Source organism: Mirounga leonina, unplaced genomic scaffold (assembly GCF_011800145.1).
Source record: "Mirounga leonina isolate KUSES-001 unplaced genomic scaffold, KU_Mleo_1.0 Mir_91, whole genome shotgun sequence".
Taxonomy (NCBI): Eukaryota; Metazoa; Chordata; class Mammalia; order Carnivora; family Phocidae; genus Mirounga; species Mirounga leonina.
The window spans coordinates 10,324,194-10,396,282 of NW_023270839.1; the positions used below are offsets into that span (position 1 = coordinate 10,324,194).

At 36.3% G+C, this 72,089-nt stretch overlaps 3 protein-coding genes and 3 pseudogenes across 3 annotated transcripts in view; 3 read left to right on the forward strand and 3 right to left on the reverse strand.

The window, feature by feature from the left end:
* LOC118003201 (olfactory receptor 4F6-like) overlaps positions 1–267 on the reverse strand; it is a 939-nt gene extending 672 nt beyond the window's left edge. Inside the window, exon 1 of the mRNA XM_034994028.1 lies at positions 1–267. This exon is cut by the window's left edge and continues 672 nt beyond it. Coding sequence (XP_034849919.1) covers positions 1–267 — 267 coding nt within the window.
* A 21,316-nt stretch (positions 268–21,583) lies between these two features.
* On the reverse strand, positions 21,584–22,394 carry LOC118003023 (annotated as a pseudogene).
* Positions 22,395–22,997: 603 nt separating this feature from the next.
* On the forward strand, positions 22,998–23,906 carry LOC118003163 (olfactory receptor 4K3-like). The gene has a single exon (XM_034993948.1). The coding sequence runs from the start codon at positions 23,001–23,003 to the stop codon at positions 23,904–23,906; it is 906 nt and encodes a 301-aa protein (XP_034849839.1). The 5' UTR covers positions 22,998–23,000.
* Positions 23,907–28,610: 4,704 nt separating this feature from the next.
* On the reverse strand, positions 28,611–29,712 carry LOC118003222 (annotated as a pseudogene).
* Positions 29,713–55,831: 26,119 nt separating this feature from the next.
* LOC118003534 (olfactory receptor 4K3-like) lies at positions 55,832–56,809 on the forward strand. Its single transcript, XM_034994592.1, has one exon. It carries the CDS (start codon positions 55,871–55,873, stop codon positions 56,807–56,809), a length of 939 nt encoding a protein of 312 aa, XP_034850483.1. The 5' UTR covers positions 55,832–55,870.
* A 14,639-nt stretch (positions 56,810–71,448) lies between these two features.
* The window catches only part of LOC118003535, a 916-nt pseudogene continuing 275 nt past the window's right edge, over positions 71,449–72,089 (forward strand).

A 72,089-nucleotide genomic window follows, 5' to 3' on the forward strand; every position in this document is an offset into this window, starting at 1 on the left:
GTGCCCTGAGTGCAGATCAGATATCATCTTGGGAACCGTTAAGGTAGAAAGACATAAATCAATAAATGAGAGATTGGCTAAAAGGAAGTACATGGGGGAATGTAAGTAAGGGTCAAAGGTCACTGTAAACACCACAAGGAGGTTTCCAAAAACAATTGTTACATAAAACACTGTAGAGAAAGCAAGGAGAAAATGCTGCACTGGTCTATAGGTAGAAAGTCCCAAGAATACAAATTGAGACACTTCAGAGTAATTTGCTTCATACATTGGCTTTGCCTGGTGAACCTAAAAGACCAAACCAAAATAATGAAGAAAGAATTTATCAAAAATTATTATTTAAAAAACAGATATGAGCTTTCATTATATCTTGTTTTAAGAAGTCTTCAGTAACAGCCATAAGATGTTTTTTTTAAAAAAACATCATTTAAAAAAAAAAACTTTTACACATTAACATTTTTTTTAAATCATGTATTAATTTATCCATTCAGCTAATATACATAAAGAGGATAACATAATAATCCTATTGAGGATCTACCATATGCCTGGTACTATGTCAAGTTTTGAGGTAAAATACTGATCTTGGCTTCAGGAGGTTTACAGGCTAATGGTGGAACTAGAATTTAATAGCTTTAAATACAGATAGAATTCTGATAATAGATTTAAAGGAAATGAACAGACTACCATAAGAACAATGTGACTCATTCAAATGGCGATTGTTCAGATTCTGCTTAACAAGGAGTTAATACTGAAAAATAGAGTCCAGACTATGGAAACACCATGTGCAAAGATCATGAGATAGGAATATTAGCAGGGCAAGAGAATGAACAATTGAAATCAGGCTGGAGCAATAGGCCAGACAAGATGGAAGCTTGTATCCACGAACTGAACTTTGCCTTATATCCTAAGAGCAACAGAAAATTATTAGGGATTTTAAGGAGTAGCTTGATATATTTCTGCTGTCAAACAGAAACCAAAGCTTCAATGTAAAGAATTGAATGAAAAGCCTAAAGTAAACTTAGTGACCTCTCAGGAGATTAATGAAGAATAATGTATCAGTGTGTACAAGGTGAATTATTCAATCAACAGTGTTGACACAAGGAGATGAAACTTGGAAAAATGTAGGTTTTTGCCTTTCAACATGAACTCAAGGAAATTTTTAATGGATATTTAAATGTTAAGAAAAAAAACAAAAGAAATATATAAATACCTAGACATTAAGATGGAAAACTGATTCTTTTTTTTTTTTTTGGAGAGGGAGGAGGGGCAGACAGAGAGGGAGGAAGAGAATCTTAAACTGGCTTTATGCCCAGTGTGGAGCTCAATGCAGGACTAGATTTCACAACCCTGAGACCATGACCTGAGCTGAAATCAAGAGTCAGACACTTAACCGACTAAGCCACCCAGGCACCTGTGGAAAACTCTTTCTTAACATCCTTCATTAACAAAACAAAGAGAAAATAGTTGACAGTAATCAAGACATTAAAATCAAAATCATATTATATGTAGCTATACATATAGAAAGATAGTGTATACAGATATACACATTGATTTTATATGAAGATAGAAGCACTATAAAAATAAAAGTAAAAACACTGTGGAAAATATCAGACAGATGATAAACATTTTTAATATGAAGTTACTTTGGGGCGTCTGGATGGCTCAGTCGTTAAGCGTCTGCCTTCAGCTCAGGTCATGATCCCAGGTCCTGGGATCGAACCGCAAGTCGGGCTCCCTGCTCCGCAGGAAGCCTGCTTCTCCCTCTCACATTCCCCCTGCTTGTGTTCCCTCTCTTGCTGTGTCTCTCTCAATCAAATAAATAAATAAAATCTTTTTAAAAAAATTTAAAAAATATATGAAACTACTTCTTCCAAATACATTTCAAAAATGTAATATACCAATTTTAAATGAATAAAACATGAAAACTATTAACAAAAACAAAATGCCTATTAGTCATAATCATATGAAAAGTAAAACACTCAGTAATCAGTTAAATGTAAATAAGATTACACCAGAGTACCATTTTGTTCTAACAAATTGTCTCAGTTTTTAAAATATTGATGATTTATCATGGATGATGCTGTGAGGAGTCAGATACACTCATTAATAGTGCTTTCTATTATTTAGAATTTAGTTTTTCCACATTTAACCATCTAAATTTAATATATTCACATTTCTCTTTATAAATTATAGATTTTGTGTTATTTTTTAAACTTTCTCCAAATAATGATTAGCCACCAACTACATTTTAAATGCATTTATTGCATTTGTGGTTACATAAATGCATATATTTGGCAAGTCATTGAATTGTATATTTAAAAATTAGTGAATTTTATTCTGTATAAATTATATAGCAATAAAATTGATTTTAAAATTTAAAAAAAAGATTAAAAATAGAAATACCATATGATCCAACAATTCCAGTACTGGGTATTTACCCATAGGAAACAAAAACTATTCAAAAAAAATATCTGCACTCCTATGTTTATTGCAGCATTATTTACAAGATATGGAAGCAACCTAAGTGTCCACTGATAGATGAATGGATACAGATGTATCCAATATACATATTAGATTGTATGGATTATATATATAAAGAATAGAATATATGGAATATTACTGGAATATGGAATATTACTCAGCCATAATAAAGAATAAGATCTTGTCTTTTGTGATGACTTTGATGGACCTAGAGGGTGTTGTGCTAAATGAAATGAGTCAAGACAGAGAAAGCCAAACACCAAGTGATTTCACTTAAATGTGAAATCCAAAAACCAAGACGAATAATTAAAAAAAACAGAAACAGACTTATACAGAGAAGAAACTAATGGTTACCAGAGGAGAGGGCGTGGCAGGATGGCCAAAGTACGTGAAGGGGATTAAGAGGTACAATCTTCCTGTTGTAAAATAAGTAAGTCATTAGAATGAAAATACAGCATAGGGAATATAGTCAATAATATTATAATGATGTTTGGTGACAGATGGTAACTACACTTATAATGGTGAGCACTGTGTAATGTACAGAACTGGTGAATCATTATACTGTACACCTGAAACTAGTATAGTATTGTATATCAACTATACTTCAATAAAACAAACGGCAGAATTCTCTGAAATAACAATAATACATACCAAAAATATTTAGTTTTCCTTAATTTATGACCAAGAATCTCACGTCAAGAAAATTTGCTTAATGTTACAATAGATGAGTTAAAAAGCTATAGGGTTACCTATTAGCACCATATTTATTTTAAAAATATTAGAAATAACCTAAATGTCCACAATAGAGAATTAAATTATTAATAGTAATTCCACCTGAGGAGGCATTCAATTTTGTACATTGAAATAAAAGTCTGTACCATGAAAAGATATGAACAATTTTCATTAAATAAAAAGAAATAGTTATAAAATAAAGTGAATAGGAAACCCTAATCCCTAACCCTAATCCTTTGGAGAGGTCTCCGACCAGCAGGATATCAGGCACATACCCTAACCCTAACCCTAGATCTGAGGAAAAAAATGAATAGGAAACCCATTTTTAAAACTCACATATCTAGGAAAAAAATGGAAATATGCTTATCTTCAATGCTTATCAATAAATTGTTACTCTCTGGGATTCTGTGCATTTATTAGTTTGAACCATATGGTACTGTTCTTTCTGTAGTTCCAAACATAAATTTTAATGTTACATATTTCAATCTAACATAGTAACTTACTTGTTTCTTACATAATTTTCTAAACTACCTTATCATTAAACAACCAAATCAAACACGGATGCTTACTCCACACCTGAATTAAATAACATGAGTTCCTCCACTTGCACTGCCAACACCAAACTTTTGTCCAGGCCCCACACTACTAACAACCATTCTTTCTTATATCATCATTCCTCCCTTTGCTACCCCACATCACACCCAGGCTCCTGCATGTCGCAAGTCTGTTCTTCCTCAGCAGGAAAGCAGCATAAGTAGGTGGAAGCATCACAATCCCATGATAGCCAAGAATAGACTTGAGAGGTCAGGCCAGGCAGTAATGGGAATCCTGAGGGCTATGGACATGGACAAAGTATTGTAGCCAAAAGGAAACACTACAGGGGTGGTGCTAGGAGCCACCACAGGAGCAATGAATGGATGGAGAATTTTATAGCTAACAACTAAGATAAAATACAGCAAAATTAAGTGAAGGATAATGAGGTAATCACAGAGGTGAATAGCAGTGGACATGACATCTCAAAGGACCTATAATCAACTCCATCTAAAGATTTTGAGCACACAATGTGTGGATATTTTAAAATGTGGATATTCTGGAATATAACATTTAGTATGAATATAACATTTAGTCTGGAATGTAACATTTAGGGTAGTAGAACATACACATTTAGTATGTTCCCAACTGTATAAAATACATAAAAATACTTTAACAACCAACAGAAAAGTCAGTAAAAGGAAAAAAAAGGATGAATTTTTTTCTTAGTAGGGAAATTGGGTGTTTTACCCTGTTTTTCTCTTTTTCTTATTTTCCAAATGTCAAAAATTCCTTTATAAATACAAACTGCCTTAATTTGATGCATTTCAATAAGGAAATAGTATTATATTTGACAGAAAAATAATCTATACTAACTCCACAAGGAGGGGGTCTAACTTTAAAAAGTGGGAAGGCATGCATATGTAACTAACACCAGGAACAACAACAACACATATGACTGGTCAATAAACACATTTACTGATGTTCAGTCTCATCATCATCAGTGATCATCATCAACCTTCATTGTTTTTTGTTTTACTGATCAAAAGAGAAAGAATTCTCAGTATTATCAAGGTTTCAATATAAAAGTTACTCTTATACATTCATGAAGGGATTATAAATTGATAATATTTATTAGAATTTAAAATGTACAAATCTATTCCTAGTATGCAGCATAGATGTTCATATAATATATATGTATTTACAAATAGATACAGACATGTATACATATAATAGAATGTTGTTGACCCATGTCAATCAGTAGAGAAGGTATTAATCACATTTTAGTACATATATACAATGGAATACTATGAAGCTCTTAAAATCAACTAAATGATTCTACACATACAGATCTTGGAAAGATTTAAATTTTAAGTGAAACACAAGAAAGTGCATAAAATTAATATGAAACTTTGTGTTTGAAAAAAAGTTCTCCAAGAATGAATACAAAATATTATAAATCATAAGTCCTGAAAAGTAAGATAATAGGTGGCTTTCACTTCCTGAAGTCTGTATTTCTGTACTGTTTAAATGGTCTAAAACAACTTATATTGCTTTTGACTTAAAAAGTATGATTTTTAAGGGGTGCCTGGGTGGCTCAGTCAGTGAAGCATCCGACTCTCAGTTTCAGCTCAGGTCATGATCTCAGGATCCTGAGATCGAGCCCCGAGTGTGGAGTAGGGCTCCGCGCTCAGCAGAGAGTCTGCTTGAGAGAGTCTCTCTCCCTCTGCCCCTCCTCTGCCACACAAGCTGGTGCACATGCACTCTCTCTCAAATAAATAAATCTTTTTAAAAAGTATGATTTTTAAATAAAAACAAGGGGTTCAAGTTGTGCAGTCTTTCACATTCATACTGTAGTGATATCAATATCATTCAAATAAGCATTTAAAAACTGAAATAAAGTCTTACAAATATGTGAACAACTGTATAGTCATGAAGTATCACAACAGTCACTTTAAAAATGTTCTCAGAGATTCATCGCCATGATAAAATCTCATGTGAGCAGTCTATTGCTAGTTTCTAAAAACATATCTATTGTTTAGTTGATGGATACTAGTAAGGAAAGAGATGGTAGGAAGAGGCAAGAAAAGGGAGGAAAGAGAAGGGACAGGAACAAAGAAGAAAAGAAAGAGGAGAGAGGAATAGAAACAAGCAAGGAATACCATAAAGGTTTTAAGAGAGGCAGTTAACATACTATCAGTAGAATATTTCTTGTTTCTTCTGTTGCCTACTCACTGCTTAAAATTCCTCAGTAATTTTTCCTGCTCTCTCAACATCACAGCATTGGCATATAAAACTCTTGGGATCTGTCCACAGCCCATCTCCCCCTCCCCTCACAAACGTCATGTCATGAACTACAAGGACACCCTTTGCACTTTCATGAACGTTCAGGTTTACCCATACTTTTGTTCTGCACTAAATGTATCCTGACTGTTTTCATTTGGCTGACTACCTCTCATTCTAAAAATTCATTCCACCTATGCAACAATTACTCAAGGACGTGTCTCTCTCTCCTCCAGTCTGGATTATATACTCCTCCTCTATGTTTTCACATCATACTTGCAAACTTCTCATAATAGTATAATTTATAATTAAATAGTCTCTCCTTCTCCCCTGCTAGGTCTATGGGTTCCTTGAGAGAAGGGACTGTGTCTTAGTCCCAAATCCTGGCCCATGTAAGTGTTGTGAGTTTCGGAAAGATGATGAGTGCTTGGATGGATGTGGACATGCATATGTATATAAATGCATGGGTAACTGATGATAATGGTTTGTGGTAAAGACTTTTATTTTACATCTTATTCCTATTTAAAACTAATGCCAATAGTATAAAAAACAATCACTACTCTAGAAATTGCTGTGAACATATGGCAGGTATAAGGCTATTCACGTTAAAACCGATTTCCAACATCCTTTCTAGTCCCTATCCAAATGTAATATAATCAAGACTCAGAAATTTCCCTGTAAATTAAGACCTAATCTAGGCATATGGAGCAATGCATACAACCTGAAATGAAAATTCTCCCTTGGACTGGCACCACTGGGTGTTTAATAAGTGCTTGTTGAATTCAAATGCAGATTTTTAAAAAAGAAAGGAGAGAGAGAGAAACTTTATACAGTTGTTCCATAAATGTGTGCATTACCAGTATGACAAAAATAGCCAATAATTTTAACAGGCTATTGACATATATCATCTCCACTTACCTCGCCAAAATAATTAAAAAAAAAAAAACAGAAAGCGCTATTTTCACTGTTACTGGATCTTTTAAAAAATGTTTCCCTCTCTGATGCTATACGGGTAGTGCTTCTCACAACTGCTCCAGCTCTAACAGTAACTTAACAGCTTTTGGTGACCATTTGATGATTCCATGACCTGAGTCCCCAGGCCATTCATCATGGGAGTTTTAGTTTTAATTCTCATGGCATGGCATTCAGAGAAGGAAAAAGTATCAGAAGTTTGGTTAAATAAGTAAATGGAAAGCAATGTATAATAAAGCAATGTCTAATAAAATATGACAGAAAAAATACCTTCAAGGAAAAGCAGTATCTTCTAACATGTTAATGTCTATAAATTAATTATCATTTAGATCAATACCAGGGAAAAAGGAATAGTTATAAACAAACTCATTAAGAATTATTTAGAATTCTTTTGGAAGCATATTCATGGACTATCCATGGAAACACTGTACCTGCTTTTTACCTCATTTATACAATTACCATCCCCATTTTAGAGATACTAATATTATATACCATGGAGATTAAATATGTTGGCCAAGGTCACTATGCTAGAATCAGATCTAATATTCAAACACAATTATTTTCTGATTTCAACGTACATGAATTTAATCCCTACACTATACTGCCTCCTTTTAATATGATTTCTATAATATAAAAATAACTCCCCCTTGGTCTTGGGTATAATCTTTTTACATATTGTTGATTTTGATTTGCTAATATTTTGTTAGGGATTTTGCATGTGTGTTCATGAAAGATATTGGTCTGTAGTTTTTCTTTCTTGTAACATCTACACCTGCTTTAGGTATAAGAATAATGCTAGCCTCCGAAATAAGTCAGAGAAAGACAAACACCATATGATTTCATTCATATGTGGAATTTAAGAAACAAAATGGATGAACATAGGGGAAGGGAAAAAAAAAAAAGAGGGAGACAAACCATAAGATACTCTTAAAGATAGGGAACAAATAGGGTTGATGGAGGGAGGTGGGCTGGGGATGAGCTAAATGGGTGATGGGCATTAAGGAAGGCACTTATTGTGATGTGCGCTGGGTGTTATATGTAAGTGATGAATCACCGAATCCTACTCCAGAACCAATATTACACTCTATGTTAACTAACTAGAATTTAAATAAAAACTTGAAACAAAACAAAATAAAAAACACTAGGGAGGTATATATGATGATGGTAACGGTAGTAGCAGTAATAAATGATAATAAAAATAATAAATAATTAGCACTTATTAAGTTAAAGAAAAGAATAATGCTAGCCTCATAAAGTGAATTAGGAAGTGTTCACTTTGTTTCTATTTTCTGGAAGAAATTGTAGAGAATTAATATCATTTCTTCCATGAATGGTAAAATTCACCAGTGAAACCAATTGGACCAGTTGCATTTTTTGAAAGTTATTAATTATTGATTCATGTTTCTCATTACATATAGGCCTCTCATATTATCTATTTCTACATTATGTAGGTTTTGATAGTGTCTTTTAAGGAATTAATTGGTCCATTTCATCTAAGGTATCAAATTCATGGGTTTAAGGTTGTTCATAATATTTCCTTATTCTTTTTGTATCCAATGATTAGTACTGACCCCTCTTTTATTTCTAATATTGGTATTTGTGTCTCCTCTCTTTTTCCCTTGGTTGCCATGGCTGGAAGTTTATTACTTTTATTGATTTTTTCAAAGAACCACCTTTTTGTGGTTGAGCTTTTCTATTGTTTTTCTGCTTTAAATTTTATTGATTTCTGCTCTAATATTTGTCTTTTTTTTTCACTTGCTTTAGGCTTAACTTGTTCTTTTTTTTTCAGTTTTCTAAGGTGTAAGCTTAAATTACTGAGTTTGGATCTTTATCCTTTTCTAATATATGAATTCAATGCTATAAATTTCCCTCTAAATACTTCTTTCATTGTGTCCGACAAAATTTGATAAATTGTAGCTTCATTCTCATGTAGTTCAAAGCACTTTTAATATCTTTTGAGACTTCTTCTTTGATCCATGTGATTTAGAAGTGTATTGCTTAATCTCCAAATATATTAGAATGTTACAGCTATATTTCTGATTTTTAGTTTAGTTCCAATGTGAGAACATACTTGGTATGCTTTCTACTCTTTTAAATTTGTTAAGGTATATTTTATGACCCAGAATGTGGTCTATCTTGCTGAACATTCCATATGAACTGGAAAAGAAAGTGTATTCTGCTGTTGTTGGATGAAGTGGTCTATAAATGTAAATTAGATCAAGCTGACTGATGGTACTTTTGAGAGCAACTATGTGCTTACTAAATTTCTGCCTTCTGGATGTATTGGTTATTGAATACAGAGAGTTGAAGTCTCTAACTATAATAGTGGATTTGTCTATTCCTCCTTGGATTTATATCAGGTTTTGCCTCATGTATTTTCATGCTCTGTTATTAGGTGCATGCACACTAAGGAATGTTATGTCTTTTTAAAGAATGAACACTTTCAGTTTCTTTCTCTGAGAATGGCTCCCCCCCTACACTTTTGGGGGATAATTTTGCTAAACGTACTAAGTTAGTTTTTTTAAACATGATAAATATTTCACTTCACTCTTTCTAACTACATGGCTTATGACAAGAAGTCTGATATAATTCTTATCTTTGTTCCACTATAAATAATGTGTTTACCCCTCTTTGGATTCCTTCAATTTCTCTTTTCTTTTGTTTTCTATAGTTTGAATATAAATATACCTATGTGTAGACTTTTTTCTTCTTTTTTTTTTCATACTGATCATTACTTTTGGAAAATTCTCAAGCCATTATTATTTCAAATATGTCTTCTGCTCCTTTTTCTCTTTCCTTTCCTCTGGAATTCCAATTATACATATGTCCTTTTATTACTGTCCCCCATTCTTGAATATTCTGCATGCATTATTTTTTGTCATTCTTAGAATTTCTCTCTCTCTGTTTACATTAACAATCTGTTCTTGCATATAGTCTACTTTTCCCATTAGAACCCTTTATGTATTATTTATAGTTATTTTAAATTCCTTATCCAATAATTCCAAAATATGTCATATCTGCCTCAGGTTCTGATGATTGCTTTGTCTCAAGAATGCATTTCTATTACTTTTTATTGTGCCTTGAAATAAAACTGAGTTTAAAACATTCTTATTTCTTTGCCATCTCTAATATGCATTTAATGAAAGTTTCTTTTGAAATTGTATCCAACTTTGTTAACCGTACTCAGTGGGAAGAGTCCTAAAACGCTTTAGTAAGGTATTTTTGCACAGAACATGTATCTATTCTATTTTAATGCTTTCTCACCAACTCTCTGTTCTAGAGCTATAATCTCATTTTCACACTAACAAGAAACCAACCTGGCTGGATAAAACATAATATGTTACATGTTTTTCAAGTGATAATTTAACATTTACATATCTCTAGTTGACTAAGATCAGCACTTTCAGAACTGAGTGATATCAAACATTTCTTTTTCACCCTGACCCACAAATATTTTATTACCAAAATGTCATGTCTACACATATTCAGTCCTGTCTTGCTTGCCATTAAATTATGTCAAATGATCTGTTTTAATGGTTGTTAGGACACTATGTTAATCAGCTCAAGTTGCAATAAGAAAAGTAACATAGACCAAAAAAAATTATATCAAATGATGTTGGGGATATTCCTGAAGTCTACTTCACACCCAGAAATCAAGGTTCCAAACTAAGAAATATTGATATAACCCATCAAAGTATACTGCATATACTTGATGAGCTGTGATTACCCAAGAGATATTGCATAATCATTACGTTTGTTAATTTCACAGATATTGATTATACATTATACATTACCTTTTACTGTACAGATAACTGGAGGTAAATTAGAGAGCAAAATAAATACTCATGTCTTTGAGGATTTAGTAGTGAAAGACAGAAAATACTCAATATGCACTAATCAATAAACATAATAAATAACCACATGTTTATGTTAGAAGCTGATCTGTGCAGTGGGGGGTCAAAAAAGAAGTAGAGCAAAGTAAAAGTGAAAATGAGTACCCAGGGTCAGGCTGATTGCAGTATTAAATTGAATGGTCAGCATAGGAAAGGCATCTTTGAGTAGGTAATATTTAAAGAAAGACTTAAAGAAATTGAGGGGTTTATACATAAGGACAACTAGGGGAATTATGTGTCAGTTAGAAGGGCAACTATTGCAAAAGCCATAAGGTTATAGCATAAAGCATGATTAACATGTTCTAGGAACAGTAAGGAATTTAAGGTGGGTAGAGTAAATAAGGGACAGAGTAGTAGGAAATCAATCAAAGGAATAAACAGGGATCAGGTCATGTAGCACCTTACAGAAATGTACGAGGACTTGGCTTTGAATGGATCTGCTGTAGGTATCCTCAAACAGAATTTTTCAATTTTCACTATAGTTGTTCATTAAATGAGCAGAACAAAGGCCAATAAGAAATTATAAATGGCTCTCATAGCATGATCCCACACAATGTTCTTTGTTCCACTGGTATTTTCTACCATTTTTTTCTTCATTCTTCACAGTATAGTGTCTCGGAACACAGGTTCTCTGAGTCAGGCTTCCTCACTTTGAAATCTAGGTCTACCACTTAACAGCTTTGTGATCTTGAGCAAACTATTTACATTCAGACAAAAAATAAAAATAAAATAAGTTTAAATGATGAATCACATGTGAATACCCAAAGACTATGTATATTAGTTACTGTTACTCTAAAATTACAGTTGTTTTCTATTTTTATGTGCTTCAGGAATATTTTAGATCTCACTTGTTATGTAGGCTTCTCTGAATTACAAATCCAAATTATTCCCTCTTTTACCTAAAGAAACTAGAAAAATAAGAACAAAGCCCATGGTGTGTAGAAGGAAGAAAACAAAGATGAGAGCTGAAATAAATGACATAGAACTAAAAAAAAAAAAGAAAGAAAGAAAGGAAATTAGTGAAACCAAGAGCTTGTTCTTTGAAAAGATGAACAAAATTGATAAATCATTACCCACTCATCAAAAGAAAAGGACCCAAATAAATAAAATCAGATATGAAAGTAAAGTAATAACAGACACCACATAAATATAAACGATTATAAAATTAATATACCAACAAACTAGAAATCTAGAAGAAGTGGATAAATTCCTAGAACCACACAATCTTCCAAAACTGAACCAGAAAGAAATAGAAAATCTGAACAGCCACCAGCATTATTCACAAAACCAGGATAAACAATACAAATCAATTTTAAGTAATGAAATTAAATCAGAAAAAAAACCTACCAAAAAAATAAAATTCCAGGAACATGTGGATTCACAGGTGAATTCTGCCTAACATTTGAAGAAAAGTTAATACTTATTCACCTCAAACTATTCCAAAAAACAGAAGCAGAAGAAAAGCGTCCAAATATATTTGAGGCCAAAATTACCTTGATACCAAACCCAGAAAAAGACACCATAAAAAAAGAAAACCACAGGCAAATATCCCTGATGAATACAGATACAAAATCTTCAACAAAATATTACAAATTATATCTAGCAATATATGAAGAAGATCATTCAACACGATCAAGTGGGATTTATTCTGGGGATACAAGGGTGGTTTGATATTCAATGAACATCATATGCCACATCAACAACAAAAAGGATAAAAATCATATGACCATCTCAATAGATACAAAAAAAGCATTTGACAAAATTCAATATCCGTTCATGATAAAAACTCTCAACAAAATGGGGTTAGATGAAATATACCCCAACATAATAAAGGCCATATATGAAAAACTCACAGCTAACATCATACTCAATGGTAAAATATGGAGAGCTTTTCCTCTAAGATCAGGAACAAGACAAGGATGTCCACTTTCACCACTTTCATTCAATATAGTACTGAAAGTCCTAGACACAGCAATCAGACAAGAAAAAGAAATAAGCATCCATATAGGTAAAGAAGAAGTAAACTATCACTATTTGCAGAAGACATGATACTATACAGATAAAATCCTAAAGACTCCACAAAAAAACCACAGCAAGTAATAAATGAATTCAGAAAAATGGCAGGATACAAAATTAATACCAAGAAATTGGTAGTGTTTCTATACACCAATAATTAAGTAGCAGAAAGAGAAATTTTAAAAACCAGATCATTTGGGGCGCCTGGGTGGCTCAGTCGCTGGGCATCTGCCTTCGGCTTGGGTCATGATCCCGGGGTCCTGGGATCGAGCCCCACGTCGGGCTCCTGGCTCAGCGGGGAGCCTGCTTCTCCCTCTCCCTCTGCCTCTGTCCCTGCTCATGCTCTCTCTCTCTCTCTGTATCTCTGTGTCTCAAATGAATAAATAAAATCTTTGAAAAAAAAAAAACAACAGATCATTTACAATTGCACCAAAAAGAATAAATTACCTGGGAATAAACTTAAGGTTAAAAAGACGTGGAAGACCTGTACTCCAAAAATTATAAAACTGAGGAAAGAAACTGAAGATGACACAAACAAATGGAAAGATATTCCATGCTCAGGGATTAAGAATTAATATTTTTAAAATGTTCATATTACCCAAGTCAATCTACAGATTCAATGCAATCCCTATCAAAATACCACCAGCATTACTCACAAAACTAGGACAATTAATATAAAAATTCTACGGATCACAGAAGACCCTGAATAGTTAAGCAATCCTGAGAAAGAAGAACAAAGCTGGAGGTATCATATTCCCAGATTTCAAAATATACTACAAAGCTGGAGTAATCAAAACAGTATGGTATTGGCACAAAAACAGACACATTGATGAGTGAAACAGAACAAAGAGCCCAGAGCAAATGCACACTTATATGACCAATTAATCTATGACAAAGGAGGCAAGAGTACACAATGGGGAAAAGACAGTCTCTTCAATAAATGGTGCTGGGAAAACCAGACAGCTGTGTGCAGAAAATAAGAGTGGGGACCACTTTCTTACACCCTACACAAAAAATAAACTCAACATGGATTAAAGAATTAAATGTGAGACCTGAAACCATAAAAATCCTAGAACACAGGCAATAATTTCTCTGACATCAGCCATAGCAACATTTTTCTAGATACATCTCCTCAGGCAAGGAAAGCAAAAGCAAAAGTATTGGGATTACACCAAAATAAAAAGCTTTTGCACAGTGAAGGAAATCGTCAACAAAACAAAAAGACAATCTACTGAATAGGAGAAGATATTTGCAAGTGATATATCCAGTAAGGGTTTAATATCCAAAATATATAAAGAACTCATACAACTCAACACCAAAAAAACAAATAACTCAATTAAAAAATGGGCAGAAGACCTGAATAGACATTATTCCAAAGAAGGCATACAGATGGCCAACAGACACATGAAAAGATGCTCAACATCACTAATCATCAGGAAAATGCAAATCAAAACTACAATGAGCTATTACCTCATACCTGTTGGAATAGCTAGACTCAGTTTTAGTTGCCTTAATAATTTCTAGTTTTCTTTCAAACAAGCAGTTGCTACAAAAGACAATAAAGCCAAATAAAAGAACAAAGTTTTAATTGCCTTTATTTTACTTCATAGAAGCCCACCTGAATTTAGGTGGTCAGCACAAACTGAGAATTATGAGCAGTCTGCTGATCAGGGACCCCAATGCCACTAGCCTATTGCTCTTTATGCTGTCAGTCCAGGAGAAGATCCAAGCCAGCATTCAAGAAAATTTCTATTTGTGTAAGTAAATTCCTTTTTGTGCAATAATTACTTACTCCAAATTATAATTCTTTTTGAGTCAGTGATCTTAGAATAGCCCTTTCTAACATAATCCACATTCTGATTTAAGACATGAATGTCTTCATCTTTTTCCCAACATCCCCTATGATATATACATGTGGATGCCTTTTTAATTAGGCAACAACTCATTTGCATACATAATTATTTAAACTTCACCTCCTTCCTCCACTGTGAACATTAATGAATAATATAAATCCAATGGGCATTGTTCAAGTTTTTAGTCTTTTTGACTGTGTGCATGCATTTTAACTCTCATACCTGAGCTCATGCTATTTTGGTTACCTGGCTTGCTCCTATCAGGCAGTTATTCAAATTTTCATCATCACTCTCATGCAATGTGGCTAGTCCATTGGCCAGGAAACATTTTAGCACCTCTCCAGTCAGCTGTGGATAGTGACATGTGTCTCAGGATTATGATGTACTATTATAACATTGTCCCCACAGTAGCTTTCTTATGTCCAGGATGAGCAGAATGATCATTTAGTTCCAATAAAAATATTTTGAGACATCTGTGGTGGTTGATTAAAATCCCCATTAAGTGAATTTCTCAATATGACCGAGAGGTATTACTTTCATCCTCTATCAAATTATATTTTGCCCAGTCCTTTGAAATCACTTCCATCTGCCTGATCGGACCCCTTCAGGTAGATGATATATCCAAGTGCCCTTTGCTACATAAATGCTCATCTTCCAAGGTGAAAGTCTCTGAGACTTTCTACTCTTTTAGCTTTACCTAGGGATAGGTGAGCAAGATTTAATGAGGTAACTACCCCCTTCTCCCTCAAATAACAATATTAAAAACTCTCTCAGTTGACTAGATTGACCCCCTCCTCTACTGTTGTCTTCTCTTATTGGTAGAGCTGAAACACAAGATTCATTTACTCCCTAGAATACCTACATAGAATGTTTCATATACAGGGATAGTGACTATGAAGTCTATACTGACTATGAAGTCTATACTTGGTAAATGCTTGGAACCTGTGTAGAGTCTCCCATTACTCAGGACTAGTGAAATGTCTATTTAGCAAAAGTTCTCTAACCATAAGAAGGAAGGGAAATAAATAGAAGGTCATACTGAGATACCCTGTATCATAGCCACTCTTTCTTGATGAGCTTATGAATGGGGTTGAGATGACGATATATGACTCTGCTCCAGTCCATATTCGAAGTTATTTTAGTGTAGTTGCCATATTTTAAAATGCTTATACACCCCAGATTATATAATATTCACACAATGCAACCTAAATAGTTTATTTACTGGTTTGTCTATGGTTTCCATTCCTTAAACACAGCCAATTACACTTTAATGTAGAGATGTTTCTAAGCTATGTCTCAAGACACCACCTTCCTTTCTCTATCTGATCTTCAGCCAAGCTGACCAGTGGATTCACATCATTGACACTATCCACATAGTTAATGTCAAGCCCAACAATCCTATCTTTGTACCTCATTGTTTTTCTACATTTGCTTTCCAATCTCCAAGCATCCATCCTTAAACTATGAAAAGAACACTTAAAAATGTACCTTTTCTTTTGAACAAAAAAAGAGGTATGTTTTAAATAAATTTTCTCTTAATTTCTCTTTATTTTTCTAAAAGCAATCATTAACATTGAATGAAAGATATTTAAGCATAAATTGATTTTAAATAAATTGGAAGTTAAAGTACATTTCTATATCTTATATATTCAAACAAGACTCCTCCTATTATATATATATGGACATGTGTACATATAATTATCTAATTGCATGAAAAGAAAACTGAAACAGCCCCACCAAAATGTGAACAGATTTTTTTGTGTGTGGTTAAAAAAAAATAAGAAGAAAATGCAGATAGAGGCAGACTATCATATTTCTTTCTCAAACCTCTAAAGTGTTGGATTCTTGATCAATAATACTGAATTTACATTATACTTTATAAATGAAAATAAAGAGGTAGGCTTCCATTATTGTTTTGTTATTTAAAAGAATATTAATGATGCTGACATTAAATGTTAAACTTAGAACATTGTTCATGTAACCACAAAAATTCTTGAGACTTCAAAATGTTTTTCTACTCTCCATTAAAACTCACAAAACCAGCAATTCAAGACTGGCTATTCTGTCATAGGTACAGTTGGTGCACATCAGTAACCTGCTCATTTCCCTCTGCTGTCTTCTCTGACCACTCACCTAAATCATCTGGCTTCTAAAAGGACTAGAACTAAATGGCAACTTAGTTCTAAAATAATGTTTTTCTTTAAAAAAAAAAAAGGTAGCCAAAGAAATGCTTTATAACTGTACTTAATTTCCATCACTGGAAAGGTTATGATTGTACTGACCCGGTCTGTCTTTAACCTTGACGAAAGGCACACTTTCAGGTGATATTCTCAATTCAGAGAGACTCAGAAATTAAGAGGTCCCAAGGGAACATAGCATAGGTAGTTTCCTACTCCAGAGGCTATTCTCTACAGTGAATATATGCTTCACACTCTCACATGAATACTGGTCACAACTGAAAGTAGATTATTTGTTTTGCTGCAATATTTTATTCCAGATCCTAGTCTGAGTATAAACAGTGCTTTATCCATCGGAAAAAAATATGATCAAATACGGTGTTCCTCTGGTAAGAAGGTACAGTCTATATTCTGTAAGTTTCTTAACTGCTCCCATAATTCCCTTCCTCTATCATATTTAAAACACTTTCATAATGTTTTAATACCATATATCCATACATACTAATTGGGATGGCTTGGAATTTCTGCACAGCTTCCAGATATATCAAGGGTTTCTTCTCCCAGCTATATCTTGGGACTTTTGGGCTGCCTATAGCATCAGAAAGAATGCCTTCTATTCGGTGTCACCCCTCCCTAAATGCCCTGGTTGAAGAAGTATTTGTGTTCTCACAGCACCACATTCAGCGGGGTCTACAGTTTTTCTGGATTAAGGGACTGTTCCAGACACAGATATGTAGGCATAATGAACAGAAATTTCCAAACATGGAGAAAATTGTTAATAATTAAGCTCAGGAAAAAACCTGATAGAAAATATGGAATGAAATCTCTCAAAAGTTTTAACAGTCAATAGTTACCAGGGGATGGAATTATGCTTTTGGAAATGAAGAGAAGGAAGTGCAGAATGGTACCAAAGTCGGAGAAGGACAAGAGTCAGAGACATTGAGTGTACACCCCAGTCACACTATTTCTTTGTTCTGAAACTTCTACCAGGTTACACTGGGAGTCAGCCTCAGAGTAATAAGACCTATTTCATGGGGTTATTGTGGAGATTAAATTAGACAATGTGAGTAAAAGTTTCTGGTACACAGTCGGTATTCAGGGGGAGAAAGGGGGAGACATAGAAAGAAACAGATTAGTTTTCACACCACCTGAAACTAGTAGCTCAAAAAACAAAAACAGGAATTGTCTCATTTTCTTTCTTCTTTCCTTCTTTTTTTCCCCTAAGTTTTGATTCTCTTTGGTTAGTTCTGCTTTAAGTCATTTGATTTTACAATTATACTCTTGGAATCTGGTGATTTAACTCTCCCACCTAGGACATGCTTGAAAATAAATTATAACAGTATTATTAATATGACTATTAATATACTTAATTTAGCAGTAATATTTTGTCTTTTGTAATTCAATTAAAATAATATTAACAACTTTTAAAGCAAGTATTAGGTGAGAAAACATGCATAGGCTTTTATTGCTTTGGTATAACCTACAGCACCTAGAGACTAATTCTTTTTCATCTGCAGTGTCCAAAAGTGATCAGAATACACAGTAAAAATAAGTTCAGTAACTTCTTCTTGACCATATTAGAAGAAATTAAAAGGCCCTCCTACATCTAGTACTTTCTAGCCATTTTCATCCCTGGTATCTGATCACCTTCGTGGATTTAAACAACAATATCAACAACCCATTAATTATAGACAGAGGTGAGGGTAACAGACTAAATTAGAGGAAACCTGAAGTAGGTAGTGCCAAGAGCAATAACAGAATTATTACAAATACAGAGAATACTTTTCATATAGCTATTAAGCATTTATATTTCTTATGTCAATTACCTCTTCATAGGACATGTATTCTTATAAGGAATATGTATTCTTTTTTAATTTTATTTTATTATGTTAATCACCCTACATTACATCATTAGTTTTTGAGGTAGTGTTCCATGATTCATTGTTTGCATATAACACCCAGTGCTCCATTCAATACATTCCCTCTTTATTTATTTATTTATTATTTTTTTTTTAAAGATTTTATTTATTTATTCATGAGAGACAGAGAGAGAGAGAGGCAGAGGCAGAGGGAGAAGCAGGCTCCCAAGGAGCAGGGAGCCCGATGCGGGACTCGATCCCAGGACGCTGGGATCATGACCTGAGCCGAAGGCAGACGCTTAACCATCTGAGCCACCCAGGTGCCCTACATTCCCTCTTTAATACCAATCACCAGGCCAACCCATCCTCCCACCTCCCTCCCCTCTAGAACCCTCAGTTTGTTTCTCAGAGTCCATAGTCTCTCATGGTTAGTCTTAAGAATACATATTTTTCTTGATTCATAGAAATCCTATTTCTTCTCAAAACTGAACTAAACTTTGCTCTAAACCAACATTCTTTCCAGAAGCTAACTCCAAATAGACTCTATTAACTGTGTTACTTTGGGCATTTACCTTTTAACTCAGCTTTTCAGCAGTAAAATGAGTATGATTGTTGCCATGGTTATGAAACAATGATTAAAAATATTTATCATAGCTCTGAGTTATATAGAAAAGGAAAAAAAAGTACTGTAGAGCTGGTTTCCAACTTTGATAGGGGACTACAAACACCAGTCATCAAGAATTAGTAGAGGGGGGCGCCTGGGTGACTCAGTCAGTTAAGCGACTGCCTTCGGCTCAGGTCATGATCCTGGAGTCCTGGGATCGAGTTCCGCATCAGGCTCCCTGCTTAGCAGGGGGTCTGCTTCTCCCTCTGACCCTCCTCCCTCTCACGCTCTCTGTCTCTCATTCTCTCTCTCGCAAATAAATAAATAAAATCTTAAAAAAAAAAAAAAGAATTAGTAGTGGCTGCTGGAGATAACTGATCCATTGTGGCAAAGCCCTTCTGATCAACAAATTTTTAAAAGAAGGTGGCAGAAGCAGATGGCAAAAAAAAGAAGGAAAAAGGAAACTGGGAAGAGAGAAAAACAAAAAAGAAGAGAGAGAGAAATAATATGAATCTATTTTCTAGCCTGAGAGGATTGTTAGATTTTAAGGTAATTAATTTAAACAGCAAAAATGACAAGTTTAAAAGCAAACTTAAAGTTTCTCTAACTTCTTTGATAAGAAATCTAATTAATTTGTACTTGCCATTTACTCTGCTATTGCAAAAGAAAGTCTTCTGCCAAAGATTCCTGGAACATCTTTCAAAAATCATGACTTCTCAGGCTAAAGCAAATGAGACTGAATGGAAATGGCTTCCAGATGGATATGTGGGAAATGAAGGAATCTGCCTAACTCTGAAACTCTCATTTGTAATACAAAAAAATATATATATATATATTTTCCTCAAGTAGCTTGATGCATAGTCTCTCTCCCAGAGTTAATTACAGACTTTGGATCATTTTAGTCCATGCAGAGATTTCCAGCTTTTAGTTTCTCAGAAGCCATCTTGTTTGGAATTGGAAACCTAACACCAGATTGTGTATCTGATGGTCCTATACCGTGTCTGACAGAATGGCTTCGAAACACATTTTAGAGCTTGATATTCAAAACTAAACTTCAGGATTCATTATGGCTGAGGTATACTTCAGGCTGTAAGTAATTTCTTACAGGTTATGTAAGCTTTGAATGTCATGAACAGAGAACAATTTCTTCCTCTCATTCAGGATTTATCCTTTCTTTATGCCTGGAACATTTATTCTTTAATGATTTTTAACTACCTTCTTTTTGATAGTTTATCTGCTCTTGTACTTAGTTAATTATGTTCATTAGTGAAAAAGTTTTGTCATTTTGTCAAAAATAGTATTAATATCTCTTTTTAAAAACTGATTCATCTATTTATTCATTAAAAAAATTAACCTTCAATTATGTTAAACATTGCTTCCGTTTTTCAGATTTGTAACTAGGAACTATTTTTCTAACATATAGCCCCTACACAATAAAATGTCATCTTAAAAATTGTTATTTTACCTCAGGTCTACAGTATTGAAGTGATCATAATTCTGTTTTAAAAAAAAGATTTTATTTTAAAGTAATTTCTACACCCACTATGGCACTTGAACTTACAACCCCAAGATCAAGAATTGCATACTCTACTGACTGAGCCAGCCAGGCACCCCAAATTGACCATAATTCTTGATTCATAACATAGTTTCACTATTTTTGCAAGCCCATTTTGTGTTTGTTTGCTTGTTTAATGATAAAATTATGCTGATGAAAACATGATCTAAAGATCTAATACAAGATCTAAATAATTAATAACATACAACTGCTTATGTGCTCATCTTTTCTCTTTTAAGGCATTTATTTATTAAAACGTTCTCTGCCAAGATTTCACATTAGCTTAAAATTCAAATCAGTCTTTACATTTCTCTACTGAGGTCTCCACCTCAGTGTATCACATAAAAACACCTTCTCCAGTAATCAGTGTTACCAGCGTCCACACGATGAGCCCCATGGTCAGCCTCTTTGTTCCCTAGGTGACCCAACTAGATGTTAATACTGCTCTGCTACAGGGTAAAAGCTCCTAACTCAAACTCATTGGAAAAGGGGTGAAACTTCTATAAAGTGCACTTTAAGAAGAGGTACTGTTTGCTCATGAAAAGAAACCAGTGAATCCTCTAAGAATAATAAAAGTAGGTATTTTACAGTTAAGCACATGATTTGGAGTAAAGAATTCGGATGTTGCTCGGCTGGCCCAGGCCCTTAATACTCTTCTTGCTCCTCCTGTGGGCCCCCTTCATCAGGTATCACAAAGCCTTCATCTGTGGCATACAGAATGTCCACGATCCTCTGCAATACCGGGTTTTCCCCCTCGTTCTCCTGGCAAATCAATTCAATGTTCCTTAGCTTTCCAAAGTAGAAATCTCTCTTCCTCCAAGTCTTCGACGGTAAGTTTCAATACGTTGACCTGCTGCATCAATTCAGCGGCTTTATCATGCCCGTTGCCCACACCAGGATTCTTTCGCACCACACCCGGGCCAGCCTTGGTTGCAGTAGTTCTCTGTGTTGCAATGGGCCTCTGTGGAGCTGCGCTGCTAGAGCTGAGAGGTTTCTTCGGTTTGTTCAGAGCTGGAGCAAAAGGGAGGGAGCCACTGCAGATTCTTGACCTTGTCTGGCAGCTACGGGGTCCCAGTCTTTTCCATCATAGTTTGCATCAAAAAACTTCTTGAACCACTGAACAAATTCAAAATTGTCCTGAAACTTTCCTTTTACTAATTTGTCCACAGGAATTATTTTGTCAACACCCATTCTCTTAAAACCTGCTTGTAGTATTTTGAAGTTCTGGATGTATTCATGTTCTAGCTTAGCCTGGAATTTCACTTTCTTCAAGGCAATGGAGCCAGGGAACAGCATGTCCATAAACTGACAGTAGGCAGCCCCTGAGCACAACTGTTCCATCTTCGTCAGATTCAGCTGCAGAGACTCATTGATCCAGGCCAGCATGTCATGTCGACAGGTTATCACTGGTGACTGATGTTGAATATACGTTCACTGCCATTTTCGGCTCTCGGTGGGACCACGTCCATGGCCTGTGCCCAGCTTCGGTTCCGTCTTTGCCTCGTTCAAACCACCCTATGTGCTCATCTTTATGCTGACCTTTCACCTCTCTTTACTTGAGGTTATTTACATCTTACATCTTCTCTTTCTGTACATAGTGTTATCACTCATATGAGTTCCTGCAATGTATACTGTTATTTTTCTATTGCTTTTCATTTTATAAAAACTGTGCTGAGTGGATCCATTTTGGACTTCTTTTTCTTTCATTATTATGTCTAAGATACATCTGTATCATTTTATAATTGTAATTTGTTATGGTTCTGAATAATATTCCATTCTCTTGTTTATGGGGATTATTATTATATTTCTCTTTATATACATATATAAGAGTTTATCTTGGGTATGAAAATGGGAGTGAAAATGATAAACCACAGAATTCATGAATATTGAGCTTTGCAAGATAAGGCCAACATTTTTCTAGATTGATTATATTAGTATACACTTCCATCAGCAATGTATAAGAAATCTTCTTGATTCACATACTCTTTATTCAGAAAATCTAATTTCCTGTCTTTTCTTCAGATAAATTTAGAACAAACTGGACTAAATGGAAGAAGTAAACCAGTCTGTGGTGTCTGAATTTATTATTTTGGGGCTTTGTAGTTCATGGGAGCTCCAGGTCTTCCTACTAGCGATATTTTCTTCACTTTATTTGATCACCATTTTAGGCAACATCTTCATTGTGCTCCTAATTATTGCTGACCTTCATCTCCACTCCCCCATGTACTTCCTGTTAGCCAATCTTTCATTCATTGACTTCTGCCTTTCCTCAGTCACTACCCCTAAAATGATCACAGACTTTCTCAAGGAAAACAAGACTATCTCCTTTGAAGGCTGCATGTGTCAGATTTTCTTTGGACATTTCTTTGGAGGGGGTGAGATGGTGCTGCTTGTTTCAATGGCCTATGACCGTTATGTGGCTATCTGCAAGCCACTTCATTACTCCAGCATCATGAACAGGCAAATGTGCATTGGATTAGTGATGACATCATGGATCATTGGGCTTGTGCATTCAGTAAGCCAACTAGCTATGATTATAAAGCTGCCCTTCTGTGGACCAAAGGAATTGGATAGCTTTTTCTGTGATATTCCATTGGTGATCAAGCTAGCCTGCACAGACACCTCTATTCTAGAAATGTGGATAAATGCTGACAGTGGGGTACTGGCAACCACCTGCTTCATTCTGTTGCTAGTCTCTTACTCTTATATTCTGTTTACCATCTGCCTTCACTCTAAGGATGGGGCATCCAAAGCTCTCTCCACCTGCACTGCCCACATCACAGTGGTAGTGTTATTCTTTGGGCCTTACATCTTTATCTACCTGTGGCCACTCAGCATCACCTGGGTGGACAAGTTTCTTGCTGTATTTTATGCAGTCATCACACCTCTCCTAAATCCAGCCATTTATACTCTAAGGAACAAAGAAATTAAAAATGCCATTAAGAGATTATGATGTTAGCATATGGATTTCTGTATTTCAGGGTCTCACGGCATTAGAATGTTCACTTAGGATCTCTAAATTAGCCATGCCTATCCTGTTGCTTGGGACTGGGAAGCATTCTCCAACTCACATATGGAAACCATGTGTATCTCCAGATACAAGTTTTATGCCAATTCTATCCTATTCCACAATCATTTGCTGATCACAATGCAAAAACTCCAATGTCTGCAAAATTTGGCAAGTCTCTATGACTATGATTTTGGTTGTGCTCAAGAATGACTTAAAATTAATAACAAGTTAATGTTACTTACTAGTATTGGTGCTGCTACTTCAATACCTTATCTTAATATTTTCTATTTATGCTAAGCATTTCTTTGAGCAAAACATTTCACATAGATCTCTAAATTTTGGTCACTAGGTCAGTGCATTGAATATTGCTCTTTTATTTATAAATGGATAAATCAGTCTCTCAGTTGATATTTTAGCTACCTTATCTGGAGAGACAGCAGTAAAGGTAATACTTAAGTATTCCTTACCATACTCAGAAAAGAAATGAATCATAATTATAATCTGATGAAAGTGTTGTTCCCTCAACCTCATATTTTAGCCATTTGTGAAACAGTGCAATTATCTTCAGAAGATATGCTAAATTAAATACAAAGATGGATATACTAACAACCTTTGGGGATTTTGCTTCTTCTCTTTTTATTTGTAAATGGGTTAGAAAGTTCATTATCTGTATCAGATAAAAACAGGGAAAAGTGCTATGAAAGTGAGGACCAAAAGTCTGATTTTAGAATAAATTATCCATTTAATTCACTTCAGTGTTCAGATGGCCTGTAAGCAACCGGATTATATACAAAGTTTGTGAATTGTTCATTACTACATATAACATAACTGAAGAGGGATGGAAGCAGAAGAATGTTCACCTTTAGCCCAGAAGGCTGATCTGTAGCCTACATAGCTCCAGTAAGGATCAAATATGTGCTGGTTACTACATTCTTAAAGGGTCTCATGACTGTCTGTACATCTCACCGATGGTTAATATTGAGCTGAATGATAAGCACCATAGAAATCTTGCAGAAGTAGTTTATGAGTAGAAATTCAAAGAAAACATTTGTGAGGTAACACTCCTTGCATGTCCCCTCTCCCTTGAATACCAAGCATATAACCACCAGCTTCATACAGCAAAAGTGCAGCCCTTTCTGCCCATGGGTCCTGTCCCCATGCTTTAATAAAAGCACCTTTTGGCACCAAAAACGTCTTAAGAATTCTTTCTTGACCATGCCCTCGAAGACCCACATCAATAACTAAATTGAGAAGTGTAACAAGGTAACAAGGAGTGTTACCTCACAAATGTTTTCTTTGAATTTCTACTCATAAACTACTTCTGCAAGATTTCTATGGTGCTTATAATTTAAAATGTACTCCTTCATCCAGTTTCCTTATCTAAGTAGAAACTCATAAATTTCCATAGAATTTTGACTATAGGACCAAAGCCACAGGAAAGGTCTGAAAATATATGAAAGTCATGTGGCTGGAGAAAAGTATTTTCTTGGGACTTGAAGGTCATCGCTTTGCACTGAAAAGTCATTCCTCAGGAGACTTCTTCCCTACAGCCTTTAGAATCCTGCACAGGATCTGGGCTCCCAGCTGGAAAACTTACCAGCAGGGCATCCTTGCAGGCATTCTGCATGCAATACTGCTGAAGCTCTGGAGCTGCCTAGGAGCCTGGGAGACCATGATCCTCCCCACACTGGCCTCTAACAGTTGCTGTTTCACCCAGCGCTGCAGGTGATCACGCTGGCCCCCAAAACAAGCGGTGGCAATGGGCTCCCAGGGCCAAGGAGCCAGTATCCAATTTCATATTGTTTTTTAAAGGTAACATGGTCTGGGGCGCCTGGGTGGCTCAGTCAGTTAAGCGTCTGCCTCCGGCTCAGGTCATGATCCCAGGGTTCTGGGATCTAGCACCACACTGGACTCCATGCTCAGCAGGGAGCCTGTGTCTCCCCTGCCTGCCCTCACCCTGCTTGTGCTTGCACTTGTGCTCTCCCTCTCTGTCTGTGTCAAATAAATAAATTTAAAAAAAAATCTTTAAAAAAATAAAAAAGATAACATGCTCTTTTGTACTTTGTAACATTCCAAAATAGAGAGTCTGAAACACAAACCTTTATATAAAATAATTATTATTTCTGTGTGTGTATACACATGTATATTCTGAGGGTTTTTGTGTTTTATATCTCTGTACATCAGTTTGGATACTATCTATTGACTTGTCTTTGAATCCACTAATTCATCTTCTGTGTTCACTCTGTTTTTAAGCCCACTTAAATTTATAACTCTATGTGGCTTTTTCAGTTCATTTGGTTATTTCTTACATATTCCATTTCTCTATTAAAATTTTTTATGTTTTCTCCATTTTTTCAACTGTTTAAGCTCTTTTTAAAAATATGTGATTTTATATTCCACTAATTTCAACAATTGAGCCCTCTGTGTTCTTCTTCTATTTTCCCCTTAATTATGAGGCATATATCCCTGGCTTCTTTGCATGTTCTTATTTTATGTGTTTTAGGCATTGTGTATAAAAAAATCATATAGATTTGACTTAATATATTCCTCCAGAAACTATTTACAGTTTCTTCTACGAGGCATAAAAGGTTAAAGTGTAATCACCTCAATCCAATCAAGTACTGAACTTATTTGAATCAGATTGTAGTTTTTATAAGACTCAGTATACTTCTGGTTTATACCTGCTCCTTGGATATATCCCTTCCAAGTTTTAATTATGATTCTAATGGATCTCTTGCTCCTCAGTCTGAAAGATTTTAGGTGATTCAGTTTTGCCCTTCAGAATTTTTTTTTTTAAGTTTTTTTCTTTTCAAGTAATCTCTACACCCAAATGTGGGGCTCAAACTCACAATCCTGAGATCAAGAGTTGTTGCAGGCTCTGCAACTGAGCCAGCCAGGTGCCCTGCCCTGCAGAATTTTTGAGCTTATAACTTTAGTCTTATCCTTTTTCCTGCTAGCTTCAAAAGTACGGCAGATTCCTCACTCAGAAATCTGGCTTTATGTTTGTCCTTTTCAGTTTAATGTGCCCAATAAGAATCCATTACAAACATAAATATTAAGCAACAAAGTACTATGAACAGGAAAAACGTGAAGTATTACTGATTGTATAACCGGAAAGAATTGCAAATATTCAGGATATAGAGTCCTTTCAAAATGTAGCAGTGAATTTGGTTTGGTCTTATTAACAAACCAAAATATAAATTAAATTAGTTTCACAATTTCTACAGATTACACACATGTTGGGGTTAATGTAGAGCATGAAATCAGCCATAATACCTGGCTTGCTAAAATGTAACACGGAGGCCGCTGGGGGCGAGGGAGGGTTTCGGAGAGGGCCTAGGCCTTTGGAATGCCAAGGCCTGCGTGACCACTCTGCCATAGGAATGTCGCCAGGAGTTACCTTCCTTGAAGCTCTCTTAGCCCAAACAGCCGCCCTGTGATCTAAGAGATGTGTGCATTGTCCCTTGGGCTATGTTTAGAGGAACACGCATATCAGCATATTGCATCTTTCCCATAAATCCTCCCAGTTTCAGTAAGACCCCTTGTCACACATCACATGCTTGAGAAACAGCGATAAGGATTTGTGATTCTCATGAAGGACCAATAAAAGCAGGAGCACAGAAGAGCACACAGTCTTGTCTCTGAGCGTTGACCCCCTTGACTTCTCCTCTCTTTCACGGCAAAGTTTGGAGTCATCTTTCATTCGTTGGTACAGGGATTGCTGGCCATCCCTGGCACACACACACACATATACTTGAGACCCACAGCTTGAGCAAGAAAAGAGTTATATGAGACCAGTTACCAGAGAAAAATTGTCAACAAACAATTTGGACAGAGTAATCGTTCAAATAATAATATCAGCCATGAAATGATCAGATTAATATCTATTTGACAGTTAAAGAATACCTGCTGATTGAGTCATAGACATTAAGTCAGAAGTTCAAAAATTGTGAAATAAGATATATATAAATATGTATAATATAAATATTATATATTTATAATAAAGATTATATATATGTATATATATATTTCCTTGCCCTAGGCCAACTGGAGATGGCTTGAGTCCATGGAATGGAGGCAAGCAAGGTTGAGAGTAATAGTCACATACCAAATACATGAAACATGCTATCTCTGAGGTTCTCCCTCTTGTTTTCCCACCTACATATCTCAACCTTTCCTTATTACTTCTGTCTACCTCACATCTCCCTCTTTGATCCTTTTTCCTCCAGGTTTTAAATTCTTTCTCATATATTTTTTGTCTTTCAGAAAAAATAAAATTGAATTATTCATATCCCAGGCTTAAATTGAAGGAAAGCTGTATATTTCATAGCTCCCTCAAAAGTTTGAGTATATTAGCTCTAAAGTGATCAGTTTGAATTCAGACGATCTAATTAATGTCTGAGGTCATACTTTTAGCAGATTCTAAGTCTATAATCTGTGCTTTTTCATCAACTTCCCATAAACTTTTCTTGGGACTTTAATTCAGTTGCCAAACAACTTGTTAAATAGAGTTAACCTGATAGTTCCATGTACCCTCATAATTAGTGATCTAGTCTGAATATTATAAAATGGTGGCTTTAGAAAAAAAAGCTCCAAATTTTGTATAATTATTTAAGCATTTGTACTACTTGAAGTTGTTTGAAAATGTGAAGAGTATCTTGTGCTCCTGCGAGTTATTTAGGAGATCATTCTCAAACTCAGGAGTTGACTATGCAGTCTCTTCATTGCCATCTTCATATCCTTGTTCCTCAATGTGTAGATGATAGGATTCAGAATGGGTGTAATCATAAAGTCCAAAATGGCAAGAAATTTATCCACTGACACGATGGGAAATGGCCACACCTAAACAAAAATGCATGGTCCAAAGAACAAAATCACCACAGTAATGTGAGCTGACAGAGTAGAAAAGGCCTTAGACAAACCACCATGTATGGAACGTTTCCATACAGTGACCAGGATGAAGATATAGGAGATAAGCAATGAGAAGAAGGTGCCCATGGAAATGAACCTGCTGATGGCAATAACCACGAATTCCATTCTGTAGGTCTCTGTGCAGGCAAGTCTGATAAACCAAGGAAGGTCACAGTAAAAGCTATCTATTTCATTAGGGCCACAAAAAGGCAAGTGGCCAACAAAAGCTAACTGGGCCACTGAATGAATGAAGCCAATACCCCAAGCACCAGAGAGAAGCAAAATGCACATCTGCGGGCTCATGATAGTCAGATAGTGGAGGGGCTTACATATGGCCACATATCTGTCTAAGGCCATGGCGACGAGCAGCACCATCTTAGATCCACCCAGGACATGAAGGGCAAATATCTGGATGACACATTCCTGAAAGGATATGGTTTTGTGCCCAGAGTACAGGTCATGAATCATCTTAGAACAGTTAAGGTAGAAAAACAAAAATCAATAAATGAGAGATTAGCTAAAAGGAAGAACATGGGGGACCATAAGTAAGGGTCGAAGGTCACTACAAACACTACAAGGAAGTTTCCCAGAACAATTGTTACATAAAACACTGTAGAGAAGGCAAGGAGAAAATGCTGCACTGGTCTAGAGGCAGAAAGTCCCAGCAACACAAATTCAGACACTGAAGAGTAATTTGATTTATTCATTGACTTTGTGTTACCTAAAAGGGACAAATAAAAATAATTATAAAGGGATGCACCAGAGCTTTTGAAAGAAACAGATGTCATTGAGTTTCAAATTCTGACATTAAAGAAAAAAACTTCACTCTTGTCACAAAAGTCCTTTGAAAAAGTCATAGAAAGTTTATTCATTTAACAAATGTTCATTGAGCAGCTACCATGAAGACCTATGTACCTGGCACTGTGCCACATTCTGGGGTATAATATTGTACAGAGCAAAATGGAGTCCCTCATGTCAAGCAGGAGCCTGTGTCAAGCAATGACACAAGCAGTTCAGGTACTGCAGCTAGGAGATATCGCCAGGACCAATGTAAGCTGACACCCCAGAACTGATAATGAGCAGAACCAGAGGCGGTCTGCAGAGACCCCAAACGGATTAAATCCCTTTAAAAAGGGAAGGATTTGGGCAGTAAACTGTCAGACTCTTCATATCTGACCCCTCTATGTCTGACCACTTAGAAAAGGCAACTGCTGTGTAAGGCTCTGCCCGATTGATCTCTGAACAAAACCGAGATCCTTCACTGCTTGAACTTAAGAAGCAGTAAGTGGCCAGAACTGATCCAGACCAGACAGAGGTCTTATCTCAACTGTGAGCCCCCAGACTGACTTTGCATTGGGTTTGTTAACTTCCTACACCCTCTGTTATCTTGTTTGTTGTGTGGTTTGTCTTGTGTCCTGCTCTGTGTGCTGTGTAAGAGGTCAAGTTTAATCACATGGTGAATTGTCATTGAGTTTGGAATCCTGAACCTGCTTTATAATTGTGATTTAATTTTGCTTTATGATTGACTAAAGCTGACATTGTAGAAAGACACAACTTATGTGTGTGCCTTCATAGCGTGTTCATGACAAATATATACCCTGTCTTTATGTAGTTTGTAGTCTAGTTGTGAAGCTAGGCATTAAATAACTAATGACATAACTAGATGATTATAATGGTAATTAGTTATTTGAAGAAAAGAACAAAGGGCTATGAGAATTACAAGAGCTCACAGCAGTGCCATCTGCTGTGATCTGGAAGAAGACATTTGTGCTAAGATCTAACTGGTGAATAGGAGTTAAATAAGTGAGGAAGAATAGGAAGAGTGATCTACCCAGAGGAAAGACATGGGAAATACTGTGAAGCATGAAGAAACAGAATAATTTGGAATAAATAAAAGAAGATCAGCAAGGGTCTGATCAAGGTAGAGTCCTCTACCCTGTATAAAGAATTTGGTCAATATCTTAGAAGTGATAGGAAAGCCACTGAAGTAGAACAGTGAAATAATATTAGTACCTTGAAGAGTTGACACTAGCTGCAGAGTAAAGAATGTAACACAGTAACTGAGAGGGAAGAGAGAGATCTATCAGGAGTCTATCAAAAGATCATATCAAATCAACACAGAAAAGATAAGTTTATCAATAAATGGTGTTGACACAACTTACCAAACTTGGTAGAAGTAAATGAAATTCCTTACCCTACAACAGTATATAAAATGCATTTTAATGAATATTTAAGTAATAAAAGAAATAGAAAAATTGAAGAAATATAGGCTTATTTTTAGATAATCCTTTGTGTGAGAAAAATCTTTCTAAGCATATTTCCTCATGTGTAAATCATGCAGAAAAAATGGACACCTTCAGATTCAAAAAATTAATCTTCTATATAATATTTTTAGAAAAAAACAGATGTGGGAAAATAGTTGTTAAATATAATGATAAACTAAATTTTAAATGAACAAACACATAAAAACTTGGACAGAATACGAAATCTAGTCAACAGATGAAGTATAGTCAAACCCACTAGGAATCAAAGAAATGTAAATAAAACAATATGGATTTGCTATGTAAGAATAAATGAATATCATCAGTGATGCTATGAGGAAACAGTCCCTATTATTCACAGTACAAATTCATATAACTTCTCTAGAACACAATTTCAAAATACGTATCAAATATCTTTAAATAGCCTTAGGACTAAAACTTGCATTACAAGAAATTTTTCTTAAAGCAAAAACAACAGATAAGCCAAAATATTTAGCTATTGGGCAAATGTTATACAATTATTTATAAAAAGGAAAAAAAATGGAAATAACCTAAATTCAAATAACAAGGAATTATCTGTAGTATATCTAAGTAGGAAAGGTTTTCAACCTTATATGTACAAAATTATGAAAATTTTAATAATAAATATTTAAAAAGAGCAGTTTACAAAAGAAATGTATAGAAAACATTTTTTTTTTTAAATTAGGCCTGGAAAAACAGAAATAATAAAAGCAATAGATTGTTGCTCTCTGGGTGTGTGTGTGTGTGTGTGTGTGTGTGTGTATATATATATATATTAGTTTGAACCATATGAAATTGGTATTTTCATAGATAAAAAAATAGTCAAATATCAATTTCACAGGAAGCCAACTAATATATTAATTTTTCCCTTATATGATTTTCTAAACTACTCTTCCTTTTCACAACCAAACATTATTGATGCTTATTCCACCTGTGAATGGAACACCATGGGTCCCCCACTTGCACTGTTACCACCAAGCTTTCCTCCAGGCCCCACATCACTGACAACCATTCTTCTTCATCTCATGACTTCTTCCTGCCACTTCAATCCCCCTGGGCTTCAGCCTGGGCACAACCCTGCACTGCATATGTAAGCGGGATCACCAGGGACACTGTATAGCCAAGAGTAGACTTGAGGGCAGCTAGGTCAAGCAGAAACAAGCATCCTGAGGGTTATGGCATGAGCTGGGTATTGTAGCCAAGAGGAAACACTATGGGGGTGATGCTAGGAGGCACCGCCCCAAGGGCCCTTAATGGAGAATAAGGCCAATAACTGGGAAAAATAGATAGGAATTGAACAGAGAAATAGGACAATCACAGAAGTGAATGGCAATGGACGTACTTACAAGGAGCTTCTAGGTGTTTTTATATTTTGGCCATGTAATGTGTGGGCCTTACAAGACACATATTTGAAATGTAGAATGTACAATCCATATAATCACAATTATAGAAGGTGAAGAGAGAATTTAGATTCAGAGATAATGCACTAAAAGGAAATTACCAATCATTTTCTCTGAGTAATGAAAATAAATGGGTGATTTTTGTTCGTTCTTCTCCTTTTCCTTATTTTTTAAAATTCAGGATTTCTTGACTTAATATCAGCTGACACAGTTCAATGGGAGAAAAGAGGCAATATTGTCATAAAGGATATAGATGATTTATGCTAAAATATGTTAGTGTACTAACTCCAAAATGTGAGTTCCAATTTAAAAAATAGAAAAATATACAAAAAAGTAACTGACAATTGAAAATTAAACTTATCTAAAGATAGTCAACCTCACCAATAAGTAAGAAAATGCAATTTTTAAAAAAAAAGTCTTGTTTTATCATTCTTTCCTAACATATTGGCAAAAAACAAACCCACAAATAAAACAAAAACCTGGAAAAATAAAAAGATAAAGATTAATCCCAGCGTGTTCAAAGGAGTCCTTATTATGGAAATTTTTATGCATGATTGGTGAGAGTGGAAATAAATATTTATTAGAATTTAAAATGTCCAAGTATAGCCATGAACAGAGGTGCCTGAGACCCCTAACCCTAAACAGAGGGCTAAATTCATAGTATCAAAACCAAAAGGAAATGGCACAGCTTACTTGCCCAGTGTTGATATATATATTTACATGTTCAGTGCACTAGTATTCAATAGCAATGACAAAGAATTGTAAATAACCAAGATATAAATTAATACCAAATCTTTTAATCAAATTAGATTGTAGCTATATAATGAAACACTATGTGGCCATTAAAAACGATGGCATAGATCTATATAACAGAGACCTAAAGTGAAAATTTTTGCAGAATAGAATCAATAGCATGATTCTGTGTATATGCACATAAAGACATCTTAAAGAACAAATGCCTAGCTTTTTAGAATTATTAATATAGTAAAATGTGATTGGTTATACATGACTTTAACTTTCTAAAGTCCTTATTTCTGCAATTTAGATACCTTCTTCAAAGAATTGGCATTTGTTAATTAAAAAAAAACAAAACATGGATTTTTGAAAATATGACAGTGAAGATTAGATCCAGGGGAGTTCAGGAAAGGTGAAGTAGGAGAATCCTGAGCTCTCCTTGTCCCATGGACTCACCAAGATAACAGCCACATTAACACAACTAACTGAAGATAACCCAAAGATTGGCAGAACAGACTTTCCACAGTTCATCATAGAAAGGAAGCCACATGGAAAAGGGGAGGAAGGGGCAGAGACGTGGCCTGGACTCAAGCTCCTGGGAGACTCACAACAAACAGGAGGGACAGCACAGGCACAGAGAAGTGAGAGGATCAGACACCACACCAGGCACTCCAGGCACAGGGACCTGCACTGAGATGGTGAGCCCCATAACACTGGCTGTAAAAACAAGTGGAGCTTAACTTCTCCAGTTTTTACAGTCAGTGGGGCTTAACTCCAGGTACATTAAAAATCAGATGGCTTAGCTGGGGGAGAGCCTGAGAGCTATAGGAAACTGAGTCCCTGTGCTTAAAGAGCCAGCATAACAAAGATACAGCATAGAAGCAGCAGTTTGAAAAGTGCCTAGGGTACATGGGGTATACTGAAGGAGATCTATTAATGAATCTCAAAATGGTCGGGCACACACAAGGCACACAGGAGACACTCATGAATGAAGGGCCCGGTTCCGGTGAACAGGCATCATGTTATAAGGCACCATGGTATCTCTTCTTCGTAGAGCAACTACTTTCAAGATCAGGTGACATAGCTGACTTTTCCAATACATAATTCCACTTCTGGGTATTTACCCAAAGAAAATGAAAACATTAATTTGTAAATACATATGCACCCCTATGTATATTGCAGCATTATTTACAATAGCTAAGATATGGAAACTACTCAAGTATCCATCCATAGATAAATAAAGAAGAAGAGGTGTTTTATACATATGTGTGTGGGTTAATACTCTGCTGTATATATAATGGAAAAATATATATATTCCATTAAAAAGCCATTAAAAAGAATGAGGTCTTACCATTTGCAACAACATGGATGGACCTAGAGGATATAGTGCTGAATGAAACAAGTCAGTCAGAGAAAGATAAATACCATATGGTTTCATTCATATGTGGAATTTAAGAAACAAAACAAAGAAAAAAAGAGAGAAACAGAAAAATAGACTCAAATACAGAGAACAAACTGGTTGCCAAAGGAAAGGTGGGGGGTTGGGTGAAATGAGTAAGGGGACTAAGAGTACATTATGATGAGCACTGAGTAATGTATAGAATTGCTGAATCATTATATTGTATACCAGAAACTAATAAACACTATGTTAAAATTTAAAAATTTTAGAATTAAAAAATTACAAAAGTGAAAATTCAAGATGCACAGCATGTTAAAAGAAAAATACACAACACAAACATTGAAAAAATGACTTAAAACTTTACTAGTAAGTGATCAACTCTTTTCTTACCAAAAATCAAAACTATCAAATGTAGCAAAAGTTCTCAGTAAAGGGTCTTTCTTGAGGTGCAACCTTTATGTATTTATATTTTTAATACTATCTATACTATCTTTTTCTGGAGATATGTGTGTATGTGTGTGTGTGAGAGAGAGAGAGAATGAATATATTTTTGATTAAGGATGGAGATGATTTTTAAAAGAGAGAAAAAGGGGGGTGCCTGGGTGGCTTAGTTGGTTAAGTATCCGACTCTTGATTTCAGCTCAGGTCATGACCTCAGGGTCGTGAAATGGAACCTTGGGCCGAGCTCTGCACTGGATGTGGAACCTGCTTAAGATTCTCTCTCTCTAGGCGCCTAGGTGGCTCAGTCAGTTAAGCATCTGCCTTGTGCTCAGGCCATGATCCCAGAATCTTGGGATCGAGTCCCACATCAGGCTCCCTGTTCAGCGGAGACCCTGCTTCCCTCTGCCCCTCACCCCACTTGTGCTCTTTGTCTCTCCCTCACTCTCTCTCAAATAAATAAATAAAATATTTTTTAAAAAAAGATTCTCTCTCTCCCTCTCTCTCTGCCCTTTCTCCCCCTCCCCTGGTGTTCTCTCACTCTCAAAAAAAAAAAAAAAAAGAGAGAGAGAGAGAAAAGGAGGGAACTGACAAAGATGAAAAAACAAAGAAACAGGAGAAAAGAGAAACAGAAGTAATCAATTGAGAAAGTAAAAGAAAAGAGAGGTCTCTGTGAGAGTCCTCTAATTGGTTACAGTTCTGCTTAAACTCCTTCCATGACCTTTACTCTCGCACAAAAGTGTGGACTCCTTCATATAGGTGATCAGTCCTCTGTCTATCCCCAGCCTCACATCTTGATTCTCCCCTATTCCCACAAAATACTCTCCAATTTTCTTGAACTACTTGAATAACCTTGTTTTTGTTAACATTAGTTTGCTTGTTTGCTATGATTGAACTGATATGTTCTGCTGACTGCTTTTCACAAGAAAGTACAACTCATGTAACACCTCCTCAAAGACAGCTTCCTTCCAGCTGCAACTGACCTTATTCCTTTATGCTCTCATGTCATGCTGTGCAAGCATAATGTTTATGATACTACTTTGACTGTCCTGTATTTCACTCCTACCACATCTATGAGTTCCCTGAACAGATATAATATCTTATTAACAGATCCTGGTCCACAGTAGGTGTTCAATAAATATTTGTGAATGTGTGGATAAATGGATGAATGGATGAATGATCTAATAATAATAGTTTCTTATTATATATTATCCTATATTTTTTATCTTGTCCATAAAATGGCTAATTAACATGGTCAATGAATGTAATTAAGCATCTGGCAGGGTGAATTAATCCCTCATAAACTGCCTGTCACTTCAAGTTTAAGGGGAGGTTCATTCAAAGGCTACTGTGAATCCAGAATTGATTTTTGAAGCATACGCCTATCTTATTTTAATTTTAAGAAAAAAGATAGGAGAGACTCCAGCTAACACCATTTCCTACAGAAGAACATGCAGCAGTAAGTCAGAAAATATAAAGTAACCTAACAAGTGTGCAGTCTTGTTGAAACCTGCCATGCTAAAGAGGCTGCCCTCAGGGTCCCTGTCTAAATCATGTCTTTGAGAGTTTGGGATGCACAGGCAGCGAGACCGGGTCCTGAATATTGGTGCTGACATTCCCCCCATGCATCCCAGTGTCCAGGTGAGTTCTACTTTATTATTTATTGGCTAAATGTTTGTCTAAATATTTATGTCCTAATTTTTTTCTCAGGAAGCACACTACATTATATTTCAGATTTCTCCATAATAACTTTAATTCCTACCTTTCCACTTATCTCTGAATCCTGTCAGTTCAGGGAATTTTCCAGACCTCACATCCTCAAGCACTCCTCACTGCAGCTCAGAGCTACATTACTTGCTTCTAATGAAGCTTTTGAATGTTATTAAATGAAGCAGGAAGTAGAAACAGCGGCAGAAGAAGCTATGAGTGTTGGTGGCAATGTACAAGCAATAACCTGACTTTCCTTCATCTTACTATCTCTAACCTGAACTGTGGATTTATCTTCCATGTCCTTCTATTCAGACCTACAAAAATCTCTAAATTATTTATATTGTTAGCTGTTTCTGCATGTGAAAATGTCTTCTCCCCAATAAAAAATGAAATAGTCAAAAATAAGTAGAATATTATCACTATTCAGCTGTTTCATACTATTCGTCCCTTTTTTTCTACTAATCTTGATTAGTTTAAAATGACCAAATGTTTATGAGGATATATATAAATTTTCATCCTCTAATTCCTTGAATGGGTCTTCCCTTTATTACTTCTTTATTTTTTAAATACAGGTTAGAAATAACTGAAACAAATAGGACATTTTTCAAATCTTCACTCTAATTTCTATTAGGTTTCTAAAGAATTCTAAATTTCTTAAACTAGTTTTGGCATGCTTATAATAAGTGATATTCATAATATCTGACCAATTGAAATAGTCTCTTGAAAAATTATTTTTTAATGTCAGTATACTTATTTATTTTACACCCTCCCACATACACTTCCAAAAACTTTGTAGTCATTACAGAATATATTCTTAGGAATTTTTATCTGATGATGGTATTTGTATATTCAAAGAAGTCTTTGTAAAGAGATTCCCTATGAATACATTCCCTATCACTGAAAAGTCTATGATCCATGCAATAATATCCAAATATGTAGTTCATGCCCTTGAAAAAATTACAAGTATGAAATAAATATTCTCTAATGTCTCTCCAATGGAAAAAATCAAAGTTTGAAAATTCTATAGTAAATTTGCATATTGAATTTACATTTTTGACCAGAGGAAACCAAGTTTCTGTGCATTCCTCCCATGAATTCTGTGAGAACAAGAAGGAATAAAGTATAATATTACAAAGAAATACAATGTGATCCTGACAGTGAGAAATCTGAGTCTCTCTCATTTTTGTTTTCTCTGCATCTCCATAATGGACTCTTCTCACTGGCCTTGACTTGTGTCCTGTAAGATTCTGAGATCTACCAGACAAGTTATGATGCCTTCTACAAACCAATCCTTCTGTGAAAGTACAGATATTACTCTAATTATTTTAAATCCACTGATTGTAAACTTCAAATGGCTTTCTCTACACTAGAATAATGAATCTTCTAAGGCACTGCACTATAATTAATTCATATAAAAAGTATATTTTTATCAAGTGAGACTCATGCACATAATACATTTTTGCTTCCAGAGGAGGGTTCTCTAAACCTGACATGGCTGATAGAATATTACCCATCTTCATTCCTTCCCACTCCTACCTACACCTGCAACTCCACAAGCATGAAACCTGGAATACCTCCAAGTCGCACTTAGATTTCCTTATAGCTTCAAAGACAATATCAAGCCTGGAGTAGAAAATTCAGTACTCTGCAAAATAAATTTGAATAAATAGAAACAACCAGTAGAATTTACCTGAGCCAAAAGTATGGGACATGGAAAGAGAACAACAGCTCTATTCTTAGTGAGTATTCAAAAAGCTTCAAGGCACAGTCCAAAGCAGTGTACCTAATAATCACTGTCCAAGTCATTCTAGCCCCTCCTGGAATATGCTATGAACCAGGCACAAAAAAAATCTTCCCATAAACCAGGGTATAGTCCAGACGTGTAGAACAACTCATGCAGCCTGACACAAAAGTTTTCATTTCCCCCTGCTAAAAGTTAGCACCTGGGAGGTATTCAATAAATGTTTGTTGAACTGAAAAGAGAGAGAATCCTTATAATTTTGGAATTTCAGCAGACTACCAACTTTAATTTTATCTCACTTACCTGACACAACAACAACAAAATGGAGACAAGAAAAGGATATTAAAAAGCAATATTTTCAGAAATGCCTGTATTATTTTAAAAATCTTTTCCTTGTGATATCCTGTGGTTACTACTGAGATATCACTAGAGTAAATTAAAGCTGCTCAAGCACAAATGTCAGCTCTCAGTGACCAAACTATACTTTGGTGACCTAATAGTCCTCAGTTCATTCACCTCGGGAATTCTGCTTTAGAATCCCCATGGTCTGAAGAAAGATGGAATACAGAAGCTTATAGAGTAAAATTAAATTAAAGGAAAACAAATTATTTGTGCAACCAAGCACACCTGGGGAATCCTTTGAAGGAGAATCACTATTTCCAGACAGTAGGATGTTACAAAATACCTGTGAAACTAATCTCAGTGAACAGAAAATAGCTATTAGCACATTCAATAAGCACACTTAGATTTCTATTGTGAAGCATATTAACAAAAAGGCTTACGTGAGAAAGTCTGCACATGCATTCTCACTTTAATGAAGTTAAGTCTCAGGCAAAATAAGTTGACCAAGGTCACCCTGTTGATTTTATGTAACCAATATTCAAATCCAGATTTGTCTGATTTCAGAGATCAAGAAATTAACCACTATACTATACTGTCTCCCTTTTATGTCATCGTTACAGCATATCAACAGGGGTTCATAAGTTTAGGTAGCTTAAAAAAATAAGTTTAGGTAGCTTTTAAATTTTGTAATCAATATGACAAATATCTCATCACATACTCTTGACTTGATAGATTAAAAATGAGAATTTACAACACATGATTCACTTAAGGTAGGTAGCAGAGAACTCACATAACTCTGAGATTCTGCCCTAACACCAGACATACTAAATGCCTGGACTGTTGTTCAGAAAAGAAATCTAAACAAATAAAAATTCAACCTCACACACCTTAATCATGGGAATTTAAATTTAGAATAAGAATTACTTTTAAACACATGATTTCAGCTGAAATAAATATGCAAACTTAATTGTCAATAAAATTGCTATTGATCATTTTTTGCTTATTAAATATTATACCAAGTTCTTCATAAAGCCTAGTCTGGGGAGTTTAAAAGTAGCTGAGAAATTTTATGCATTAATTGTCTAAACACAGGCACAGACAGGATATAAAGCTGAGTGTGATTTTTAAAATCATGTTTATCCAAAGTAAATGACCAAAATAATTAATAATAGAAACTAGTCCCTGAAAAATTATTGAAATCTGTTTAAAATTTTTAATTAATTAAATTGTGATGAATCAAAGAACAGAGTGTATATATATCAGCTTCCATGTAATTATTATTATAGTTAGGGAGTGAGATTTCTGTCACCAGAAGAATTAGAGCAAAAATGAATAATCAGTCATCTGACAGAATTGGCCACAAGGTAAAATTATATTAGATAATTTTTTTATATCAGATAATTTCTAAAGTCTTTTCATACAGAAGGATTTATGAGTCATTAATATAACTTTTTTTAAGATTTTATTTATTTGTCAGAGAGAGAGAGCACAAGCAGGAGGAATGGCAGGCAGAGAGAGAGGGAGAAGCAGGCTCCCCGCCGATCAGGGAGCCCAACACGGGGTTCAATCCCAGGACTTTGGGATCATGACCCAAGCCAAAGGCAGATGCCCAACCGACTGAGCCACCCAGGTGTCCCAATATAACTTCTTTTAAAGGCTAATTTGGAATATACATTTAATGATAAAATAGTAGTTGGAAAGTAATTTTACTCATTATTCATTACTGCTGAGCTACAAAAAATATATTTCAATAATCACTGATTTAAATATTTCTTTGTCAGATTAACTAAATGGCTGTCTTATATTCTACCCATTCAATACTACAAAAAAACAAAGGAGAAGTAGAAAACCTAGTTGATAAACCAATTATTTGATGTCCATGATATTATTTCAGGATTTTTCCTTTAGTGTCCACGGTTCTTGGTTATACCGCTCTGAAGAATGAAAAGGTAGACCAGGCGAAGAGTGGTGGGCAACAAAGCAGTTTATTGGGCAATAGTACAAAGCTCCCAAAGAGGGATGGAACCCAAGAGGGTTGCCATTGGAGTTTCTAAGTCTAGGGGTTTTTATGAGCTCTTTTGCTGAACTATCTTAAGCAACCAGTGTGTGCTAAGACATGCCAGTCAGGGCTTTGATCACGCATCCCTCTACCTACCTGTTAATGTTCACGTGCTGATGGTCTTATCTAAGCCGCAAAACAGGATGTTAGAGCTGTTTTATCTTAGCTGTCCTGACTCCATGTTTTTTTGGGGACCCTGGCCCTGACTACCTAACTGTCCAACTAATTCCTAACAATATTAAACAGACTTTTTGACTGAATGAATTAGTTGGTATTGGATTGTGAAAGCAGCCCTACACATAATGCTCCCTGCACACCTCTGTCTTTTAGAGTGAGAAATGTCAAAGGAATGATTACAACTAAATACAGCTGATGTGGGAGTGGACAACATGGGTTCATTCTTTTAGCCACTAATGTTTATTGATTATCTTCTGCTTGTTAACAGCAACAAAATGTTTTTGCAAGTTAACATCTCATACTGAGTTTAGAATACTCTCTATTGAGGCCAAACCTGTGTTTTCATGATTCAAGTTCTTCACAATTTTGTTTGCTCAAAATTTTATTGTCTATTGAACTGAAAATATTTCTGAAGTATCTATTGTAAAAGTGACTTCCCTACATTATGTCCAAAATCCAACTGAGATGAAAATATTTTACTTTAAAATATATATTTTTAAAAATTTATTTATTTATTTGAGAGAGAGAGAGAGATTTCTTTGAGTGCGGGGGGATGGGTGCAGAGGGAGAGGGAAAGAGAGAATCTCAAGCAGACTTCCCACTGAGCAGAGCACGGAGTTGATGCAGGGCTGGACTTCAGGACCCTGAGATCATGACCTGAGCCGAAATCAAGAGTCACGCTTGACTGAGACTGAAACACCCAGGCACCCCTACTTTAAAATATTTTAAATATCTGTCTAGCTTATTCAATATTAACACATATATGGTAAAAGAATTTCAAAAATATGAAAGAGTGTTAAATTCCCCTGTCCTTCCCCCGGTTTCCCAGAAGTAATCATTGTTGAGTATATACTTTTGCATCTCTTGAAAAGTTTTCTATGCATATACACTATATCCCTTTTTTTAGATACAAAAGGAATCATACTATGTATATTGTGAAATTATTTTAAGAAATTTTTCTAAGAACTAAGCCTGGAAAATCGGGAAACCAGGGAAGTAAGACATTAATATCTAAAATTCCTACAAAACATAACATGTTTGGATGGGCCTCCAAATCAGAGTGGGAACTGTGGTATAGATATAAATAATTTTTAAATGCAAAGGCTGCAGAGGAAAGATTAAAGCCCAAGTGAACAGCTATATAATAATAGAAACAGAGGCATGAGGAAAAGATTACTAATAATCCAGCTCTAAACTGAAAGACAAGAATGTGAATTACCAAAGAAGATAGAAATAAAGTTACAGTGTATCTATCTTTTTCATGAAACTTTCAGATTTTATCTAGCCCCCATATCAAAGAACCACACTGTTTCACTGTTGGATTGGTAGTCTTCCCACATTTTAGAAATGTCTCGACTTCAGAGAAAATCTATGCTTATTTGGAATTGGTTTGTTTGTGTTTTTTCCTGGTATAATTGGTCTGCTCGATTTTCTTTCTAAATAATTTCTAGAGTTAGTTTTAGTAAAAATATTTGCTCCAAATTAATTTTGTACTTCAAGTTCATTTTTGAAAATAAATATAAAATTATTTTCACATTTCTTCTGTGCCTATGATGATTTCTTCATCCTCAACTGAAATACTGTAAATTATGCTTTCTTTATTTAAAACTATTAGCTAATATTTCAATTACCACATTTTCTTCAGAGAAATCATTTTGGACTTACTTATTGATTTTACTGTGAATTTGGTTTTAAATTCATTAATATTTACTTTTCTATATATTATATTCTGCCATGTTGCATGGGTTTACTATATTATCCATCACTTACATTCTAAAGTTGAAAAAACCTTTATATTTGTTCACTCTCACTTGGTTTGTGTTAAAAGTGGAAGAGCTATAAAATTTTCCCTGAGCAATATTTTAGCTACAATCTAAACATACTGATGACTACTGTTATCATTATTATTATGATACAGATTACTTAAAAATTTTAGTTGTGTTTTACTTGACTAAAGGTTGTAAAAAATATATTTTTTGTATTGATTCCATTTAATCTATCTTACCATATAAATTATACTTAAAAAAATCTTTAGCGGTTGCCCTAGACTTAATATACATTTATAACTAATCTAAATGCACTTTCAAATAATACTACACTGCTTCACATGTATTACAGTTACCTTATAACACAATATTCCCAATTCTTCCCTTTGTTCCTTCGTGACACTGTTACCATTCATTCATATGTATAACCACCCATACATTATTACACCTACTGCTTTAAACAAGGGATTATCTTTAAATCTGTTAAGAATAAGGAAAAACATTTTATTATATCATTTATTCTTTCTCCAGTGCCCTTCATTTCTTTATGTCTCTCCAAGTTTCTGGGCTATATCATGTTCTTGCTGCCTGAAGAACTTTTTTAAACATTTATTGCAGGATAGCTTTTCTGATAATGGAATCCTCCAAACTTTGTCTGTAAAACTTGTTATTTCTCCTTCACTTTTGAAGGATAATTTCACTGGACATAGAATTTCACTCCACTCTTTTTGCTCGCATGGCTCTAACAAGAAGCTCACTGTGATTGGTATGATGTCCTTTCCAGCTTTTCTTTCTTTCAAGATTTTTCTGTTTGTCTTTTAATTTCTGCAGTTTGTATTTGATATGCCTACATGTGGGGCTTTTGTTTTGTTTTGTATTTATCACTTTTGGTCTTCTCTTGGCTCCCTCGATCTAGGGTTCTTTCATTATTTTTTGACAGTTCTCACCCATTATTACTTCAAGTATTTTTTCTGCTCTGTTCTTTTTTTCTTCTCTCTCTGGCCATCCACTAACACATATAAAACATCTCTTTTTATTGTCCCACAATTTTTGGTTGTTCTCTTCTGCTTTCTTTTTCACTCTCTTTCTCTTTGCATTTCAATTTGGGCATCATCAAGCTCATTCCTTCCTTCCTTGGCTGTGTTGAGGCCAAATTTCTCTAGTACATTTGTTTTATTCTCTCTTGACTTTGGGCTTCCCTAAATATTCTTCCTCAGAGAGAGTCTGTGACATGTAATTCTTTCAGCTGTAATCTGTTATTATTATACTGGAGCCCTGATCATGTTGTGGTATACTGCAGGGGCAAGGGAACATTCTATAATTTTCTGGCATTAGATTTCCATCCTTTAGTGGGTCTGTGTTTTAGGGTTATTTCTGCAGTTGTGTAGCTCATTTAATTCTTCTGCCTCCTACTTCCTTCCCTGATGCAGCATTTTGAATCTATTTTCTTGAAGCCCTGACCCCTTTTGACTATGCTGGTTGACCCACGAAGACAGGAAAAAAAAAAAAAAAAAAAAAGGCCTAGGAAACACTTCCTTACCCAGCTGGGAAAAGTTCTCAAGTTGTGCTCTGACAAGGTCCTTTCACTGTCCTTCATTACAGAAAAGGCTCTGAGTATAGTTAACAATGTTCACTTTGCCTTTCACCAGGCATAACCATGAGAAAAAGATTCTTCGCAAATCTTTATACTGAGAACCTGGTAGGTTTCTTGGATGTAAAGGCCCCAAAAGTGTGTTGCCCCAAAATGTGGCCCCCAAAAGTCCCCATGCTAGTCCACACTCAAACCTACAACAAATCACCAAAATTATCAATCAAGTGTCCCTACAACTTCATAGCTCCAGCTGCTTCTTTTCCACTTAAGCAGGCTTCATTTGGGTCTCTCTGAATATGCCTTTTCTCTCCAGGTTCCAAAGGGGCAGTTTGCCATATGACTTCAGCTATCTTACCGGTACAAAAAAAGGGAAATGATTTTCAGCATTTCAGTTTCTGGTTGTAAAAATGCAAGTGACAACTTATAAGCTCTTTACCTGTCAGAGGGAAACCGGAAGTCTCCTGTACTGTGTTTTTGTTGTAGTTTTCAAACTTGTCTAATGCCTGATTACAAAGTCATTTTTCCTTTTGCTTTATGAGCTTGTAGTTCTTAACAAGTCTCAAGTTGGCGCCCTTCTGATTGCTATTCATCCTTGAATGTGCCCATTATGTGTGAGCCAAACAGTGGCAGAAAGAGTGGACAGGGAAGAGCTGGTAAAGCAGGAAGCTAAGGAAATCATAAGTGCAAAGCTAACTGAGATTCCAAAAATGAAAACACTGAGGCAAACAACAGCCAGGAAAGGAAATAGAACAAAAAGAGTTCCCCAAGAGTACTTCATTGCATTACAAAGGTTTTTATTTTTTTTTCAAGGTTCCTGCAAGCATATACTCCCTCAAAAGCTCCTCTAAACCAGCATCCTTCCCCAGGGGGTACCTCTCATTGGTCTTTCACTTAACAGCTGTAAGTCTTGGGAAAGTCACTTACCCTCTTTTTGCCTATTTCTCCTCTGTAAATGAATCCATGTGTTATCATGATTATTATATGAGCTGGTCCCTGGAAAATGTGTTGTGGTACACAAGCAAGTGAATAAGCGTTGAATCTTTATGTTCTCAGACTGAGATAGTTATGGACACTAGACATCAGGGCACAAAATGGCTCATGGAGCAAATAAATGTTTTGTTATCTAGACAGGAAAAAATGAATAAAACTCTAGAAGGGAGAAAATGAGACAGCAAAGAGGACAGAGAAGGGCAGGGCCAGTAAGGAATAAGAGAAAAAGAAAGAAATGGAGAATTTTATTAATAGCATTTCACATCTAATTTAAATAAAATCAAACTTAAAAACAAACACAAAAGAAAGATAAAAGACAAAATTCTCTAAGGACATATGGTGATATGTACACTCATCATCATTGATGAGAACAGCAACAGAAGGATGCATTGCAAGATTGGTAACTGTTACCTCCCAGAGTGAATGAAATTGGGAGAGCACAGATGAAGGGGGCCTTCACTATGCTCCAAATACATCTATTATTAATAGTTGAAATCTTATTTTTTTAAGATTTTATTTATTTATTTGAGAGAGAGAGAGAGAGAGAGAATGAGAGAGAGAGCATGAGGGGGGGAGGGTCAGAGGGAGAAGCAGACGCCCCGCCGAGCAGGGAGCCCGATGTGGGACTCGATCCCGGGACTCCAGAATCATGACCTGAGCCGAAGGCAGTCGGTTAACCAACTGAGCCACCCAGGCGCCCTAATAGTTGAAATCTTATTAAATTAGATTGCATTCATTGAATGTTTCTTTAGTAAATGAATGAATTAAAAAGTATCCTTTCGGCTGGAAAGGAAAAATGGCGGAGGAGTAGAGGACCCTATTTCAACTGCTCCCCAGAATTGAGCTGGATATCTACCAGACCACTCTGAGCACCCACGAAATCAACCTGATGTAAGAAGATCTGGATCTCTACAAGCAGAATATCGCAGGCGGTTGGTTTCAAGGTACAAAGCGGGGAGCCCTGATTCCACAGGCAGATATCAGAGGATAAACGGCAGTGGGAGGGTCCTGGCCATGGGGATCCTACACCGCCGGTGAGCAACAGCCTCGCTCGCTGGGGACAGGGCACAGACTCGCAGACCGGTAGCGGCGGGGAAAGGACTATAGGACAGCCCCTGGGGAGGAATCCAGAGCGGTGGGGTCACACGTGCGAACTGGGTGCGGCTGGCAGTTTTAGAAGCACAAAGGGCAGACACGTGCCCCAACCTGGAGGCAGGACTGGGGGTGCTGCGGAGGGGCGCACAACCCAGGCCGCTGCAGTTTATAGCAGCACAGACAGAAATGCAGAGTGTGGCCTGGAGAACGCAGTGAAGAAAAGACTGCGATCTCTCTGCTCTGAGGCAGAGGGTTGGAAATGGTCTCTTCTGCTCTGACTCACAGAAGAGACGTGGAAAGCTGCCAGGAAAAGCCCCCAGAGGACAAAAGCCCCAAAAATTGATTCCCACTGAGCCCATCACCCACCACAGGGGGGCAGGGCAACTCCGCCCAAACAGGGTTGCCTGAGTAACAGTGGGGCAGGCCCCTCCCGCAGAAGACAGTCTGAGAAAACAAGAGGCCAGCAACCCTAAGGTCCCTAGAAAACAGGTGCCTCTTGCTTCAGTTCTGGTCAATAATTTGGACTCTATACATTCCCTCAATCACCCATCAACAGAATAACTAGGAGGAGGAACCCCCAAAATAGAAAAGACTCAGAGATGATGACTTATGCTGCAGATTTACAAATGGATGCAGACATAACCAAGATGTCGGAGATGGAATTCAGGCTAGCAATTGTGAAGACAATGGCTAGAATGGAGAAACCAATTAATGGCAACATAGAGTCTCTAAGGGCAGAAATGAAAGCTGAATTGGCAGAACTTAAAAATGCTATCAATGAGATCCAATCCAATCTAGATAATCTAACAGCTAGGGTAACTGAGGCAGAAGAACGAATAAGCGACCTGGAAGACAATATAATAGATAAAAAGGGAAAAGAGGAGGCCAGGGAAAAACAACTCAGAATCCAAGAAAATAGAATCAGAGAAATAAGTGACACCATGAAGCGTTCCAATGTCAGAATAATTGGAATCCCGGAGGGAGTGGAGAGAGAAAGAGGACTAGAAGATGTATTTGAGCAAATCGTAGCTGAGAACTTCTCTAATCTGGGGAATGAAACAAACATTCAAGTCCTAGAGGCAGAGAGGACCCCTCCCAAGATCAAGGAAAACAGGCCAACACCCCAGCATGTAATAGTAAAACTTGCAAATCTTAGAACCAAGGAAACCATCTTAAGGACAGTTGGGGGAAGACATTCCTTATGTACAGAGGGAGGAACATCAGAATAACATCAAACCTATCCACAGAGACCTGGCAAGCCAGAAAGGCCTGGCAAGACATATTCAGGGTACTAAATGAGAAGAACATGCAGCCAGGAATACTTTATCCAGCAAGGCTGTCATTTAGAATGGATGGAGAGAAGCAGAGCTTCCATGAAAGGCAGAAACTGAAAGAATATGTGACCACTAAGCCGGCCCTGCAAGAAATATTAAGGGGGGTTCTATAAAAGGAGAAAGACCCCAAGAGTGATATACAACAGAAATTTACAGGGACAATCTATAAAAACATCTTCACAGGCAACATGATGACAATTAATTGATATCTTTCAATAATCACTCTCAACGTGAATGGCCTAAATGCTCCCATAAAATGGCATAGGGTTGCAGATTGGATAAAAAGACAGGACCCATCCATATGCTGTCTACAAGAGACTCATTTTGAACCTAAAGATACATCCAGACTGAAAGTGAAGGGATGGAGATCCATCTTCCATGCCAGCGGTCCTCAAAAGAAAGCTGGGGTAGCAATTCTTATATCAGACAAATTACATTTTAAACTAAGGTCTGTATTTAGAGACACAGAAGGACACTATATCATTCTTAAAGGGTCTATCCAACAAGAAGATCTAACAATTGTAAATATCTATGCCCCCAACATGGGAGCAGCCATCTACATAAGCCAACTGTTAACCAAAATAAAGAGTCATATTGATAACAATACGTTTATTGTAGGAGACCTCAATACTCCACAGAAGATCAACAAGGAAACACGAGCTTTGAATGATACATTGGACCAGATGGACCTCATAGATATATAGAGAACATTCCACCTTAAAACAGAATACTCATTCTTCTCGAGCGCACACGGAACTTTCTCTAGAATAGACAACATACTGGGTCAAAAATCAGGTCTCAACCGATGCCAAAAGACTGAGATTATTTCCTGCATATTCTCATTCCATAATGCTTTAAAACTGGAACTCAATCACAAGAAAAAATTTGGCAGAAATTCAAACACTTGGAAGCTAAAGACCACTCTGCTCAAGAATGTTTGGGTCAATCAAGAAATCAAAGAAGAACTTGAACAATTCATAGAAATCAATGAAAATGAAAACACATCGGTCCAAAACCTATGGGATACTGCAAAGGCGGTCCTAAGGGGGAAATACATAGCCATCCAAGCCTCACTCAAAAAAATAGAAAAATCCCAAATTCACCAACTAACTCTACACCTTAAAGAACTAGAGAAAAAGCAACAAATGACGCCAAAGCCATGCATTAGAAGAGAAATAATTAAAATTAGAGCAGAAATCAATGAATTAGAAACCAGAAACACAGTAGATCAGATCAACGAAACTAGAAGTTGGTTCTTTGAAAGAATTAATAAGATTGATAAACCACTGGCCAGACTTATCCAAAAGGAAAGAGAAAGGACCCAAATTAATAAAATTATGGATGAAAGGGGAGAGATCACAACTAACACCAAGGAAATAGAAACAATTATTAGAAATTATTATCAACAACTATATGCCAACAAACTGAGCCATCTGGATGAAATGGAGGCCTTCCTGGAAACCTATAAGCTGCCAAGACTGAAACAGGAAGAAATTGACAACCTGAATAGGCCAATAACCAGTAACGAGATTGAAGCAGTGATCAAAAACCTCCCAAAAAACAAGAGTCCAGGGCCTGATGGATTCCCTGGGGAATTCTACCAAACATTCAAAGAAGAAAGAATACCTATTCTACTGAAGCTGTTTCAAAAACAGAAACAGAAGGAAAGCTTCCAGACTCTTTCTATGAGGCCAGCATTACCTTAATCTCAAACCAGGCAAAGACCCCATCAGAAAGGAGAATTTCAGACCAATATTCCTGATGAATATGGATTCCAAAATCCTCAACAAAATCCTAGCTAATAGGATCCAACAATACATTAAAAGGATCATCCACCACAACCAAGGGGGTTTAACCCCGGGATGCAAGCATGGTTCAACATTCACAAATCAATCAATGTGATAGAACACATTAATAAGAGGAGGGAGAAGAACCATATGGTCCTCTCAATTGATGCAGAAAAAGCATTTGACAAAATACAACATCCTTTCCTGATTAAAACTCTTCAGAGTATAGGGATAGAGGGAATATTCCTCAAGTTCATAAAATCCATCTATGAAAAACCCACAGCAAATTTCATCCTCAATGGGGAAAATCTGAAAGCCTTTCCCTTAAGATCAGGAACATGTCAAGGATGCCCACTCTCGCCACTATTGTTCAACATAGTACTAGAAGTCCTAGCAACAGCAATCAGACAACAAAAAGAAATAAAAGGTATTCAAATTGGCAAAGAAGAAGTCAAACTCTCTCTTTTCGCAGATGACATGATACTTTATGTGGAAAACCCAAAAGACTCCACCCCCAAATTACTAGAACTCATACAGCAATTCAGTAATGTGGCAGGATACAAAATCAATGCACAGAAATCAGTTGCTTTCTTATACGCTAACAACGCAACTGTAGAAAGGGAAATTAGAGAAACGATTCCATTTACAATAGCACCAAAAACCATAAGACACCTTGGAATAAACCTAACCAAAGAGGTAAAGGATCTATACATTAGGAACTACAGAACACTCATGAAAGAAATTGAAGAAGACACAAAAAGATGGAAAAATATTCCATGCTCATGGATCAGAAGAATAAACATTGTTAAAATGTCTATGCTACCCAGAACAATCTATACCTTCAATGCCATCCCGATCAAAATGCCAATGACATTTTTCAAAGTGCTGGAACAAACAATCCTAAAATTTGTATGGAATCAGAAAAGACCCCGAATCGTCAAGGACATGTTGAAAAAGAAAAACAAAGCTGGGGGCATCACGTTGCCCGATTTCAAGCTATATTACAAAGCTGTGATCACCAAGACAGCATGGTACTGGCACAAAAACAGACATACAGACCAATGGAACAGAATAGAGAACCCAGATATGGACCCTCAACTCTATGGTCAAATAATCTTTGACAAAGCAGGAAAAAACATGCAATGGAAAAAAGACAGCCTCTTCAATAAATGGTGCTGGGAAAATTGGACAGCCACATACAGAAGAATGAAACTGGTCCATTCTCTAACACCATACACAAAGATAAACTCAAAGTGGATGAAAGACCTCAATGTGAGACAGGAATCCATCAAAATCCTAGAGAAGAACATAGGCAGTAACCTCTTTGTCATCAGCCACAGCAACTTCTTTCAAGATACATCTCCCAAAGCTAGTGAAACAAAAGCAAAAATGAACTTTTGGGACTTCATCAAGATAAAAAGCTTCTGCACAGCAAAGGAAACAGTCAACAAAACAAAGAGGCAACCCACAGAATGGGAGAAGATATTTGCAAATGAAACTACAGATAAAGGGCTGATATCCAAAATCTATAAAGAACTTCTCAAACTCAACACCCAAAAAACAAGTAAGTCAAAAAGTGGGCAGAAGATATGAAAAGACACTTCTCTGAAGAAGACATACAAATGGCTAACAGACACATGAAAAAATGTTCATCATCATTAGCCATCAGGGAAATTCAAATCAAAACCACATTGAGATACCACCTTGCACCAGTTAGAATGGCAAAAATGGACAGGGAAAGAAACAAATGTTGGCAAGGTTGTGGAGAAACGGGAACCCTCTTACACTGTTTGTGGGAATGCAAGTTGGTATAGCCACTTTGGAAAACAGTGTGGAGGTTCCTTAAAAAATTAAAAATAGAGCTACCCAATGACCCAGCAATTGCACTCCTGGGTATTTACCTCAAAGACACAGATATAGTGAAAAGAAGGGCCATATGCACCCCAATGTTCATAGCAGCAATGTCTGCAATTGCCAAACTGTGGAAAGAGCCAAGATGCCCTTCAACAGATGAATGGATAAAGAAGATGTGGTCCATATATACAATGGAATATTACTCAGCCATCAGAAAGGATGAATACCCAACTTTTACATCAACATGGATGGGACTGGAGGAGATTATGCTAAGTGACATAAGTCAAGCAGAGAAAGTCAATTATCATATGGTTTCACTTATTTGTGGAACATAAGGAATAGCATGGAGGACATTAGGAGAAGGAAGGGAGGGATGAAGGGAGGGAAATTGGAGGGAGAGATGAACCATGGGAAACTATGGACTCTGAGAAACAGACAGGGTTTTAGAGGGGAGGGGGGTGGGGGATGGGTTGGCCCAGTGATGGGTATTAAGGAGGGCACGTATTGCATGGAGCACTGTGTGTTCTATGAAAACAATGGATCGTGGATCACTACATCCAAAACTAATAATGTACTGTATGGTGATTAACATAACATAATAAAAATTTTCTTTTAAAGTATCCTTTCATTATCTTTCCATCCCTTAGAGAAATGCCTCTAATGTGTTTTATACTCAAACTGTTAATATTCAGGACCCGGCTCAAGGAAGGACTGTGAAGGCTGAGACTTAATATCCCTCTGAAATCCAGGGAAGCATGGTTCAAGTAGGCCCCTTAAATCATGTGCATAGTTGCAACATGCCAAGGATGACTAGTTGCTACCTGCCCACCTACATAACTCATCTGGCTTCTGGTGGGACTGGAACTGACATCTTAGTTCATTTTATGACATGGTAAATATAGAGCAAAAGAAAGAAAGTTATAGCCCCCTAATAAAGTAATTAAACATTTTGAACTTCCTTCTCTTGTATTTTTACTTGTATTTAACTGGACTAACTTGGATCTAGCTTTGAAAAGGGTGGATTATTGCATGATGCTTTCAATGCCCAACTTTTCCTCAGGGAAAGTTGGAAGCTAAGGATCCCCTAGAGCATGCTATCCCTTCCAAATACTTGGCTCTATTTAAACCACAGAGATGGAAAGCCTCCAAGCTCAGAGGCTACTCCTTACACTGTATACTTGACACACTGAGGAGGACACAATCCTCCAATACTGCTCACGGCAGAAAATTAGCTGGACTTCATTTCACATACGGTAGACTCTAGAGTAAGCCCTCTCAGTAAGCAAGCATCTGGTTTCAGAGGTGATCTGTGTAAGGTAAGTACATCCCAGATCACTAATGTCTGAACTCACACATTTATTGTCTTCCCCCTATTTTAAGACTAAATTCTTTCTTTCCCCCTGAAGCATTTTTTCCCATACCTATCTATAGTGTTTAGAGTTCTGAATGTGTTATTCAGTGAATGTCTTATGGGAGAGAGTATGGGTTTTCTCTCCCAACTAATCCCTGGGACTTCTGAATTCCTAACAGCATTTCACACACTAACAAAAGCACTGCCTATCTACCTTCTTAGATGCTCCCAGATGTCCAGGTTGGGGAAGACTGGTTCTCAAAAACCTTCCAACTTATCCTGGTATTTTCTAATCCTTTTGGATTTTACATGTTTTACCTTTCCTCAAGGTAGCAAACGGAGAAATGCTTTAGGAAAAAATTAATAGGCCAAAGTGCCTAAAATTTAAAATCAAACAATGAAACTGAATTGATTTTAATGTGAACCTATATATCTCATTCCTATCGTTATTAGCCATTTACAATTATTCATGTCTCTGTTACCTTTTCATTGAACAAAATGTCCTACTTCAGAAATCTTATTTGTTCTATAAAAATTTTTAAAAAATAAATCCTATTTATTTTCTTAGTCTTGTGAAAATCAAGGTTTCCACCAGAAGCAATTTTCTAGTAGGAAATTACATTAGAAGTTTGGAAACAGACAGACCTGTTAATAGTCTACTTTATTATTTTTTATTTTACAACATGGAAAATAGATAATTTGTGTATCTATGTACATAGTTTGTGAAGTTGTGAGGTTCACATTAAATATACTTACCGAGAAATAAATACATAAAACAAAATAAAATAATTAGAATTCAATAGTGAGATGATAGTCACAAAGACATCACATCCACATGTTGATTTTTATAACATTTTTTTAAAGATTTTATTTATTTATTTGAGAGAGAGAATGAGAGAGAGAGAGAGAGAGCATGAGAGGGGGAGGGGCAGAGGGAGAAGCAGACTCCCTGCTGAGCAGAGAGCCCGATGTGGGACTCGATCCCAGGACTCCAGGATCATGACCTGAGCCGAAGGCAGTCGCTTAACCAACTGAGCCACCCAGGCGCCCCACATGTTGATTTTTATTAAAAAAATAAAGTCTTACATTTTTTGAGTAAAAAAACAAAACAAACAAAAAACTTAGAAGAAGAAAAAGCAAAGCCCAATTGGAAAAATGAAAAAAAAAAAAAAGGAGTATGCAGTTCAAAGAAAAGGCGAGGTAATTAATCCTTAAAAATAGGGAAAACACTTAATCTCACAATAAGAAATTAAAACTAAATTTGGTTGCCATTTCTCATCATCATTTGACAATAACATTGCATTGGAGAGGCTGGGAAAAAATGCAATTCTTACATGGCTGGTTGAAATACAAAAATGCTCTAAGCCCTATGGAAGGAATACAAACAGAAAAATGAAAAGCAAAACAGATAAAGCTTTTAAGGTGTTTAAAATTTAGTCAACTCTGTAATACGAACTTTAGAGCCTGAAAAAAAAATAGCACACTAGAAAGTTACAGAAATGAAGAGAACAAAAGAAAGAATAGAAAAAAAGAAGAAAGGAAGGAGAAAAAGACTTGGTCTCCTGGTTTACAGAAAACAGTAAATATATGTGTTTCCACAGAGGTCAATTTGAAAAGTATAAGTCAGGGCGCCTGGGTGGCTCAGTTGGTTAAGTGACTGCCTTCGGCTCAGGTCATGATCCTGGAATCCCGGGATCGAGTCCCGCATCAGGCTCCCTGCTCAGCAGGGAGTCTGCTTCTTCCTCTGACCCTCCTCCCTCTCATGCTCTCTGTCTCTCATTCTCTCTCTCTCAAATAAATAAATAAAATCTTTAAAAAAAAAAAAAAAGAAAAGTATAAGTCAATAGTGTAAGTACAAATGAACCTAGAATTTATATTCTCTCCCATGAAGAACAGTCAGGAGTAAAAGAAGCTTTCATAAATCTGTCATTTAATCCAATCTCAGAAAAGAAATCTCTGTTACCAAGGAGAACCAAGGGCCAGTCAATGTATGTTCATAAATGATGTGATCAGGCCAAGGAATAGTAGAAATATCCTTTCAAGGGGAGATTCCAAATGCAGAGAAATACTGGATATTAAAATGGGTAGTCAGCATGTGAGGTCTCTTTGGAACACAAATATCTTTTCTCAAGTTATTTGATGAACAGTTTTCCCCAGAGTTTCTGAAACTTTGGTTCAGGTCAGTCTGCTAATACATATCCACTTAGCAATAGATTTGTTTCTGAGAAGCATGTTTTGTATGAGAAAGGTAGTATTCATTTATTGCCCTGGAGGGATAGAACCTCTAAATATATTTTAAAGCTATGCATTCTCCCTGCAGAAGAGGTAGATTCAAGCCTTGGAGAAATTATTTCTGTAATACATTACTATTGACATTTTTAATCAATTCTCCTTAAAATAATTCTGATTATTAATCAGAATTAATTTAATACAATAAAATAATAATTCTGATTATTCATTTTTGATTCCCATAACAACTATACTTCTGGTAGGTAAGGTTTTTGACTACCCTTCTTTACTTAGCTCCCCATCTTGACTATAAGACCGTGTCTACCAGGGCGCCTGGGTGGCTCAGTCATTAAGCGTCTACCTTTGGCTCGGGTCATGATCCCAGGGTCCTGGGATCGAGCCCCACGTCAGGCTCCATGCTCAGCAGGAAGCCTGCTTCTCCCTCTCCTACTCCCCTTGCTTGAGTTCCCTCTCTCGCTCTCTGTCAAATAAATAAATAAAATCTTAAAAAAAAAAAAAAAAGACTGTGTCTACCTATAAATTCAAGAAAACTTTATTTTCAATTTTCAGCTACTACAATGGTAAGATTTGAATTTTGCCCATGAGTAGGACTTATCTGCTCTCTAGTACCTGAGCATTAATGAGGTTCTTCTTTCCATTCTAGAAGTTCTTAGTTCATCTCTTTCTTTGGGCTGCATTAGAACACCATGTACTAAATGGAGGAAGCAAATCAGTCTGTAGTGTCTGAGTTCATTTTTCGTGGACTTTGTGATTCAAGGGAGCTCCAGACCTTCCTCTTACTGCCTTTTTCTATGCTCTACCTGCTGACTGTTGTGGGCAACCTCCTTGTCATGCTCTTATTCATCACGGATCCTCATCTCCATTCCCCAATGTATTTCCTCTTAGCCAACCTCTCATTTGTGGACTTCTGCCTTTCCTCAGTAACTACCCCTAAACTGACCACAGACTTCCTAAAGGATAATAAGACCATCTCCTTTGGCAGCTGCATGACCCAGATCTTCGGTGTGCATTTTTTTGCAGGGGGAGAGATGGTACTGCTGGTGACAATGGCCTATGATCGTTATGTGGCCATCTGCAAGCCACTCCATTACTCTAGCATCATGGACAGACAAAAGTGCATCTGGCTAGTTTTGATATCATGGATCATTGGCTTTGTGCATGCCATGAGCCAACTAGCCATGATTTTAGAGCTGCCCTTCTGTGGACCCAGAATAGTGGACAGTTTTTTCTGTGATATCCCTTTGGTGATTAAACTGGCCTGCATGGATACATATACTCTGGGAATGTTGATAAATGCTGACAGCGGGATCTTGGCAACAACTTGCTTCATTCTCTTACTGATCTCCTACACCTATATCCTAGTGACTGTTTGCCTTCACTCTAAGGATGGAGCATCAAAGGCACTCTCTACCTGTACTTCCCACATCACAGTGGTGCTGCTATTCTTTGGACCCTGCATCTTCATCTATCTGTGGCCACTCAGCATTACTTGGGTGGACAAGTTTCTTGCTGTGTTTTACACAGTAATTACACCTCTCCTGAATCCAGCCATTTATACACTGAGAAATAAAGAGATTAGGAATGCCATAAAGAGACTGATAAGTCAGCATATGGATTCACAGGATAATTTTTAGTTTTCTCATGTAATCAGAAAATGCATCCCAATTTGGCCATGTTTTGACCTAAAAACTAAACTGGAAATGTGACTTATTCATATCTATAAGATTGAAGTATTCCCAGATACATGGTTTGTGTTTATTCCATTATAAAAATATGTTCAAAAATCCAACACTTGGGATGCCTGGTTGGCTCAGTCAGTTAAGCATCTGATTCTTGATTTTGGCTCAGGTCAAAATTTCAGGGTCCTGGGATCCAGCCCTGCATGGGGGGTCCTTGCTCACCATGGAATCTGCTTGAGGATTCTCTCTTCCTCCATACCTCCCCCCCACCCCCACGACTGTCTGTCTCACATAAATGAATAAAACTTTTTAAAAAATCCGACACTTGTATTCTTACCACTTGGAGAGGATAATAAGTGATAATCATAATTTGCATAATTGTTACTGTCTTTGCTTATTAAGTGGTTTGTGAAGACTGAAAACACCGTTTAAGTATATATAACCCAGGAACATCCTTTTTCTCTTTTTCCCCAAAACACACATTCCTTTGTCTCTAGAACTCCATATAGAATAATTTTAGGTATTAAAATTCCAAGTGGCATTTTTGTTTATATTCACTCTATATTTAAGCTTTCATATTTTTCAAATGCCAATTTAGTATTACTCAAATTCTAAGTGGAATTAGCAGTTAAGAGTGTGTAGTAGGAGTCCAAGATGGCAGAGGAGTAAGAGACCTTATTTTCCTCTGGTCCAGGAATTCAGCTAGATAGCTATCAAATCATTCTGAACACTTGCGAACCCCACCATAGATCTAAGAAAATTGCTGCAAGTCTAGAAATTGAAAAGGGACCACTTTCTGCAAGGTAGGAGGTATGAAGGGAATCCGAGATGATGGATGGGAAGATAAATCACAGTGGCAGGGAGCCTACATAAGTTGGCTACCACAAAGTGATACAGCAGAAGAGCACAAAATCAGAACTTTTAGAAATCAGCTCCAGTGAGGGATATTCTTGTCTGAGGGTGCTCAGGTGGTGAAGTGGGGCAGAATACTAGGTGGGAAAGTGTGGTCTCAGGATCCTTAGGGTCACAGGAAGACCAGGGGTGCCTGAGTGCAGCAGAGCTCCAGGCATCGGAGTGGGGAAGCCATCTAAGGGCTCTCAGCTCAGGGTTGCAATATACCATGAACCATGGCACTGTTGGGTGACCACTCTCCTACCAGGGGCCCAACAAGCAGGTGCAGAACTGGCAAGATCCCCCTTCCTCCCCTGGGAGGAGCAATGGAGGGGTGTGCTGCAGGAGGGGAATGCTGCAGGGGTCTGCAGCGTTTGGAGACTCAAAACAGGGTCGAGTGCCTGTGAGAGAAACACTTAGTCACAGGCCAGGTGAGCAGGGAGTGAGAAGGGAGACCAGGGAGACAGGAGTGATTGACTGCTTTTCCCTAGGGCGCACTGAAGATTGGAGCACAGGGCTTTCAGCTCCTGTCTGAAGATTGGGAGGCCACCATTTTCATTCTAGCCTCTAAAGCAATGTGGAAAGCCCTCAGGGAACAAAACCCACATAGAGCAATCTGGAGCAGCTTATTTAGCCTGCCCCTGGCAAGGGCGGTGCAATTCTGCCCTGGGCAAAGACACTTGAGAATCAATGCAACTGGCCCGGTCCCCAGAAGATCAGCAAGAACATCAGGCTGAGACCAAGTTTACTGATCATAGAGAACTGCAAAATTCCAGCCCTAGGGGAAAACAGTATATAGAATTCATGTTTTTTCTTCTCCCACAATTCTTTAGTCTTTCCATTTAAATTTTTTTTCTCTTCCATTACTCTACCAAATTTCGTATTTTTTCAACTTTTTAAAGATTTTTTTAAATTTCATTTTTACAGTTACATTCTATACTTTCATTGTATTTAGTTTTACTTTTGCATATATATAAGTTTTTCTTTCTTTACAATTTTGGAATGCAGTTTTTTCTAACAAACAGGCCAAAATAGACCCAGAGTCTAGTGTATGGCTCTGTTCTTTTCACCTGTCTAATCATATTCACTCTTTTTTTCTTTTTCTACCTTTCTTTTTGTTAAAGCCATTTAAATATTCATCTTTACAGTTACATTCTATCCTTTCATTGTATTCAATTTTAATTTTGTATATATATATCAGTTTTTCTTTTTTCACCATTTTGAGTTGTAGTTTCTTCTAACAAACCCACCAAAATACACTCAGGATATAGTGTATTGCTTTGTTCTGTTCACCTGTTTATATTCCTTTTTTTTCTTTCTTTTTCTCTTTTTTTCCCTCTTTTAATTTTCATTTTTACATTTACATTCTATCCTTTCATTGTACTTAATTTTATTTCTTTACATATATAAGTTCTTCTTTCTTTACAATTTTGGGATCCAGTTTTCTAAAAAATATACCAAAATACACACAGTATCCAGTGTATTGCTCTATTCTGTTCACCACTTTGGTTATATTTTCTCTTTTTTTAATTTTAATTTTTTTTTAAGTTTCAGGTATCTTCATTTGTTTAGTTTATTTCTCTGGGGTCACTGTTGCCATTTTAATATTTTGTTCTCTCACTCATCTATTCTTCTCTGGACAGAATGACAAGATGGAAAAACTGACCTCAAAAGAGAGAACAAGAGGTGCCTGGGTGACTCAGTTGGTTAAAGCAGCTGCCTTCGGCTCAGGTCACGATCCCAGGATCCTGGGTTTGAGCCCTGGTTCGGGATCCCTGCTCAGCGGAGAGGCTGTTTCTCCCCTTCCCTCTGCCTGCCGCTCCACCTACTTGTTCTGTCTATCTCTCTGTCAAATAAATAAATAAATAATCTTTAAAAAAAAATAGAACAAGAGGCAGTACTCAGGGACTTAATCAGTATGGATAGAAGTAAGATGTCAGAACTACAGTTCAGAATAATGATTATAAATTCCTACCTGGGCCTGAAAAACGCATAGAAGACACTAGAGAATCCCTTTCTGGAGAAATAAGAGAACTAAAATCTAATCAAGTCAAAATCAAAAAGGCTATTAATGAGATGCAATAAAAAATCGAGGCTCTACCTGTTGGATAAATGAGGCAGGAGAGAGAATTTGTGATATAGAAGACCAAATGATGAAGAAAAAAGAAGCTGAAAAAAAGAGATAAACAACTACTGGATCACAAGAGGAGAATTTGAGAGATAAGTGATACCATAAAGTCAGACAATACTAGAATAATTGGGACCCTGGAAGAAGAGGAAAAAGAAAGAGAGAGAGGTCCAGAAGGTATATTGGAGCACATTATAGTGCAAAACTTCCCTAATCTGGAGAAAGAAACAGGCATTCAAGTCCAGGAGGCACAGAGAATCCCCCTCAAAATCAATAAGAATAGGTCAATACCCTGACATATATTAGTGAACCTGCAAATCTCAGAGACAAAGAAAAAATCCTGAAAGCAGCTCGGGACAAGAGGTCTGTAACCTAAAAGGGTAGAAATATTAGACTGGCAGCAAACCTATCCACAGAGACCTGGCAGGCCAGAAAGGACTAGAATGTATATTCAGGGAGCTAAATGAGAACAATATGCAGCCAAGAATTTTTTATCCAGCTAAGATGTCACTGAAAATAGAAGGAGAGATAACAAACTTCCAAGACAAACAGAAACTAAAACAATTTTTGAGCACCAAACCAGCCCTACAAGAAATATTGAAAGGGATCTTATAAGCTAAGAAAGAACCCAAAAGTAACATAGACCAGAAAGGAACAGAGATAATATACAGAAGCAGTGACTGTACAGATAATACAATGGCACTAAATTCATATTTTTCAAGAGTAACTCTGAATGTAAGTGGTCTAAATGCCCCAATCAAAAGACACAGGGTATCAGATTGGATAAAAAAGCAAGACCCATTGATATGCTGTCTGCAAGAGACTCATTTTAGACCCAAAGACACCTCCACATTTAAAGTGAGAGAATGGAAAAACATTTATCATGTTAATGGACATCAAAAGAAAGCTGGGGTAGCAATCCTTATAATAGACCAACTAGATTTTAAACCAAAGACTGTAATAAGAGATGAGGAAGGTCACTATATCATAATTAAAGGGTCTATCCAACAAGAAGACCTAACAATTGTAAATATTTATGCCCCTAACATGGCAGCAGCCAATTATATAAACCAATTAATAACAAAATTAAAGAAACACATCAATAATAATACAATAATAGTAGGGGACTTTAACATCCCACTCCCTGCAATGGACAGATCATCTAAGCAAAAGATCAACAAGGAAACAAGGGCTTTGAATGACACACTGGACCAGATCAACTTCAAAGATATATTCAGAGTATTCCATCCTAAAGCAACAGAATACACATTCTTGAGTGCATATGGAGCATTCTCCAGAATAGAGCACATACTGTGTCACAAATCAGGTCTCACACAGTACCAAAAGATTTGGGTATTGCCTGCGTATTTTCAGACCACAATGCTTTGAAACTGGAACTCAATCACAAGAGGAAATTTGGAAAGAACTCAAACACGTGGAGGATAAAGAGCATCCTACTAAAGAATGAATGTGTCAACCAGGAAATTAAAGAAGAATTTTTAAAAATTAATGGAAACAAATGAAAATGAAAACAGAACTGTTCAAAACCTTTGGGATGAAGCAAAGGGGGTCCTAAGAGGGAAGTATATACCAATTAAAGCCCTTCTCAAGAAACAAGAAAGTTGGTCTCAAACACACAAGCCAACCTTACACCTAAAGGAGCTGGAGAAAGAACAGCAAATAAGCCTAAACCCAGCAGGAGAAGAGAATTAATAACGATTAGAGCAGAAATCAGTGAAACAGAAACCAAAAGAATAGTAGAACACAGCAACAAAACTAGGAGCTGGTTCTTTGAAGGAATTAAGATTGATAAACCCTTGGCCAGGCTTATCAAAAAGAAAAGAGAAAGGACCCAAATAAATAAAATCATGAATCAAAGAGGAGAGATCACAACCAACACCGAAAAAATACAAACAATTATAAGAACATATTATGAGCAACTATATGCCAAGAAATTAGGCAATCTGGAAGAAATGGATGCATTCCTAGAGAGGTATATACTACCAAAACTGAAACAGGAAGAAATAGAAAACCTGAACAGATCCATACCAGCAAGGAAATTGAAGCAGAAATCAAAAATATCCCAACAAACAAGAGTCCAGGGTTGGATGGCTTCCCAAGGGAATCCCACCAAACATTTAAAGAATTAATACCTATTCTTCTGAAGCTGTTTCAAAAAATAGAAATGGAAGGAAAACTTGTAAACTCATTCTCTGAGGTCAGCATTACCTTGATCCCAAAGCCAAAGACCCCACCAAAAAGGAGAATCACAGACCAATATCCTGATGAACACGGATGCCAAAATTCTCACCAAGATACTAGCCAATAGGCTCCAACAGTACATTAAAAGGATTATTCACCATGATCAAGTGGGATTTATTCCTGGGCTTCAAGGGTGCAAATCAATCAATGTGGTACATTCCATTAATAAAAGAAAGGACAAGAACCATATGATCCTCCTAGTAGATGCAGAGGAAATCATTTGACAAAGTACAGCATTCTTTCTTGATTAAAAGTCTTCACAGTGTAGGGATAGAGGGAACATACCTCAATATCATAAAAGCCATATACGAAAAGCCCATGGTGAATATCATTCTCAATGGGGAAAAACAGAGCAGGAACATGACAGGTCAGGAACATGATAGGGATGTCCACTATCACCACTATTGTTCAACATAGTACTAGAAGTCACAGCCTCAGCAATCAGACAACAAAAAGAAATAAAAGGCATCCGAATCAGCAAAGAAGTCAAAATTTCACTCTTCACAGATACATGGTGTTCTATGTGAAAAACCCAAAAGACTCCACCCCAAAATTGCTAGCACTCAGACAGTAACTCAGGGAAGTGGCAGGATATAAAATCAATGCACAGAAATCAGTTGCATTTCTATACACTAACAATGAGAGGGAAGAAAGAGAAATTAAGGAGTCGATTCCATTTACAACTGCACCTAAAACCATAAGATACCAAGGAATAAACCTAACCAAAGAGGTAAACGATCTGCACTCAGAAAACTACAGAACAATCATAAAAGAAACTGAGGAAGACACAATGAAATGGAAAAAAGTTCCATGCTCATGGATTAGAGAACAAATATTGTTAAAATGTCTATGCTACCTAGAGCAATCCATACATTCAATGCAATCCCTATCAAAATACCATCAAATTTTTTCACAGAGCTGGAACAAATAATCCTAAAATTTGTATGGAAATGGAAAAGATCTCAAATAGCCAAATGAATGTTGAAAGGCAAACAAAAGCTGGTGGTATCACAATTCCAACTTTAAGCTCTATTACAAAGCTGTAATCATCAAGACAGTATGCTACTGGCACAAAAACAGACACGTAGATCAATGGAACAGATTAGAGAACCCAGAAATGGACCCTCAAATCTATGGTCAAATAATCTTGACAAAGCAGGAAAGAATATCCAATGGAAAAAAGTCTCTCCAACAAATGATGTTGGGAAAATTGGAGAGCCTCATGCAGGAGAATGAAACTGGACCATTTCCTTACACCATACACAAAAATAGACTCAAAATGGTTTAAAGACCTAAATGTGAGACAGGAGTCCATCAAAATCCTAGAGGAGAACAAAGGCCACAACCTCCATGATCTCAGCCACAGCAACTTCTTGCTAGACACATCTCCAAAGGCAAGGGAAACAAAGGCACAAATGAACTATTGGGACTTCATTAAGATAAAAAGCTTTTGCAGAGCAAAGGAAACAGTATACAAAACCAAAAGACAACTGACAGAATGGGAGAAGATATTTTCAAGTGACATATCAGATAAAGGGCTAGCATCCACAGTCTATAGAGAACTTACCAAACTCAACACCCAAAGAACAAATAATGTAATCAATAAATGGCAAAAGACATGAACAGACATTTCTCCAAAGAAGACATCCAAATGGCCAACAGACAGATGAAAAACTGCTCAACATCACTTGGCATCAGGCAAATACAAATCAAAACCACAATGAGATACCACCTCACACCAGTCAAAATGGCTAAAATTAACAAGTCAGGAAAAGACAGATGTTGGTGAGGATGCGGAGAAAGGGGAACCCTCTTACACTTCTGGTGGGAATGCAAGCTGGTGCAGACTCTCTGGAAAACAGTATGGAGGTTCCTCAAAAAGTTGAAAATAGAGCTACCCTACAACCCAGCATTTGCACTACCAGGTATTTACACCAAAGATACAAATTTAGTGATCTGAATGGGCACATGCACCCCAATGTTCATAGCAGCAATGTCCACAATAGCCAAACTATGGAAAGAGCCCAGATGTCCATCAACAGATGAATGGATAAAGAAGATGTGGCATATATACACAATGCAATACACCTCAGCCATCAAAAAAAAAAAAAAAAGAAATCTTGCCATTTGCAAGGACGTGGATGGAACTAGAAGGTATTATGCTAAGCGAAATAAGTCAATCAGAGAAAGAAAATTATCATATGATCTCACCCACATGTGGAATTTAAGAAACAAAACTGAGGATCATAGGGGAAGAGAGGAAAACATAAAACAAGATGAAATCAGAGAGGGAGACAAACCATAAGAGACTCTTAATCATAGGAAACAAACTGAGGGTTGCTGGAGGGGAGGGAAATGGAGGGATGGGGTAACTGGGTGATGCCATTAAGGAGGGCACATGATGTAATGAGAACTGGGTATTATATAAGACTGATGAATCACTGACCTCTACCTTTCAAAATAATAATACATTATACGTTAATTAACTGAATGTAAATAAAAAAAAATTTTTTAAAGAGTGTGTAGTGGTATGTAGTCTGTTACATGATATTAATGCCAAACACATATAACAGTGATTCATGATGATAACTTTCAACAATTCTATAATTTATAAAACATCTGTAATGTATAACATCTCTAATCTCAAATTTGAAAAAATACGGTCAAAACCACATAATTACTACTCATCACACAGACTCTTTAATTTCTGTTACTCTGTTCTGCATCTCATGTAACTTGACCCTTGGGGGAAAAGCCAATGTTCATAAAACTCCTAATGTCTATAGAGAGCCAATAATGGAATAGCTATTAGTTATTAATACCCAGTCTTGTAATTGGTTTCATTCCTAATGGTAATAATTATTTATAACTATATGTCTTAATTAATAAAGATGAATCTAAAAGGGAGTGAATGTCTCTGTGTTTCTCGATCCCTTGAAGCTGCTGAGGGTGAAAACCAGAGCCTGTGCAGTAGGTGGAAACCCGATCTTTAATTCTCCAGCATCTGGTTCCATAATCATCTCTTTATGTTCCCCACAATTTACTTCTCTCCAGTCACCCTTTTCCTTTGTTAACTCACTTTATTTGAATGATTTTCATTCACATTGTTTTATATCCTTTGGTCTTATTCTCAGAGTTAAAATTGTATGATAGATGAACATAAAATATTCTTCAAAGCTCTAGTATCTTTTTGAAAATAGTATGTGAAGTATATTGGGTCTCCCAGCTCCTTTTTCTCTGAATATTAGGATCATAAAAACAAAAAGCAGTATCTATGTCTTTGCTCTTCTATTCCTACTGAAACAACATGAAAAAAGCATGCTAGGGCGCCTGGGTGGCTCAGTTGGTTAAGCGACTGCCTTCTGCTCGGGTCCTGATCCTGGAGTCCCGGGATCAAGTCCCGCATCGGGCTCCCTGCTCAGCGGGGGGTCTGCTTCTCCCTCTGACCCTCTTCCCTCTCGTGCTCTCTGTCTCTCATTCTCTCTCTCTCAAATAAATAAATAAAATCTTTAAAAAAAAAAAAAAGAAAAAAGCATGCTAGCTTTCTTTCTGCCAGATTTATTCAACCACTGTTACCAGTCTGAAAACTTTAGATCTGTTTCCCGAAAATCATCAAAATTATCGTAATAGATAACACTTATTTAGCACTTAGTGTATGTCTAAGCACTTTCTGATGTTTTCTGGTTTCAACTCATTTAGTCCTCAAAACAACCACAGGAGATAGACACTGTTAGTATCTGCCTTTAACAGATGGAGAAATGGACACATCTGGCCGCTGAGCAACTCACATAGAACACACGGCAGGTAAATGGGGGATCTGGGGATGCAAACAGTTTGCCCTTAAACACTGTGTTTTACTGTGTATTGGAAATGGCTCCTACATAAAAGTTTCCATCCCCTCAATTTATTTTGACACATTTGTTTCAAATTAGAAAAATAAATATTACCTCTAAAAATATAGCAAATTAAGTTGAGGGTAAAGAAACAAGCATAAGATTATTTAAAACCCCACCACCTGTATGACAACAGACAGGAGCTACACTTGTGGTGAACACAGCATAACATATAATAATATTGAATCACTATGCTATACACCTGAAACTAATGTAACATTGTGTGTCAACTATATTCAAATTAAAAAAAAATGTTTTTAAGCCCACTACCTGTAGAAATTTGGGACAAGTTATAAACCTCTACTCATGCAAATGTCCCCCAGTAAAAATATTTTTTTACTATAGTTTTCTGGACTTACTGATATCTTTCCATGCTCATTAATGTAGACCTAATGACCTCTTAAAAATGGAATATATCCATATAATCAGTCCCTTATCATTAAACATTTCATATTATAAGAAATGTTAAAGTAAAAGAACATCATACATTCTGTGTATTTGTCTATTTTCTTTCAATTAATTCCAAGGCATAGGATTATTGAATTACAGTTAAAATATTTTTCACTTTTATGACTCAATTGCCTTCTGGAATGACTGTACCACTTCACATTTCCCACAGGCTGAGAATGAGAAGCACTGCTTCCCCAATTCTGCAGCAGCAAAAGGCTTATTCATTCTTTTGAAGAGAAAATACAAAAATGGAATCTGCTTTCTGAATTTGAGGTAAATGTAGAAAGACCTCTTTAATCTCTAGTTTTAGAAAGTAATGCATAATTCAATGTATTAAAACTTTACAATTTTATTTTTACATTTACGCCTTCTAATCATCTAGAATATACTTTGCTGTGAGATGTTTAATAAGATACTTAAAATTTTATGTTTCCAGTGTTGAGCTACACATTTAATAAACATTAAATACTCTGAATTTCATATATAGCCCTCCATTATCCTATTTAATTGTATTGCCCTCTTTATCATATACTAAGTTCCTTAATTTGTATCACATTCTTAACTGCATTTTGTTCTATTTATCTGTTCAACTTCAGCCAAATTAATCATGTTTAATTAGCATGGGTTTATGATATATCTCAACATCTTTTACAGAAAGTATTCTCTTTTCTCCCCCTGGCACCCACTTCATTTCTTTTTCAAAATATCCCTGGGCTTTGAAATGGACGTTTAGATATGTTTGAAATGCTCCAAAACATTTCTGCTGGGCTTTTAATGGGCACGGCAGTTACTGCTCAAGGTAGTTCAGTGAGAATGGATTATTTTTACAACTTTGTGTCTTTTTTCTCTATTTGCATGGATCCATTTCCTATTTCAATCTGCATTTCAAATGTTCCAGAAAAATTTGTTTTTTCAGTAGAGTGCATATATTGCACATTTGTTTCACTTACAAATGAGAGTTTTTAAATCAAATTTTAATAAGTTATTTACTATATACTATTATTTATAATATTCATTAAAATAATCTTGCTGGATTTATTTTTTCATTTAATTGTAAGTTTTTGACATGGACAACTGTATGATTTGTGAATGATTATAGTTTTGATACTGTTCTTTCAAGAATATTATTGGATTTAATCTTTCTACTATAGTAAATAATTGAAACATAGTGCTGCAGGCTTCCTTCTTTATGTTCTTGGTTTTAATGTTTCATCTATAATCAGACATTGACTACTGGTTTAAAAATTCTATTTAAATCATCATATTAAAATGTTTCTTAACCTTCCAATTTTACTAAGAGTTTTTATCAGGGATCAATTTTGAAATTTATCCAGTGACTGTTCAGTACATTCATTCCCTAAAATTTTCATGGAAATATCCTCTGAAGTCAAATATTGCTCATCTCTTCTCATGGCCTTATGTGATATGCTGTGGGATCAAAAATTTTCTCTTGATAGAGCCACCAAAGGCTTCAAGTAGGAAAGCCAGTTAGTGTTACTTGATCTCTAGACAGACAGATACGGAAACAGACTGTAGAATGGACTGGACATGGGAAGAATGGAACAGGGAGATCTTTTAGGAGTCTCTTCAGTGGTCAAGATGGGACAATATGTAGACCAGAAGTAAAAGACAAAATGACAATAGAAATGAGAAAGGAACTGAAATGAAAAATAGTTGAGAGTAAAAGTTGTGCAACTGGAGCTGGAAATGCAAGGACAGAGTGCTACCCAGGTATCTATACTGGGGAGAAGGGTAATGACATTTATTGAAGCATTGCAGTAAATTAAAATTAAAATATTATAAATTCAGCTTGACATTAACTTGAAGATGGAGGTGGAATTTCCATTTGAGTATATACCACATACTGTTTTGAATATATTACTCTGGAGTAAGAGATAAAGCTACAGATTCAGAATTCAACATGTAGGTACTAGTTAAAATAAGTAAACTGATATTGAATAAAACCTTTCCCCTCTGGGCAATGAGAATCCTTACAAGGGTTTTAAAAAGATACTGGTGGAGGTATGTAATGTAAGATTTGCATTTTTAAATCCTTTCTGTAATCAGACCAAGGTAAACTAGCATATAAGACTTTGCTAAGTGAATGGTTAGAAGAGATGTTTCCAACATTAATTAAAAAACAAAAAAGAGCAAATGCTTATCACAGACTCTGAGTCACACCAGAAATTAAGGTTGAGCAGAGGAAAAATGATTGCTGTGTTAGTGAAAGGTACAGAGAACTCAGTAAGGCAGAAGAATAATTAGGAATGGGCTATCATAAAAATGGTCTGATTGCTTTTAACCAATTAACAAAAAACCTGGCTTATAGTTGATCAAAGAAGTTCCAGTTTATTTTTCTCACGTTAGAAGAATAAATCTGAAGGGACACTATTGCAGGCTTTAGTTAAGTCATTCAACATGCTTTTGGTTTCTGGGTCCTCTCTAAATTTTTACTGTATTATTTGTCTTATATGGTCTTTACAACTTTGTTGTTGCTGCACCTTTAAGCATATCATTGGCATTAAACGCAAAAAAAAAAAAAAAAAAGACCATGGAAAGAAGCTTCTCTACATGAAGCTTTGTCTTTTCATTTGGAGGGAAAGCTCTCCAGGCAACATTGGTTTACTCCTCATTGAACATTTCTTGGTCACATATCCTATCTTCGATTAATTCATGGCCAGGGAAAATGGGATTACAGTAACTGGTTTAGAAAAATCATAATATATCATGCTCTCAACTTGGGATAGATCTACTGTCTTCTCAAATATAGAGATTTCAGCCAACCACTAGAACAAATGGAATTTCTATTGGCAAAAAGTGAGAAGAGGATTGGCTTTATAGAAGCCAAGGAGCCAAGGGCAGGAGTTATAGAACTAAGGGCATGATAAACAGTATCAAATCGTGCAGAGAGATCAAGGAAAATGATGATTAAAAACTGATTATTGTATAATGTATTCGGAATCCAGAGTATCTTTCTATGAACAAGGAATTTTGGAAACTAAATTGTTCTGGCCTATTGGCAAACAAAAAATGAGGACTGCCAATGAGGAGTTAGGGAGAGAAAGAAAATTAGGAGACACAAGATTCAGAGATTTGATTTTTTAAAAAAGAACTTAACTTTGTAGGGGAACCTGGGTGGCTCAGTCAGTTAAGTGTCTGCCTTTTGCTTGGGTCATGCATGATCTCAGTGTCTTAGGATTGAGCCCCACATCAGGCTCCCTGCTCAGCTTGGAGTCAACTTGCTCCTCTCCTTCTGCCTCTCCCCCTCATACTCATGCACGCTCTCTCTCTCTGTCTCAAATAAATAAATAAAATCTTTTTAAAAAAGAACTTAACTATGTAAATAGGTGAAAGGAAACAAAAGTAGAAGAAAGTTTAACTGATGGATCCTTAGGGAAGATCCAGCATATACTGGAAGGTGCCAGCCTTGAAGAGCACAGTGCCATGGTTAGAAGCATGGATTATGGTGTCCTAGAGCTCTGGATAAAAGTCCCGGCTCTCAAGATGTCCATTGACAGATGAATGGATAAAGAAGATGTGGTATATATATACAATGGAATATTATGCAGCCATCAAAAGGAATGAGATCTTGCCATTTGCAACGACGTGGATGGAACTGGAGGGTATTATGTTGAGTGAAATAAGTCAAACAGAGAAAGACATGTATCATATGATCTCACTGATATGAGGAATTCTTAATCGCAGGAAACAAACTGAGTGTTGTTGGAGTGGGGGGTGGGGTGGGAGGCATGGGGTGACTGGGTGATAGACACTGGGGAGGGTATGTGCTCTGGTAAGCGCTGTGAATTGTGCAAGACTGTTGAATCTCAGATCTGTACCTCTGAAACAAATAATGCAATATATGTTAAAAAAAAAAAAAAGAAGAAGAAGAAGGTAGCAGGAGGGGAAGAATGAAGCGGGGGAAATCGGAGGGGTGGACGAACCATGAGAGACAATGGACTCTGAAAAACAAACTGAGGGTTCTAGAGGGGAGGGGGGGTGGGAGGATGGGTTAGCCTGGTGGTGGGTATTGAGGAGGGCACATTCTGCATGGAGCACTGGGTGTTATGCACAAACAATGAATCATGGAACACTTCATCTAGAACTAATGATGTAATGTATGGGGATTAACATAAGAATAAAAAAAAAAAAAAAAGTCCCGGCTCTGACACTTGATCCCTCTAAGACTCAGTTTCTTCGTTAGCAAAATGAATGTAAAAAAAATATTTCTTATGGAATTCTGTGGGTTTAAATGAGATAATGTGCTTCATACAAAGTTTTGCATAAATGCCATCTACTAATCTTATAATTGTTTAATTAACACTTTTTACTTAAAAGTATTCAGTCTTTGTAGCCAACAATTTAGTTGAATATAGAGGCATGTACCATGATAATAGTTATGAATCAAAATTCTGAATAATCACAATCTGAGCACTTGACTTCCATGGTAAATTATACAAGATAAAAAAAAACCCACATATACAAGGTGAAACAAGGTGAAAGGCATTAAACTATTTTGGCCTAAAGATCTCTATGTGACCACTGAAATAAATTCAGTTAAGGAGAATTAGCAAATTAGTGTGAGAATATTACTGTGAATTGACCGTAATAGCTGAGATTATTCAGGTGAGAGAACACCTAGGTAAGTGATCAGGGGAAATGTCTAGAAATCCTTGAAAGGCAAAATAAAAAGATCTGAAAATGGAATAGAAGGGAAGTAACACCATTTATCTCCAACTAAAATATTAATAATTTTCTTCTCTTTTTATGTAATCATTCTCTTGATCACCATGATGTTTCCATATCCTTCATTTTTTTTCTTATCCAATTAATGATTTCTAATTTAGGATATGTACCCCAAAGAAAAAACTAGCAAGAAATAGGAAATTTACATTTGTACCACCGATTGTGTCTTTTTAGTCATATTCTATCCTCAGATGATTTGAAAATCAGCTCTTCCGCCCAAGTCAATGGATGGATTAAATAATTCTGTGGTTTCTGAGTTTGTGTTGCTGGGACTCTCTAGTTCTCGGGAAACTGAAGTTTTTCTCATGTTGATTTTTTCCTCGGTCTATTTAGGGATCATCCTGGGAAATTTCTTCATTTTCTTTTTGGTAATTTTTGATTCTCACCTACATTCTCCTATGTACTTTTTGCTAGCCAACCTATCCTTCAGTGACGGGGGGTTGCCTCTACCACAGTCCCAAAGATGATTAGGGACCTTTTAAATGAATACAAGATAATTTCTTTTCAAAGCTGCATGACACAGATATGCTTCATCCACATCATGGGAGGAGTGGAGATGGTGTTACTCATAGCCATGGCATTGGACAGGTACACAGCAATCTGTAAGCCTCTTCACTACCTGAACATCATGAACCCTAAAATATGTGCTTCATTTGTAATTGCTGGCTGGGTAACTGGGGTGATCCATGCTATGTCTCAATTTGCTTTCATTATAAACTTGCCCTTTTGTGGTCCTAATGAAGTAGACAGCTTTTACTGTGACTTTCCCAGGATCATAAAACTTGCATGCACAGATGGAGACAAGTTTGAGTTTATTATTGCTGCCAACAGTGGCTTCATGACTATGGGCACCTTCTTGCTAATC

Coding starts and splice junctions, on each gene's coding strand:
- LOC118003534 (XM_034994592.1), top strand. CDS start 55,871: ATGGAGGAAGCAAATCAGTCTGTAGTGTCTGAGTTCATTTTTCGTGGA.
- LOC118003163 (XM_034993948.1), top strand. CDS start 23,001: ATGGAAGAAGTAAACCAGTCTGTGGTGTCTGAATTTATTATTTTGGGG.